This window comes from Gossypium hirsutum, chromosome A05, assembly GCF_007990345.1.
Source record: "Gossypium hirsutum isolate 1008001.06 chromosome A05, Gossypium_hirsutum_v2.1, whole genome shotgun sequence".
NCBI classification, from domain to species: domain Eukaryota; kingdom Viridiplantae; phylum Streptophyta; class Magnoliopsida; order Malvales; family Malvaceae; genus Gossypium; species Gossypium hirsutum.
Window position 1 is genome coordinate 103,766,053 of NC_053428.1, and position 72,089 is coordinate 103,838,141.

Below are 72,089 nucleotides of genomic sequence, written 5' to 3' on the forward strand. Positions count from 1 at the left end.
GTTTTAATATACTGTTTGTTCATATCATTATTATTTATTGTAACTCACTTTAATATGTTGTTTATTCTAATTATTACTATTTATCTCAACTTACTTTATGTATGTATTATTAATTTTATAATCCTTACTTATTATATTTGTATATATACCATCTATTTCAAGTTTCTATATGTTTGCTATTATTTCAAAACTGTTTTTGCGGTATATTTATTTCAAATTATATTACGTTGTTTATTCTTTAGTTATTATGTATTATGTATTTCTAATAATTCTTTATATATTATATCTAAATAGTTATTATAAAGTATATTTATATTGTCTATTTTTAATCCTTTTACGTATTTTATATATATATTTAAAACTTCATATTTATTATTTTAAATCAACTTATATATTATTTAGTTCAAAGTTATTTTTATACCTTATTTCAAACCCATTCTACTTATTCCATATTATTTTACACTTTAAATTATATATACCATCTATTTTAAAATTATTCATATGAATCTTTTGTAACTTGCTTTATATAATATAGATTTTAAAATTCTTTTACATCATTCATTTTACAAACTCGCTTTATGTGTCATGCATTTTAAATGGTTTTATTATTTATTGTAGGATTTTATATATATTATCAATTTCAAATCGTTATATCTATTTTTATATATACTAATTATTTCTTTGACGTATTGTATATCACCTATTTTAATTTTTCTTTTACATATGCTCTATTTTTAAATTTTTTTTGTGTACATTATTGATATTAAATTTCTTTTTTTCACATTATTTATTTTAAATTCATTTCTTATCATCATAAAATTTGTTTTATACTTTATTCATTTCAATTTGCTTTATAATTTTTAAAATGGTTATATCTTATTTAATTCATTTGTCTTTGATTACTAATGGTTAATGCCTAAGTGATATATGTTATGTGAATGTTACCATTGTATGTATTATATTTGGTTTATTCGTATTTTCATTATTGTCATTTGCTTGTATAAACATTGTACTCATGTTGTATTATACCATGCTCTACGATATATCTTTGTTTTATCTAGCCTAAGTCATATCATACATTAAACCCAACACATTTATCCAATAAATCATCTTATTTTAATCTAACAAATACATGCCGTTTAAATATCGTACTCGTTAACATTCAAAAACAAAATTTCCCAAATAAGACAATGTTTTTGCATTTTAGAACATCGAGGAATTGTGCCTTAACTTACGGGGTTTTGATTTTCTCATTGTTTCTAAATAGTTAAACATCCTTTTCGAGTTTTGAAACACATGAAATTCTTATTTAAATTAAAGGACGACCTTGTGCTCGAGAGTTCATGGTATTGTGTCCTAACTTACGGGATGTGATACTCCGATATCTCGAGACGAGGAAATCTTTAATAATCGTTTTGAGCTAATTCAAGAATTTTAAAATCGATGTTAATAAAAATGGTGATATTTCAAACTCATTCCAGATTTTCAATTTTCGACACCAAGACACTAACTAATCAATTCAGTACTAATTTTTGGGCGTGTCGAGAGTGCTAATCCTTCCTCGCACGTAATCAACTCTCGATCCCGTTCCCTCGAGTTTCGTAGACCAAAAACACTGTTTTAGTAAACTAAAATATTTTATTAAAACAAAGGTGACCCGATCACACCTAATAAGGATCGGTGGCGACTCCCGTTTTAATTTTCGTTTTCAAAATCAAGTCGATCCAGCTTTCGAAAAAAAATGGTTTCGACAGATAGTAAAAATGAAATTTTATTATTTTAATAGCCTATATATTTATAATTTTTAAAGAGTTAATTAAAATTGTATCATTTTTTTAGAACAAAATACAAATTTATTATTACTAAATTAAAATTTTATAAATTATAAATGACTTAAGTTAAAATTTTATCATTTTAGGAGCATGGCCGTTGGACCTTTGTTCCACCACTTATCTCACCTGATTAAAAATAATGAATAATAAACAAACCCATGTTTTATCTTCAAAGGATAGAGAATCTATAATAATTACTTTTGTAATGCCTCAAAATTTATATACGTGATTTGTTAGATTTTATCATATAATTTAGTACCTACTTTAATAGTTAAAGGTGTGGAGTGTGTGTTGTGGGTTTGATGTTCAAGTTCCTTCGTAACAATAATTTTTTTTTATGTTTGTGTCGTTTAAGTGGTTGAGTTTTGAGTAGATTTAAATACTTGAAAAAGACTGTTGATAATAGTGGATTAATTGGATTTTATTTTTATCTTAAGAAAATATTAAAAGGTTTTTCTTTCCCACTTTTCGCATTTTTTTTTCATTACTGTGATTTTTGGCACTTCCAGTAAAGAAAAACAAAGGAAATGCTCCTTCCCTTTTTTTGAATTTTGACTTTTGTTTCAATTGGTGTTTGCTTTTGTTCCAATTGATTTGTTCTTTCTCTCGTGGGTGGTGTGTGGTGCAATTGCTGTTGCTTTTACGAATCTGATTTTAGGGTATTTGAGAGTAAGTGGGTTGGTTGATTTTTTTTATTAAGCTTATGAATGATGTTTCTTGTTTTTAAAACGTGGATTAATCTTGCGGATTTTTGGTGGTTAGGTGGTGATTAAGGAACTCGAGACTTTCCTCTTGCGATATAGTTGTGTTAGGACAATTGTTGATTTTTAGGTGAGTATTCCATCATTCGAAGAGTTAATTCTCGTTTTAGTAATGTTATTGTTTATGTTTTATTTAAGTGAGTTCTTAGAATAATTGTGGAATTGTGGCTTAATTTGTTGAGTAAATCTTGTTTTTAGGTTCGAGACATTTGGTGGTTGCATTCACATCAAAACCGAATTAGGTGTGTATCGAAAAATACAAAAAACAGCAATGGACGAAAGCCGAAAAAGTTCATTGTCGACGTCACATGGGTCGTGTGACAGAACGTGTGCCACACACGGTCTGAGCTATTTGAGCCGTGTGGGCCCAAAATTCTGAATTTTCCCTTATGGTTGTATATGACGTTCCGATCAATCGTTGGCCTTCCATGGGGTCTATTTGTGATCTGATAAGCTATAAAACACGAAATTCGATCATTTGTTAGCACTAAGTCTATTATCTGTTGAGTATTTGAAACGATATATAATTAGTAAACTTTAGCTATGTGAAATCTGAGAAACTGTTATATATACTCAGTATCTACTATCTTATGCATGTATCTTGTAAACATATATGACATCTGTTATAATCTGTATTTGTATTTGGGATGGGTTATGATATGTGGAGAAAGTGCTTTTGTAAAAGGTGATAACTCGTCTATTTATCTGGCAGTCCAACTGCAACTATTCTGTAAAGTATCATATGGATTATATATGTATTTGTTCTACTTCTTTAAGAATTTGTTTATGATAAATTTGCTTGATATGTGTAATGGCCAATTTTTGGCCTAAGCAAAAACCAAAATTCAAGTCCATTTTACAATAGCCCCAAAAAATCAAAACAGGCCCAATTTTCATATTGAAAGGCCCAAACCTAAAACTAAAAGATCCAAATAATAGAAAAACCCTAAAAGCCCACCTAGCCCAACACACAAAATATCTCAGCAACCCTAAGTCCCCCCCTCTTTTGTTCTGCGCCGCAACCATGAAGCAACCCCATACCCCCACTACAACAGCCCCATACCCCCACTACAACAGTCCCATACCTCCACAGTCCTCGTACGCCACACCCCGCGCGCATGCCAACAGGCTCGATACCTGCAAGAAGAAAATAAAACAACAGCAGCAACAGAGCAGTAGCCAAGAGAAGAAACAATATTTTTGTACTATTCTTTGGAACATTCGGCTATAAAAAGGCCATTCAAACTGATGTAAAAGGGGTTGGAAAATTTTTTTCTCCAAAAAGAAAATTAAAATAGAAACCTGGTTAATCCTCAAAGCAGCAAGCATACAAAATCAATCTCAAACGCAAAACCAAAACATTGCACCAAATCAGAAGATACGAGGTGCTAAAAATCGAAAGTTAAAACTGAGGTAATTATTGATTTTTTCCGTTCTATTTCTTTTCGATTTTACGCGCAAAAATCCAATTTTTTTTACTTAGATATACAAATATAATATAAATAATAAAAAGCAAAAAAAAAAAGAAGAAAAAATTTAGAATTTTTACCCCTCCACGGTGGCCGGCGCCGGCGGACCTCCGGCGGCCATCCGGTGACCGGCCCCCATGGCCGGAGCTCCCCCCTCCCCTCTCTTCTTTCCCCCTTCCCTGTTTTCTCTCCCTCCTTTTCTGTTTTTTTTCTTTCTTCTGTTTCAAATGAAAAAAACAAAAAAATTTGGCTTATATAGCGTTTTGGACCCCCCTTTAAAGCAGAAAACGACGCCGTTTTGATGCGGGTCGGGTCGACCCGACCCGTCCGACCAGGGGATCCGCGTGTTTTTTAAGGGAGGGGCTATTTGCGCAATTGGCCCCTCCGCTTTTTCAACGTTTTATAATCAAGTTTTTTTATATTTTAAATTCGGCCCCGCTGTTTTGCCCTGATTTCGTTTTGGTCCCCCACGCTGCGCAGCGTTTTAACATCTGGATTTATTGTGCTTTTGACCCTCCTAGTTACGCGCGTGTTGTAATTAAGTCCCTCCTCTTTATTTCCTTTTTAAATTGACCCCATAACTTCGTTATTGTTTTAATTTTAGTCCTTCTTCGTCTCTTTTGTTATTTTATTAAATATCATCATTATTTTTGAATTATTAATATCATTAATATTGTTATTATTATCATTATTATTATTATGTGTTAATATTTTTTTGCTTCATATGTGTATGTATATATGTATTGCTTAATATTCAATATTTTTTATCCCACTTTATTTAATATTTCATGAATGTTGTGTTTGTTTCTTCTTAGTTCAATATTATCTTTATTATTATTATTATAATCATAGTACATGTTTTGTTATGTAATTTATATGTTGTATGTATTATCATTTTAATTATATATTATATACATGTTGAATGTGGTATTGTTCATGTATTTTATTATATATGTACATAACTTTAATATATTATATATATATAAGTATATTTTTATGTAATATTAGTACTCAAATATGTATTTAACCTTAAAATCATATGTGTATATTATGTAAATGATTTAATATTATATTTCTTTTATACGTGTTACGTACATAAGTTTTTAATATTATATTTTATATATATTATTATGTATATTTTAATATTATTTAGGTATCTATTTTTTTTACTATTATGTGTATCTCTAATATTATACGTTCCTAATACTATTATTTATATATAATTATATATGTATATATATGTGTATGTACGTGTGTAATGTGCAAAAATAGTTTTATTATTATTATATTTATTATTTCTAAGGTAGGTATGTATTATATAAGTTCGATATGTGTCATATGTATTTTATCGTTAATAGTTATGTATTTTTACTATCTTATGTATATACTTCTAACACTATATATATAGTATATTTCCAACACTACTACTATTTATATATATACACATATATATTACATATGTACTCTTAATTATCTTTATATATATATTTATGATATTCTCATTGTGTTCTTGTATATGATACTATTGTTACATTTAATATCGCGCGCATTGTCATTTTTTATATCATTGTTGTATATATTATATGCCTTGATGTAATTCCAACTTTTATCTTTCATTTCCCGCCCATTTTTATATATATTTCCCCGTTGTTCATTATTTTAAAATATGTATTCGTGTTTTATTAATTACAATATATAAGGCAATGTATCGATTTAACACCATGTCGTTGATTTCATCGCTATGTTGGGTGAACGTCAATCGACTCGTGTTAAGACGGTATATCCTTCTAAAAAATCAAAAATTTCAAACTTCTCGTCTTTTTATCGGATCACGATTAAATTTTAAATTGAATTCATATTTTTGAACATCAAGACAACACGTGTTTAGGAGATACCAATTTTTGGGCGTCGCGAGGGTGCTAATACCTTCCTCGCGCGTAACCGACTCCCGAACCCTAATTTTTCTCTGACTTTTAATGTAGACCTTAACTCGGCCTTTTTCTCGTTTTTAAAGAAAAATCTAATAGGTGTCCGATCACACCTAGAAAAAGGATCGGTGGCGACTCCCGGTTTATTTTAAAACCAAATTTCAATTTCCAATTTCCTAATAAATCGCCACAATTTAGCGACCCGAATCCACAAAATTTTTACGTCGCTACAATATGCATTAACTGATTTAAGTTATTCGTTATGCACTGAGTTTTGAAAAACTCACTTTATGTTTAATTGATATTTTCAAGTAATCCTCAGACTTAGGCGGTTTTGGGCGACAGTAGCTCGGTTATATAAATTTGGGATTTAAGCGTTTTGTAAATTTTGGACGTTTTGGACTGTTTGAGATTTTCACATTATTTATCGTTTCTGTATTATACTATTTAAATATTTTTAGAGATCCACTGCAAAATAATAAGTTTTCTAAAACATAAACAAACAATGCTTTCAGTAAAATTGTTAAAGAAGATTTAATTTTAAAAGATTCAGAATTTTAAGTTATTGTCGGTTTTGAAATTATACGAAAATTAAATTATCAACTGTTCTATATAGTAACTCCAGATTCGACCATAATATCTAAGGACGAATTTAAAGTGTTACACTCTTATTCTGTTTTTATATATGTTTTAGATATATACATATATGTTTGAAAGGTTGACAAAGTATGTTAAAAGGATTTGGTAATAACCATGTCTTTGTCATACATGTCTTTTTCTTTCTGACATGTTTTTATTTTTATTTTGTAATTACGTTATATTTAATATTATTGATAAAAATTTTCATAAATTATATTTTATTTCATTTATTTAAAAAGTGAGTAAAATAATTTTTGTACGACAGATTAAAGAGTAAATTGATTATTTTTATTAAAAAATTCATTTTTTTCTATTGTTAAAAACAAATGTAAGTAATAGAATAACTAAACAGTTACACATGATGTACAACGTGTACCTCATAATGACGTACTTTGATCAAATTTTAATAGAAATAATGGATGAAATTTTTAACCAGAAAACTAATTTACTCTCTGATCAAACATACAAAAACTGATCAAACATACAAAATGAACTTGTCCATTTTTTAAATAGACCGGATAAAATGAAACCCGACTATCTTTATGATACTTTATATATTTGTAAAAGAATGAAAATTAAAATAAGAAAAAAATATATTCTAGTGGTTTTAGAATTTTATAGGAGAGTGAAAATGATAGGAGTAGGTTAACAAGAGATAATATTTTTATTTAAAAATCAAATCATAATATAACATTATTATTTATTTTATAAATTGATTTTTTTGACCTTATTTACTCAATAAAACATTTTATAATAGTATGTGTTATATTTTAGGTAGCAAATATTGTGAACCTCATATTGTACTTTATGGATATTATAATATATTTATAAAAGAGTTTGACACACGACCTTCAATGAAACTAACTATAATGTGAACCCAAAGTTAACTCGAGCCCTAGATCTAGTTTACAAACTTTTGCTTAGCGAACTTCAAAATAGGGCATCTCCGTCAAGATTACGTGAAGGCCATGCAGAGAATCAAAGTAATTGATTGCCAGTCGCCTTAAGAAATCTCACCTTAGGATGTAACATTGCCATCACTGTCAAGATTATCAAATCAAACTTCCCCGTCAACAGCCTTAAGACACGTATCCAAATTTGTCCCCTACTATAAAATAGCCATGCAGATGTAAACACTCCAGTTCTAGAACCCCATAACTCTCCCAAAAGTAGAGAATTCTTCCCAACCTACACTCCATTCTCCTTATTTCAACCATCATCTCGTTCCCTTGTTCACCTCACTGGTTAATAATTGGTGCAATGAGTGTGAAGAGACATGGTGCATCTAGGTAGTAGTGATTCTCCTAGCATTAAGTTTGATCCTCTCAATGATCGAGTTACGAACCCCATTGGTCATAAAATCAGAACAAATACAGAGTAAACCAGTAAATCAAACCAAGACCCGTTGTATGTTGGTTAGAAATATCCCTTACAAAACCAAAATCAACAAAACCTTTACCAAAAAAATCCACACCACTAGTTTTACCAATATCCGCATGGTATTACGACCTCCAAAACTTGCACCACATCGGAGCATCACCAATAAACCAAGGTTCTCAACATCGTCAATCCAATAATCAACATTATCTAGACATACAAGAAAGAATAAGAGTTATGGAGGAGCAAGTGTCCTCTTAGAAAAAGAGATGCGAAGAGCAACAAAAGTTTATCTAGGAGCAAATAGATAGGCAAAGACAAGCAGATGAAAGAAATGCAAAGCTCATTAAGGAGCTCAAAGCAAATAGGATGAACTAAAAGAAAAATCTCAAGCGTAGAAGGGAAGAGTTCATCCTTGGAGCAAAACGATCGCTAGCATTCAAGTCAAGGTAATGAAAATTTAGTAGATGAGGATGTTGATATGGATAATAGAGTTGATAGTTATGATGAGGACTATGATGATAATTATAGCTGCTCTAATTAAAATACCTTGGAGCAAAAAGTAGAGAAGTTAAAGAAATATTTATAGGATTTTCAAAAATTAGAATCTTCTGGATTAGTGAAGAAGTATAGAAATTAGCCGATAGCTAAAAAAGTATTATGACATTATGTTTCCCCCATGTTTAAATTCCCCAAAATGATGTATGATGGTCAATGAGACACCTTAAGACCATTTGACCCATTATGTATATCATATGAATATATGTGGGGTTTCAAATAAAGTTAAATGTAATGCATTTTCAATGACATTAAAAAACTCAGCTCAAGTATGATATCTAGAACTACCATAACATTCCATCACGAATTTTGAACAATTGGCAGACCTATTTATGAGCAAGTTCTTACAAATATGACATTAAAGCAATCTCCTACGTACCTCATGTCTATCAAGAAATGTGAGGATAAGCTTTTGAGAGATTTTGTGAAAAAGTATACGACGACTATGGTCACAAAAGATGTTTTTGAGGAATTTGTTGTTCAAGCTTTCATGTTCGAAACAAATTGCCAGTTTTTGAAATATAATTTGATTGATAAACCTCCAGCCAACTTCTCGTCATTATATGAGAAGGCTCACATTTTTGCTGAAAGTGATGAGTTAGAAAAGCTAAAGTGCAAGCGTAATAAACTAAGGGTCATTTTGTTTACATGTAAAAGGTTTTACGGAAAATGTTTTCTGCACTTTCCTGTGTTTGTTTCACAGAAAATAGTTTAGTCAATGGAAAATGACTTACAGGTCAAGGTAAATAAGCCATTTTTCCTATAAAATGACTTACCCTTTTAAAAAGCGTAAGTCATTTTCTAGAAAAGAGCTCGTCTATAGATAATTTTATTTTTATATAAAAATTAACTTAAATCAAGCTTAATAATATTTTATTTTTATTTTTATTGATAATAAATTTTATTTTTATTTTTAAAAATATTTAAAATATTATATTTTTCAATATTATTAAACATACATATTTAATTATTTATATTTAGTCATATAATAAATTATTAATATAATAAATATAATTTATTATTTTAATAAATTATTTAATATTTTAATTTTATTTTAATAATAAGTTTTAAAAATAATAATTTTAAATAAAATAATTCACATATTATTGAAAATATTCAATATTAATATTTTAATAATACATATTTATTACAATTATAAATATATTAATAATAAATTTTTTGTAGTATAAAGGTTAAAATATGTCATAAATTTATATACACCCCACAGATTTGTAATTTAGTTTTTGTACTTTTATTTTCAAAAATTTTGTCCCTTTACTTTTCAAATTTGAAAATCAAGTCCAATTGTTGCATCGTTAAATTTTTTTATCAATTTTGTTAATGTCACATTTTTTAATAAAAAATACTCACTTAGTAATCATGTAATTAAAAAAATGACGTTGCAATGAATCTGAATTTAACATAATATTTTTAATATATATGCAAAAACAATGTAAAATATAAAATTATAGATAAAAATAAATTCAATTAAACAATAAAAAAAGTAAATCTCAAATATATGTTTGTTTAATTGAAAACAACTTTTATAAAATATTTTAAAAAAATCTACCAAACAACAGAAAATATTTTATACAGATTCATCCAAACACCAGAAAATATTAGCTTTTCCAGGAAAGTAAATCCTTTTCCAGAAATCATTTTCCGAAAGTCATTTTCAGTGAAACAAACGGAGCCTAATGCACGAACCTTAGGAGATTTCCACAATTCTCTGAAAGATAGGCCCCCATTTCATCATAGAGTTGGAAGAATTCGTTCTCAACATTCGTATTCGGGTGTACGAATATTGAAGTATTGTGTTAACCTTAGGAGGCGACGTCTATTACACAATTACACCAATTAGGGCTGATTTTCTCCAAAGGCAGTGGTTATTCTATGACACAGTGATTCTTTTATTTGTTTACGCTCAATTTATTTATTCTGTCAGTGCTAACTATTTTGTTTTGTAGTAGTATATTCACGTACAAAATAAATACACTTATAAAATATCTAATACTTAAACATAGACTTCAATACTATTATGAACCTCTTAACAGGTTCCTGAAGGTCTCTTTAAAACTTTTATTCGCCCGGGGAGGAGGGAGGCAATTGTTATACCTTAGGCAACGAACCTTGTGAACCTCATAGCATATCTCGCAAATATCATAAGATACCCATAGAAGAGCTTGGCACGTGTTCTCCGATGAAACCAACAATATTGCAGACCCAAAGTTAACTCCAAGCCTTATGGCTAGTTTGCGAACCTTTGCTTGACGAACTTCAGAATAGGGCATCTTCGTTGAGATTACGTGAGGACCACATGGAAAACCAGAGTAATTGGTTGCCAGTTGAACGTAACATCACCATCACTACCAATATTATCAAATCAAACTTCCACGCCATTAGCCTTAAGTAACATATCTATATTTGTCCCCCACTATAAAGAGCCATGTAGACAACTCACATACACTTGCATAAACACTCTTGCTTCTAGAACCCCATAACTCTCCAAACAAATAATTCTCCTTAACCTACACTCCATTAAATCATCGTCTCCTTCTCTTATTCACCTTACCAGTTAATAATATGTATAGAATTGATATGTATATAAAATATTATAATTAAAAATATAAAAATATGTATAAACCTAACAAATATAAACCCAACAAATTTAATTGTATAGAAATATATAAACTTAACAAATATAAAAATAACTAATTAAAATTAATATTGCTAAAAAAAGTAATATCTACAAACTTTGGGCAAGAGAATGAAAATGAGAATTTTGTTAAGAACTTCAGTAGATATATAGGAAGTATAACATTAAAACAAACTATAATTCAATTCTCCTACTATAATACTTACAATTCTTAATATGATAAAAGAAATGTATAAAAATATGACTAAGATTTATAAAATAAAACTAAAGGAAAAATATTAAAAATTATTTTAAAATAGAAAAAAAATAAAGTAATTAATAATTCATATTAGAAATATGATCACACTTGTAAGCGTTTGAAAAAAATGTCTTTAAAATATAAATTTAAAATTTAAAATAATATACAATAAAAATGAAACATATGGCTTGAAATTAATTATAACAATAGATGAAATTGTTACGATATTAAAATAAAAAAGTTTAGATTAAATTGTGAGTAAAATGAAATTTAAACACATAAATACATTATATTAAGAATGCTAAATGTACTACAATTGTTTATCATTGTATTGTCATCAATATTGAGTTACTGTCAAAGTTAACTTGTGGCACCAATTCAATTAACAACATTTTCAATATTAGAAATTTTATCATACAGGTATGCACATGAAAACCACTATTTAGAACACATATATGAGTTTAAAAATAACATATAATAAATAATGAAATGTATGGTTCGGAACTAATTAATAATAAAACATATATTATGTTCTTATTTCAAAACACCAACTTAGCCAAGGCATGAATAATAGATTATATTATGCTCTTATTTTCATTCAATAATGTATTTTAAAAATAAATCTTTTGTCTGTTTAACTCAGCCAAGTTGATTTTAAATCTAATTGAATTTAAGGTATTTGTTGAACCAAGCTTTATTTGACAATTTATTTTGATATACAAAAAATCATTTTAAACAAAACTTGGTAAAAATTTTTATTTTAAATGATATCTAAAAAGAAAAATTGTTGAATTTATACTAGAAAATGTTTTAAGGCCAAGTTAATTAAACAACCTTTCAAACATTTTTCAAATAAGTTAAAAATGCTCAAGGTCAAAAAGTATCAATTTGGCATCGATACTTTTTGTCAAGTATCAATAAATTTTAGTTAAGCATCGATAAATTCATAGTTTTATCAATAACTTTTTCAGTATCAATATGAAAATGACATTTTGTCTTTCAAAGTATTTATCAAGTATCGATACAATATCGATACCTTCTACTTGGTATCAATAAATTTCTTCAAGTATCAATAGTGGTACACTTTTATCCATACATTTTTCTGTATCGATACAAAATTGACATTCTAACTTTCAAAGTATTTATCAAGTATCGATATATTTTATTTGGTATCGATATTAATGGCTCTAATGATCGCTAAATTGGGCATTAGATGCTAATAGTATCGATACCTGTAGAAAAAGTATTGATACTTATTTTTGCAGGTGACATTTAATGCACTGGTTATTTCATCATTAACTACTCTATTCAATATTCCAACAATCATAATGATTGAAAATCAATTTAGGAGTATAAATACCATTTTTAAAATGTTCTACAACAACAAGAGAGATTATCTAAGTTTAGATTTCAATCAAACAACCTTTGTGCTTAACTTTTCATACTTTTTCTTGTACACACTTGTGAGCTGTCATTGTTATTTATTTAGCTCAAGTGTTTTTTTGTTTCATTTGTGCTCAATTGGCAAACAATCCAATTTTGCAAGGGTTAATTCTTAGTTTGTTTATTTGTTTCACTATTTAAGAGAGTTATATCTTAAGGTTTGGGTAGAAAACTTAAGGAAGTTGTAAGGTTAAACCTTATCCTCAAAAGTAAGGTATGAGAGTTGGCAATTGGGGTTGAACCACTCTAAATCGTTGTGTTCAATTGTTCTATTTTTTCTTTCAAGCTTCCACAATTTTTTTAAAAGTCAATTCATTTCCTCTTGGTGATTTTGGATTGATTAATCGAGCTAACAATATTGGGTTGTATAATTTTATATGGTTAGGTTAGGTTTAATATACCCTTTAGTATCAAATTGAATATTGATGTTAAATTTAGATACTTAATTGGGATAAAAAACTCAAGTATTAAATTGAAAAAACAAATTTACAGTCACCAAATTGAACATTGAAGTTAAATTTAGGTGCTAAATTGAGACAATAAACTCATATACCAAATTGAGATAAAAAAACTTATGTATTAAATTGAACATTGAGGCCCAACTCAAGTACCAAATAATGTATTGATCCCTATATTAAGAATACGTTTTTAATTTTTTATAATCAAATCATAAGTAGTAATTTAGAGGTGCCAATGGGTTGAATCGGGTTGGATTTGGGTTAGGTCAATGTATGATATTAACACAATTCATACTTGTCCAAACTTGACGTATCAGAAATATGAAACTCAATTTTTTCAAACTTGTCTATATTTGTAAATAGTTAACTCATGCTTGTTTTAAATTTGCCCATATTATTATTATTTTTAAAAATCATGCTATTCTTTGATTTATTATTTAAAATTTTATATTTTTTCGTTGGATGAGTCTTAGCTTGGTTGGTATCAATATTGTTGTCAATGCACAAGACGTGAGTTTAAGTGCGCTGGAACATGATGAGGGGTTATGAGTAGTTTTAAGCAGATAATTTATCAAATTTTTTATATGTATACATTATAATATTATACATGCTTACCTACAAATTAGTACATAAACAACTACATAAACTATACTCATTTTCTATCTTAGTACCTGAAATTTTTTTTTGTCACAAATAGTGCTTAAACTATTTTTTTCCCAAGTTGGCAACTCTGTTAATCAAACTGAGAAAGTTTATTTTAAAAAGAGTTTTAGCACAGAAATTTGTACCACTTTTAATACTAACAAAAAAAAAATTTAGGTAACAACTTGAAAAAATGATATTGTTATTATTTTGTCCTTTTTAAAATTAAACTTAATGCTTTACCTAACCAATGTACCGACTTGAAAAAATATATTTTAGGCAAGGGCAAAGCAGGATTATGATATTGAGGAGACAAAATGAGGTTTTAAAAGTTTGGGGAGCTAAATGTAAAAAAAAAAAAAAGCCTAAAAAGGATTTAAATTAAATAATTCATAACTACAATAAACTAAAATTATTATTTTACCCCTCAATTAAATTAAATTAGTGAAGTCCATCCCCATCGTGGCTTTACTCAAAAGCTTAGGATTGTTCCATATTTTGTGGCCCGAAACAAATTGAATTCCATTTTAACAAAAATACCCTTCTATTTTAAAACACCAACCAAAGACGCCCGGGCTAAAACTCTTCAGAAAAATATTAAAAAAAAAAATGGCCAAGGAGCTTTGCTCTGGGGTAACAGCTTTGTTATCCATAAACACTTGGCAAGGCCAGCAGCACCACCCCCATTGGGCGAGGTCCCAGCTGTCCCCGCTTCCCATCTCAGCCACTCATCGACTCACTAAGCACTCCCGGTTTCGAGTAGTCTGCCAAAGCGTCGAGACACAGGCCAAGACCGAGATATATGACCCGGAGTTTGGTGCCAAAGTTGGGCAAGACCGTCTCTTGAAGGTCCCTGTTTCTAACATTAGGAATTTCTGCATCATAGCTCATATTGATCATGGGAAATCAACTTTGGCTGACAAGTTGCTTCAGATGACGGGTACTGTACAGAAGCGAGAAATGAAAGAGCAGTTTCTTGATAACATGGACTTGGAGAGGGAAAGAGGCATTACAATCAAGCTTCAGGTGACTTTTCGGATTGCACAACTTCTATTGCTATTAAAACCCAGTGCTGCGAAGTGTTTTGATGGATTTCTACACCCTTATTTCTTGTCAGTATATTACTAGGCGTAGCTTGGTTCTACTTACAAAGAGTGGGGGGGGGGAAATACAGACATGCTTCTCTCTTGTGCTTATAAGGGTTCGGTGGGAAGAGTTTATACAATTCTAGTTCAAAACATCCATCTCAGTGGGTTGAAGCTCTAAGCAGTCCCGTACCATAGTGAAAAGGGAACTGAGTAATTTAATCTCTATACATTTGATATTTGTGCAAACAAATAAAATTGATAACAGTGTTAGTGGAGAATCATCCAACGTGAGCTTTTGAAATGTAACAAGTATATGAGCTGGTATCTTACAAAGCATATGTTCTTAATATAAAAAATTCTTTCATTGTTTTAATTCTATCTATAGGTCTAGATTGTCAGATTTCAGAAGTCCACAGTTTTCTATCAACATTGTTATCATTTTACTCATTTGGATAATATTAAAATACAAGTGCTAAATTACTCAGTTGTATTGTATATGGACTAAAGTGCATCTTTGATTATATTATAGGAACTAACTCTACTTTAATCGCTTCAGTGTATCTTTCCTATCTGCACATTTGTTCTTACTTCTTCTTGCTGACTGTAATTTGAGGAGAAGGTATCCTTGTTATCATTAGAATTAAAGTTCAAAACTGCTTCAGTTTTCATTTTGAGCTGCCCAGTCTGTGCATATTGCACGTTGCATATAACTGTGTGAATGTGTCTGTGCTAGTGTGACAATTTAATCATATGATTGGCTTTGTTATGCTTAATGTTTAACAGTATCATATTGGATGTTCTATGTGCATGAAAATGGGAAGAGGGATTTCCTTACTTCTAATAATGCATCCAGCTGCTTTTCAATTTCTTATTTGAATTGGTTGACATTGGAAAGTGCCACTGCAGAAATGTATAAGGAGACTTGGCTAAGTACAAGAGTTTAATAAAATCTAAAGCATCTAACATTTCCATGCACAAAAACGCTACCTTGTTAGGAAACTTCTCTTCTAATTTAGTTTCCAAAGCAAGCTCTCCTTAGTTTTGTTCGTTACTTATTAAATTTTTTTCAGGTCACAAAATAGTTTTACCAGGTCCCCATGTAAGGCTGTCCTCTCTGCTCAAATCACCCATCTTATTGTAGAGCAAATAAATGAAATTGGAGTTTGACTCTTTTTATCAATCTTGCACATTTCCTAAAACTTCACATTCCTATCCAAGCCAATCTCCCATCAGGCCTGGATAAACTATACTTGACTTTGAACTCTTATTTTTCATGCACTCTACCACATTGAATGTCTTCTCTAAAGGAGATAAGATTTCTCACATCGAAAGAAACACAAGCGTGAACAGCATCTTATTTTTCATGCACTCTACCACATTGAATGTCTTTACTAGCCAACTCTCAAATTTCAACAACTTACTTTGTGAGAAGCTTTGTACTTGAACAGCATCTTTGCCTTTATGCTTCTTGCTTTTTCTTTATGCTAATGCTACAAATTATTAGTTCCCTCAACCCCTTTTTCTTTTATGTATAAATAATAAAAACAAACTAAGCATTTTCTCAAGGTCAATTACAAAACCGCCTTGTATGTGTTTGAAAATTGCATTTATATGGTTATATCTTTCCTATCTTCGACATCTCCTTTATCATAGTTGCAAGAAACTTCATGCCTATTAAAATTTTCTTTCACATCCCTTCCCACGAAGTACAGCCACGCTTGAATGAGACGAAGATCTCTCTCTCTCTCTCACACACGCACACATAAACATTATAATTCAATTAAACATCTAACTGGTTAATTGCCAAACCTTTCAAAGTAAACACCAAAACCTTGCTTTCCGATGTGACTTTTTTTGTCTTTGCTTGAAACTCTATGCCTTCTGTGGAAAGGCTTCAATACCATGTCAAGCTAGAAGAACCGAGCCAGCCCTTATTGCAAATTTGATGGGGCCTCTCCTTGTACACTTCTGTGGTAGTCTCATATCTCTTAATTTCTTATCAAAGTCAGTGTTTAGTGAGACACAGTGGGATGCTGTAATTTTATACTTTGACTTCAGGTGTAGCAGTATTGATGTCTCCCATTTTATCCTTCTATATGCCTTATTGTGGCACAATAACAATCCAATTCAGAACTTCCTCTCATATAATTTTCTCAAGGAATATATATATTATGCCTTGCAACAATTTTTGAATGTTGACTTGCTTTTTAATATTGGAGAACTCATGTGTCTAAGCTAAATTGTATCAAAAAGGTCAGATTAAGCATTCTTGATTTTGCATGCTTGCTGTTCATGGAATCTGTTATGAGGTTATCTCTTGATTATATGCATTTTTTCCTGATAGTTGATGTTCCAGCTAATTTATCTATTTGCAGGCATCTCGGATGCGTTATATGTTTGAAAATGAACCATATTGCCTGAATCTAATTGATACTCCTGGGCATGTAGACTTCTCTTATGAGGTACTCATCTATATTTGATATAGCAGATACAGACAAAATTTGTTACTGCTTCACATTTCAATATATAAGTGCCTTTGTTCATTTCTAATTCAATGTCAGGTCTAGAAGTTTTTTTCTCCCAAGTTGTAAAAATAAACTATTCTTACCACATTTGCATGATCAGACCATATTAGGTAACGAGCTATAGCATGCAAGGTGGAATAAGGTTGTTATCTTATTGAACTAGGAATTTGATGTAGTATAGATACTTGTCATGGCTTATATATAGTTAGTTACAACTTTCAAGTCTAGAAAAATTTTCAAATGATGAGGTTATTGTTGTTATGAATGATATATGGGAACATTCTTCTTTTTGTATGTGGGGACTGACAAACATACATGGCCACTTAACAGCAACTCCTTTACGATTTACATATGTGTAGATTCTCTGGTAGAATGATTCTTTTTATAATTTGACCTGAATTTAATAACTATTTGGTTTCCTTTCTTTCTGACACACATTTTTTATTTAGGTTTCCAGATCACTTGCTGCATGTGAGGGTGCTCTACTTGTTGTAGATGCTTCTCAGGTTACTTTATGCTTGCCACTGCTTTGAATTGATAATTTAATCTCTTTAAATGATTTCAAGTTATGGTTCATACTTAATTTGACCTTTTATTTTGAGGGTAGTATGCTGGAACTTAAATATAGTTATATCTACCTTAGCACTGTTGCTGCTGCTGCTGCTACTATTATTAGTGTTACTGGACAGCATGTATTCTGTTGTAGGGTGTGGAAGCACAAACTCTGGCTAATGTATATTTGGCCTTGGAGAACAACCTCGAAATCATCCCTGTAAGTTTAGTCATCCTTTGTTTTGTTGTTTAACTTATTAAATTTACATTCTGAAGTTAGCTCATTCGTTTGGTGACCGACTTATTAAAACAACAAACATAATTATTTTAACTAACCATGCATGTGCTGTGGCTATTGTTACTATTTTCTTTCATAAAGTACTTAGGTTTTCCCATATTCTTTGGTCTTGGAAGCTGTTGAATATGATGTGTGATGACGTGGAAGGCAAACTAGGTTACAAAATCTGATATAGGTGTTGGAGAGATTGGGATAAGCCGTTCAAGCTATCAGGATCTGATTAGTCTGTACTTTAGACAAATGATACGAAAAAGGGACAAAGCTAGCTGTTTGCCTCACACTAATACATTTACAGGTTAAAAATACTGAAATAGCCCTTGCACTTTGCAAAAGTTTCCCGTATAAGCCACTATTCTTTTATTGTACCCAATTTAGTCCTTAAAGTAACATTTTTTTTGAAGTAATCCTTATTTTGGATGGAAGCCCATCAAAATCCATTTTCTCTGCCATTTTAGGGTTTACTTGGCCATTACTTTACTATATCAGCATTTGCCTGACCATTATCTTTTCCATAACCGCACACACGGGGTACATTTTGAAAATTCATGCTGACTTGGTGCTTTTATGGCATGCGACATCAGTTTTGCAGAGCCCTTATTTTTCCATCTATGTGCCCTGTCGGCACCTATGTGGCACGTATAAAGTCCATTTTTACCTTGATGTGGCAAACAAATTGGGTTCCAATGTTTTCCATCCAAATAAGGGCTTAATTAAACAAAAATGTTACTTGGGGCTCAATTGGGTACTATAGAAGGATCTGAGCTTATTTGGGAAATTTGAGAAAGTAAGAGCTTTTTTTAATATTTTAGTCTTTAAGAAACCAGTTTGAAGTTTCTCTTTAGGGCTTGCAACATAGAGTTGATAAATTATATTGATGTTCTATTGTGTTGCAGAGAAAGCAATTCAAGCGTTATATAGGCTGAAATATATTTATCTTACAGAGTAAACTTACTTGGACCATAAAGTATAGATTAAATTAAACTTTTATTAATGACTCAGACTGGCCCTTGTAATTGGATGATGAACTTGAAAACGTGAAGGGAAAAATTTAAAGCTGCTATGGTGCTGCAAACATAAGCAAAGTTTACCATGAAAAATATACACTAAGATGCTTTGTGCAGCAACTAAGCAGCAAAAACAGGATGGTTCCTCTTCAGCCCTGAATTGAATAAATTTACCAAATCAGTGTTTGAGGCTTGTGACTCTGTTATGTTCTATTCCTTTCCTTTTTTACTATAACGGACATATGCCTCTGATTTCCATCAGCGTACTTACGAATTTGTGTTTCCTCTATTTTTAGTTCCTTTCTCAATGAACTATAAATTCTATCTATCTCTTATTTTTCATGATTGTCTGATGTCTGTTCATATTTCATCATCCATTATTCATATATATTCATTTGGTTCTATGCTGCCTTCATCCAATCTTTCAATATGCTTTTGCTATCTACCCTGAGAACTAGCAATCTGTTTCTCCATTATATATATGAATCCTGTTTTGAATCTGGTTTACTTTATTTTCTCTCCATCGGTGTTCACATCCATTCTGCCTTTGGATAAGTGATGTGATTTATAGGATGATTTGGTTTTCGTCTTTCTGCAGGTTTTAAACAAGATAGATCTTCCAGGTGCTGAGCCAGATCGTGTTATTAGGGAGATTGAGGAGGTTGGTCAGTTTAGACATTAATGCATTTGTGCAGTGTGTGAGCGTCTGCTCGTGTCTCTGTGTAAATCTGTTGAAGCATTTACATTGCATCCTCTCATAGTTTTATGTAAAATTATGGTGCTTTTCTACTGTTGTAATTTTGTAAACTGATCCATCTGCTGGATTTACTAATCATAAGAAATGATTATCATTCTGAGTGTTTTGGACCTACTGCTAAGTTGAACTTCTTTGTAGGTTATTGGTTTAGATTGTAGCAAGGCAATACCATGCTCGGCAAAGGTTAGTTCAGGACTTCTATTTCCTTTATTTACATGCTCAAATAGTTTCTTGTAGCATGTGGTAGTTCTGAACATAGGTTGTTTCCTCTGTTAGGAGGGAATCGGTATAACAGAAATTCTTAATGCCATTGTTGAAAGGATTCCTCCACCTCGTGATGCTGCTATGAGTCCACTAAGAGCTTTAATATTTGATAGGTATAATTCAGGCATTTTTTTTATTCATTGAACTTGTTGGTTATATTAACTTATACTCTACGGATCATGTCTCACATCTAGTTGACACATATTTCTTTTAGTGGATGTAATATTATTTTTCTCCTATATTGTTTCTATGACCTTGAGTTCTAATGCTTGGATCTAAATAAGTTCATAACATAAATGTAAATAGTGAACTGTACTATCCTATGCTATTTTCAAATTGCTTTTCAGGTTTCAGTCATGTGATGCATGAAAATGTTTATTTTCTAGTCTGATAACTTCAATTTTTTATTTTTCCATTTATGTTAAATAATCAATTCAATAACGTGCTTTGCAATGAAATTTATATAGTTCTGTTCAAGTAAAAGGAATAAGGCTGCTACTATGTTGAATCAAAGTGTATGCATGCCATTTCTTTTATCCCAACCATTTGTTTCTCTTTCCGTTTTGTTTTCACTTCAACTTTTTCTTTCTCCCTTCATTCGCTATTTTCTTTCCTTCGTCCTTCCGTTTTGTGTTATATTATTTATTTAATTTTTAGCCAAAATCTTCCTTTTTATTTATTCATTTTGTTTCCTTTGTTTTTCCTCTCACCTTTTAGAATTTAAAATTTCATCTTTGAACTTATTTATTTAGTTTCTAACATGCATTAGAAAGGAGCAAGAATCAAGTTGTAATAAAACCTATAAGTTGAAATTGTATTTAAATATTCAGATATTAATATAAAGTATCTTTTGTTATATATTTATAAGTTTAGTATTTTAATATTTAATAAAACATATTTTAAAATTTTAATCTTTTAAATAATAAATATTACACCCTTTTCCTCTTTCTTTCCATGTCTATATCCTGCTTCTATCCACGGTCCGTATTACATGCCTTCTTAGACTTCCTAATGTAATAATTGGTTACTAAATTCAGAAATGTCTACTTCTTGGCATATAACTCATTTCTTATATAACACTTGTGAACATTGCTGCCATCGTTGTACGAAGTTTTCTTTTTCAGGTTGCATAATGTTTTCTTGAACTGCCTTGAATTACTTAAATTGCTTTGAAATGTCTCCACAGCTACTATGATCCTTATCGTGGTGTTATTGTCTATTTTCGGGTCATAGATGGGAGGATAAAGAAAGGTGACAGAATTTATTTTATGGCCAGTAATAAGGTAAAGCATTATTTGTCTCATTCTTTTTGTTCCTTTCTATATAGAATGTACAGTTTCTTTCATCCTTCACATAAAAGTTCTTATAATACACGTCTTACATGCAGGATTATTTTGCTGATGAAGTTGGAGTTTTATCTCCCAATCAATTACAAGTGAACGAATTGCATGCGGGTGAGGTAAATTGTTTTTGATCGATGGTTATTTTTTCCTACTAGCATTATTCTGTTTTCTGCTTGCATTCCCCCCCTCTCTCTCTCTCTCTCTGCCTCTCCCTCCCTCCCTCTCTCTCCCTCGCCCTCTCCCTCTCCCTCTCTCTCCTCTCAATTTAACACTAAGAAACAAAATATTGAAATAAGCAAATAACACAGGAACATAAATAAGCAAACAATCACGGAATCAATTCACAAAAGTAGTAGTCAGAAAATCTTTCGGTTAATGACATTTAATAACCTAAGTCAGACAATCACTAATCTAGGCATAATAAGTCAGATTGTCTCAAGATATAGGTTACTGGAGTTGATGTATAGCTTACAGGCTCCTAGTTATACCTGAGTTGGTGTATAACTTATAGGTGGTAACTAGAACTTAATTGTCACTCTCGTCATTCTCTCACTAATCTAAGTTAGCCAATATCTTATAGGCTAGTCTTAATAATTGGTGTATATCTTAGTTTGGGTGACTATCCAACTAATCAGCTAGGGTCAACTCCTGTATCTTCCCTAGATTTTTACTATTTAAGTGTCACTCAGATTAGCAATAGCTAATTGATCCAGTTAATAGACTAAATTAGATTTTACCCTGTTTGAGTTATTGAACAAGTTAGCTTATGGTGGAAAGCTAATCAGTACAAGTAATTATGAAAACATAATTAAATGAGATATTAAAACAAAGGATAAGAGAAATCCTATTTGAAATGAAGAACAGCTGAAGATCCATTCTTATTGGAATCAAGAATGTTGGTAGCATCCCCTAGTGAAAATCCTTCAAAATTGATTATAAAAGCCAAATAGCTGAAAAATTGAACTAAAATCTCAAAACCTAAAACTAGGAAATGTTCTAAAGCCTAAAAATTTTGTACGGTAGCTTCTTTCTAGGTTACAAAGTGATAACTTTGTTAAAAGCATGAAATGGATGGGAAAAGATCTAAAACCTTCGTGCAAAATGCAGCATTTCGATAATAAGCTGTCGCAGTGCCATGGCTCTAACTTCTGGTGCCACAACCCACTGCCCTCATCCTGCCCAAATATCTCTGCTTCGCTTCAATCGCTCCGCTTTTTCTACATCCAACTTTTCTCATTCAAACTCCTTAAAACCTACAAGAAAACTTTGTAAAAATCTTATTCAAATCAAAGTAAATAAGAACATTATAAAAGCACTAAAAATATGTATAACAAACACTAAAAAGTTCAAATTAAAATGCAAATTAAAAAAAGTAAAATAAACTAAAATGACTCTAAAACATACAAAAACAACTTAGAAACAAGCTAAATAAGGCCTACAATGGACCTAAGATGAGGACTCATCACTCTGGTTTGGGTCATTTAGGGTTCGGATCATTTTTGTTTGGGACATTTGTTTTCAAGTTGTCGACTTTAATATTCAATTAGGTTAGTTTCAGGCTGCTTATACTGGGTTGAGTTCAAGAACACATTTTGTTAACTTGTGGTTGTGGCACACCTCCAACTTTTACTTTTATTCCATAAAAATAAATTAATAAAAGAAATAGATTTCATGCCTGCAGTCTTTGATCTAGCTAATATCTCCCTTTACGGTTTTCTAGGCAAAGCCTTTTTTTGTTTCTTCACACTTTTGAATCTAACTACCTAGGCATTTGGTGTCATTTTTCTTTCTTCTTTATTTCATTTGTTGACAAGTCTTTTATATCATTTTGAATGGCTTGCCTATTTATCATAAGAACAATAATAAGAACTAATTTTCACTGCATTCACTTTCAAGTCAACTTGTACTAATATTTATAAATAATAGGCAAGTAAAAAGTTTTTCCTTAACTCATGTAATTTGGGAAATAACATCATTTTCCAAATCCCAAACCCTCTCATTGATAAGCTATAGAACACCTTCAAAGCATGTGTTGAGCATATCTGATCTATAAAAATGTGTAAAGAATACAAATTGAAAAATAAACTAGGGTCCTCATACCGAATTAAAGCAGTCTACCTAAAACATATTTGAAGTATCTTGAGAAGTGCCACGTGAATATAAGGCTACTCACGCAAATGATGTATGATATGACCACTTAAGCTGAACAATGTTGACACATTTGTGTCTTCTCTATATTAATTGAACTTTTCCCCCCAATTCTCTTTCTTTCTGTGTTCAACCTTTTATATTATTTGAATGCTTTTAGGTAGGATACCTTTCGGCATCAATAAGGTCCGTCGCAGATGCTAGAGTGGGTGACACTATTACTCACTATGATAGGAAAGCAGAAAGGTCATTACCTGGATATGAGGAAGCCACTCCAATGGTCTTTTGTGGTCTATTTCCTGTTGATGCAGACCAGTACATTCAGTTTTCCTTTATCTTGAATTTCAAAAGCTCATTGCAAGTGCCTGTCTGTGGCATTATTCATTTTTATGTAGCGTATTGCTGGCAGGTTTCCTGAGTTACGTGATGCTTTGGAAAAATTGCAACTGAATGATGCTGCGTTGAAGGTAATTTATATAACTAAACATAATATCTAACAAACTCTTGTTACTTTTTAATGCTTAATGCATTTATGTTTTTTGTTTCAAACGGAAGTAGGTTATCAAAATCATTGTTATTTTGAAAATAAGATTGCTGCTGTAGCTGTCTAGAATTTGTTTTTGGTACACTTCCACTGCCTTTATTGCATAGTCAGATAGGCATATGTTTCCACTTAAAATAACATATATTCTTCACACCACACTGCAAGGTTTGACACAATGAGTCTGAGCCCATAAACCAGACTGAAAAAATCTGAAACTTGATTTGATGAAAGTGTTGAAGACTAAAACCTGAAGAACCCAAACTCATGTGGCTTGATCCCTAAACAGCCCAAGTTCAAAATCACTTAAGCCCAAAATGATCCAGGTTATTGAGATCTTCTCAATCATAAAACCTGTAATAACTTGAATTTATTATTAAAATATGAATAATTGAATTGTAAAAAATATTTGTTACAAAGCAAAACTTTAATTATCAATTTTTTATTTCTTCATCTGCTTTAGTTGCAAACTACATCAATCTTACCATATATGTTAGTATTGATAGTTTTTCTGATGAATTACTTCAGTGTGATAATATCTGTTTCTTGTTCTTTTGGTCTTATATTTATAGTTTGAGCCTGAGACCTCAAGTGCTATGGGGTTTGGCTTTAGATGTGGCTTCTTGGGTCTTCTTCACATGGAAATTGTTCAGGCATGACACTTTTGCCCCCGAAGTTCTCTTATATATATATATATATAAACGCGTCTTGCTGTTGCTTCTTACTACAAGTTCAAATTCTGGATAATTTTTGAATTCCATGTTGGCTCTAACAATTTTTTTTACAGGAAAGACTTGAAAGGGAGTACAATCTGAGCCTTATAACCACTGCTCCTAGTGTTGTGTACAGAGTGAACTGTGTAGATAATGAAACAGTAATTTCTCCTCAACCCTATAACACTTTTTATTTATATCATATTTCAAGAATGTTTCCAAGAAGCTGATGCTGTGTTATAGCTGATTATGCCTTTGCGTCAAAAATAAACTCGGAATTTTGAGAAAACAGTTGTAACCAATTTGCATTGTCATGCTGATTTCCCTTTGTATACTTCATCCATGTTGTTTTGCATTGAATGGAATGATTTATCTCCATGAAAAAAAAGAAGACAATATTTAGGCAAGTATTGAGATGAAACCTAATATCTTATAATTTCTGAAGATGCTCTATGTGTGTGTGCATGCACCACATTCTCGTAACAGAAAACGGAAGACTATGTGAGTATTTGAATCTGACTATGCCTGCATGGAACTTTTGAATAACTTAGATTGAAATTTTAATGGAAAAGATTCGTATGTTTTATGGACAATATGGACATTTTTCTCAGATACACTTAGGAAATTATTACTCCAGATAATGTAACATGCTACAGAACTTGAGAGAATCCCTTAATGTTCTCTATGTAGAAAAATTGTTCTTTATCATTTGATTTCTGGAGGTACCAAATTTTCTATGTTGTTTCCTTAGTTCATGCTAAAACTGTACAAGGAAGCTAGTTTAGGAGGATTCTTTGGTTTCATCCTGAAGTAGCTATGCTATCTTTCTAACCACACAACTCTGATCCCACTATAAAAGGAAAAATAGCAAAAAGTAAAATTAGTGGCGTTTCAGTTTCTTGACAATTTCTTTCACCATGGATTTCTTTGTCCTTAGGCAGCATACTGGTCCTATTCTCTTGGGCAAGCTTGTAGCCTTTAGATGCTTGTTAACTTTATTTGAATTATTGTTTCTAGTACCAGTGGCATCATTTTTCTGTTGGCAACAAGTTGATTGAATATCACAGTGTTACTAGATGATTTTCACAGTATTTGGTGATGGAGAAATATGTATTGTTAATATTCCGCTAATGGAAGGCTTGTATTTGTTATTTCTGATTGATAAGTTGGTTTTTCCTGTGCAAGAAACTTATTTAATTATAGCATGTTTCATCTCATACTTATCGCTTTTCAAATATGAATATTACTGAAGGTTGAGTGCTCAAATCCATCTTTGCTTCCTGAACCTGGACAACGAAGGTCAATTGAGGAGCCAGTTGTTAAGGTTATTTCATTTATCTTGAGTTATTTATTACTTAATTATTTTAAATGAGACCGTCTGTAACTTGCAATCTCATATGCTATTCTTTATCATTTGACATTTACAGATTGAGATGCTTACGCCGAAGGACTATATTGGTTCTCTGATGGAATTGGCTCAAGACAGAAGAGGAGAGTTCAAAGAGATGAAATATGTCACTGAGAATAGAGCATCCATCATCTATGAGTTACCCCTTGCAGAGGTGAAATTGTCCTGCTTTATATTCAACTAAAGATCTCTTTATAGATGGCATCAACCGCTTTTATGTATAATTTTCCATTATTCTTTCACTCAGTCTATGTTCATTTCACAGATGGTAGGTGACTTTTTTGACCAATTGAAGTCCAGAAGTAAGGGCTATGCTAGCATGGAATATACATTCATTGGGTGAGTTCTTGCAAGAGTAGCTGTTATATTCTTATTTCTAGGGTAATAAACTGCTTTCCTTGTCTCACTGGAAGTCAACACTTGAGAAGTTTATCTAGTTTGTTTTTATTCTATATCACAGAAACTTTCTTGAATAAGAAATGAAGTGTAAGATACATAATAAGGGAGAATCTGGGAATTCAGCTTTGCGATTTGGCATCATTTACATTTTATCTCTATAATTTATTGCAAAGGCTTTTATCTTTATGCTTTATCATTTTGCAAGAAACAATGACTTTTGAGTTAACTCCTTACTACTTCTGTTTCTGAGAGACTTGACATATTTTTCAAATATTCAATTCATTTTGCCTAATTATTCTTCTTTTTTCCCTAGGTTTACATTTTTCCCATTGTTTCTTTTCATTTCTCCACTATATCTTTGGCATTAAATAGTAATAATTTGAATTGATGTTTTGTCTTGAAATTTAATTGCTTAATACTCTATTAAACGAAAACATTTCATGATTATGCGTTGATGTTGGAAAGTTATTGAGCTCTTAAAATTAATTAGAAATATTTATTTTGGGAAATCAAGTATTTCAAAGTTGTGTTTGCACCATTGTCACAATCGTGTAATCATTTCTTCTTTCATTACCAGGTATAAGGAAAGTGAATTGATAAAGCTTGACATTCAGATTAATGGTGAGCCCGTGGAACCATTGTCCACTATCGTGCACAGGGATAAGGTAAGGCTCATCTTTCATTATGTTTTAACTCTTAGGAGAAATAACCTTTTCTTATGTTTAAATTCTGTCATTCTTGGTGGGATTCTGTCGTTTGAAATAAGTGCAAATTTCTGATAAATTGAGTCAACACATTTTTTTTTTCAAAAATTTTAGTTCCAATAAGATTTCCATAAAAGGAAATGACTTCTTGATCAACTAAAATCACCCTACGCGACTTTTTTTGTTTGACTTAATCCTTTCTTTCTTGATAACCAATTCTTGTACAAGTTATCAAGTAGGAAAGTATATATATTTTCTTACTGGAAAGGGAGTAGATAGCTTGTATGGATTGCGAATGTGATGGAAGAAAGGTTGATGTGCTAGCATTGATGGTGGGGTTTTAAATGTGGCAAAAAGATTGCCCAAAGGTTACGTTGTTTGAACAAGGTAATTAGTTGGTTGATGGGAACGCTAAAGATGGATAGGATGTGACTAGTGTGGCTGAAGAGGTTTAGGATGAATGAAAAAATGGTTCCCCATTAAATAAGAAGCCTAGTTAATGTAATTGAATGAAAGTGTAATTACTAGGGTAGTAATTACACTCTCTTGTAATTACAAAGAATTGTAGACGTGTTTGGCTGATAGAGTGTAATTAGATCGTAATTCTCTATGTTATGTTTGGTAGTACAAATTGTACTTACACATCTACATTATTTATATTTTAAAAAAAAATTAATTACCATAAAAAATTATTAGTATGATAAAAATAATTTTTGAACAAGTAAAAGAAAATTAAAATCAAATCATTATATGTATTATGTTAGTCTAAAAAAGTAGATAATACGATTACTAATAAAAATAACAGGAAAAATAAACATCATATGCAATTTTATCTAATTGTTGTAGTGCATATTTGTTGGATTATTCCATTTTTATTATTTAACATGTGCTTCTGAATTCTTATCATCATCTGTTAGTCCTTCACCAGTTTATCATCATTTGAATTTGAATCTACATTATTAAGATTATCAAGATCTCCTTCTTCCATGTACTCTTCGAAGTACGTAAATCATCTCAATTCCACCTATGATTGAAGTTATAAGATATGCAACATGTTAGTATGATACACATTTTTTAATGCTATACTGAGGTGGTGGTGTTAATATGAGAAATATTTTTTTAAAACAATAAATGTCTTTTCAACCACATTTGGAAGTCTTGAATGTGTCAAATTAAAGAGTTTACAAGTTGTCTATGGTGTTTGTGACTGCCACCATTTTCTCAACTGGTATCATACCCCATGATATGGTGTAAGAAAACATTTTAATTTGCATAATTAGCATCAACCTTATAATATTTAGGTTCACAGTTCAAATAGTTTGTAGCTTTAATTATAAAAACTTAATTTGGAGAAAGATTTATGCCATGTTATATCCCTTTTTATAATATGTAAATTAAATCAAAATAATATAAAATTTATAATAGTTAAACCTTTATAAATTGCCCAAAACTTTCATAATACTTCTTATAAATAATATAATTTTTGCCATTACTTTTACAAGTTTTTTAAATAAATAAGTAATGATAAAAAACTATAGCCTTTTTTAACGAATAAGTATATTGTTTTTTATAATATATAGTATGAGCACATAAATAAGTTATGTCCATAATAAATAAATATAGTATAAAACTTTCATAACATGAAAATTATTTTTTATAATAAACATTTTGGTCATAACTTTAGAAACTTTTAGGATTTAAATAATATACCTTTTGTTATAACTTTTTAAATTCACAAATTAAGCCCAAGCCTGAAAGCTCATCCAAATAGGTTCTGATTCGATTGGAGTAGACTTAAAAAGTGAAAAGCCCAAATCTGAAAAAAAATGAGCCCAGAAGTTCAAATCCTAAAGAATCCAAACCATAAAAGCTCGAAATTGACATGATCCATAACCTGCAAAAGCCCCAGTTGCAATCAGAGCCCTAGGTCAAGCTGTCTAGTGCTCCTATTTTTTTATTTGAATTGTTACAGATATTTATCGGTATTCTTTGAATAAAAGGTTATATTCCATTTATATATGTGGTTTCAACTTTTACCTCATGGCACCATGTGGTTCTTTTTTTATTCCTTTTGGTTATAATTATCTTCTTGTATTTAAATTCTATAAACTCAGGGAGTTCTGCCACTAAATTTACTTGCTAAATTATAAAAATACCCTCAACTCAAAAGTCATCTATTCACATTAAGGTTCTTTTCATAATTTTATTAGATAAAATTGGCTAGCTATGTAACACCCCAAACCCGACCTGGACGTAATAGCCGAATCTAACGATATCACATGAGAGTGTTTTTGAAAACGGGTTTGACGAGAAAAATCTGTTCCAGTTGCTTAATCCTTGTTTTGGCACGGAGTAAAAACACATGGTCTTTATTGTGACTAAAACGTCTCTTTTACGCGGAAGATTTAGAAAACCTTCTATTTTAGGAAAATTGTTTGTTTTTAGAGAAAAATCGAATTTTAATCGTGCTTATCAGTAATGAAATCATCAACAGTTCAAAAGCCGAAATTAAAAGGCCAAAGTCCAGAATTACAACAAAAACCCCAAATAAATAATATATCAAAACCGGAAAAAAAAAACAATGGAAATAGTCTAAAATTATTACGTGTGGCTACCGTCGAGTCCTCCGCTACACCGATCCGCCTAGAGTTGGGGATTACTTGAACAAATTAAACAGAAATGGGTGAGTTTCGCAACTCAGTGTGTAATCCCCACAGATATCAAACATACAAAATAATCATCGGAAGTCAGAAATAAACAGTCTGAGGCCGGAGCCCATTACAGAATTAGTTCGGGCCTAAGCTCATTCAGATGTAGAATCAGATATAAATTAGGGTTTTAATCCAATCAGATACAGATTCAGAACAGAATATCAGAATCCTACCCACCAGCTTCTACATACCATCTCCATCCAACCCTACACACCATGTGAGGATAAAATCGACCCACCCATCCCTACACACCAAGCTGTAGCGAAATGCGGCATATAAACAGATATTTGCAGCTGAGCTGCCAGATAACAGGCTTAAAAGCCTTTCAGACACTTCCTCCATTAAATCATTAATCCACCCCGATGCAATGCAACATACAATGAATGGCATGCTAATATGCAATAATCAATCACACAATCAGTACAGTATTATCAGGCTCAGTACAGATATCATAAAATAGATCACACGTTTAGGGGTCCAGATAATGCTTACCGACCCTACAGTAGGTTACAGTCCACTTAGGCGACCCGTGCAACCTTACTGAATTTTCTTTCAGAAAAATAGGCTTACACGCCCATGTGGCCTGTCGTGTGGCCCACACGGCCCAAATTAGCCTTGGCCGTGTGGATCACACGGCCTAGCCCAAAAATCCCACACGCCCGTGTGGCCCACACGGCTCATTTGATCGGGCCCGTGTCACACACGGCCTCTCAGCCTATCGCACGGCCGTGTCGTGCCCCCGTGTCACGCGCGCTCGGTCTAGTACGTCGACCACATGGTCGTGTACTGCCACACGGCCTCCCACATGGGTGACCACATGCCCGTGTGGCGTCGACAGTTCTGTTTCTTGGCTTTTTTCGATTCTCGTTTTCTGTGCAATCAAGTACACATCTGTGTCGTTTCCGTTGCTAAGACAACTATGAGCACTCCCGAACCTACACACAACATTTCAACGCTCAGTTTCAGTTTTTACACTCGAATAAACCGAAACCCAAAATCAACCACAACCTTAAAACAAGCACTTACCACCTACTCCAGTACTCCAAACGACTGACTACAGCTCCGCGAGTGTAGGGACAACTTCCTCGATTCGTTGCTGCCAAAATCTGTCAGATTTTAGAATATTTGAGTATATCAAATATGATTCTAAAAATATTCTATCCCTAACTTTAAGGCTGTACAGTATCCCTGCAATTATTCTATTTTCCTAACATAAAGTTATCTTAGTTAGGCTAACTATGTGTATAAATATGTATGTAATCTCTTGTGGAAAATAAATAGAAAATATCCTATTTTTTCACATGGTATCAGAGCTTGTTATTTAGCTCGATTTCTGGGATTTTTTTAGCCGGTTTTTTTAGCCTTTTTTTTTCTGACTCCCAACCAATTTTCAAGTCTATAGAACTTGTTCAGACACAACATGACTGAAACTGTCAAGACCAGTAACACTGGGGAGGGCTCAGAATTTTTTGTAAACAACTCAAACCCAATGAGTGAGTTTCAGAATATCCAAGTAGCCTACAGGCTAAATGGAAAAAATTATCTGAAATGGTCCCAACTGGTTCGTACCTTCTTGAAAGGAAGAGGAAAGCTAAGTCACTTACTCGGAACTGGACCTAAAGAAGGGGACCCTAAGTTTGATGCTTGGGATGAACAAGACTCTATGGTAATGTCTTGGTTATGGAACTCTATGATGCCAGAAATCAGTGATACATGCATGTTTCTTAGCACATCCAAAGAAATATGGGAAGCTGTGAAGCAGACTTATTCTAAAGTTCGAGATGCTGCTCAAATCTATGAAATCAAGACTAAGATTTCATCCACCAAGCAAGGAAGTCGATCAATCACGGAGTATTCCAATCTGTTGCAAAGTTTGTGGCAAGAGATGGATCATTACCAGTGCATTCAGATGAAGTGCAGTGAAGATGCAGCACTTCTGAAAAGGTTTGTTGAAAAGGATTGAATTTATGATTTTTTTGCTAGACTGAATGTTGAGTTTGATGCAGTAAGAGTTCAAATACTTGGAAAAGAGGAACTACCATCACTAAATGAAACAATTGCAATTGTTCGTGCTGAGGAAGGAAGAAGAGTTATGGTGGAGAACAATCAAATTGATAGTTCAGCCTTGGTTACTAATGCAGTAAATGAGAGGAGATTTGGCCTGGAGCAGCCAACTAGTAAAAATAATAGACAGATAGAACGTACAAAGTCTTTTAACAAGGATTCCGTATGGTGCACCTACTGCAAAAAGGCTCGTCACACTAAAGACAGATGCTGGAAACTCCATGGGAAGCCACAGACAACAAATAAAAATTTTTCAGAAAAAGGTGGACAATCAAAGGGACAAGGATGAGCAGATACAGTTAGACAGCTAGATGAAAAAAACAATTCTCAGGAATTACCTATTGAATTCAATAAAGAAGAAATTGAGAAGTTAAAAGATTTGCTGGGATCATTGGAAAAAACTTCTTCAACAGGTACTTGTAGTTTGGCCTTTTCAGGTATATCCTCTCCTCAAAGTTCTAAAGTCTCAAATGCAGATACCAAAAGTTCTTGGGTCATTAACTCAGGAGCTACAGACCAAATGACCCACTCCTCACAAAAATTTGTTTCATATACACCTTGTTCTAGTAGTAGAAAAATAACAGTAGCTGATGGTTCTGTGATCACAGTTGCCGGTCAAGGTGATATTGTTATAAACAAAAACCTTACACTTAAAAATGTCCTTCATGTTCCAAAATTATTTACCAATCTTTTATCTAGTAAAAAAATTACCAAAGACTCTAACTGTAAAGTGGTTTTCTATCACAATCGGTGTCTTTTTCAGGAACAGAATACGAGGAGGATGATTGGACATGCTAAGGAAATAAATGGCTTATACTATCTTGAAGAATCCAGTGAAGAAGTTAGTGTTCTGAATTTCTCACCTTTATCTCTCATATCCGAGTCTATTAAAACCAATAAAGATCAAATTTGGCTCTATCACCTTCGCCTTGGTCACCCATCATTTAGAGTCCTTAAAATTATGTTTCCTTCACTATTCAAAGGATTAACTGTTGAAAAATTTCATTGTGATATCTGTGAACTTGCAAAACATAAACGTACCTCTTTTCCAGTAAGCAATAAAAGAACATCCACTCCTTTTACTCTTGTTCATAGTGATGTTTGGGGGCCATCCAATATTTCAAATATTTCTGGAGCTCGGTGGTTTGTATCCTTTATTGATGATTGTACTTGTGTGTCTTGGATTTTTCTTTTAAAACAAAAATCTGATGTTAGGTCTGTCTTTCCAATTTTTTACAACATGATCAAAGCACAATTTGGGGTCGAAATAAAAAGGTTTAGGTCAGACAATGCCAAGGATTATTTCAATCAATTCCTCTCAACATATTTTCAAGAAAGAGGCATTATACATGAGTCATCTTGTGTTAGTACACCCCAACAAAATGGTGTAGCCGAAAGAAAGAATGGTCACATTTTAGCCATTACAAGAGCCCTATTGTTCCAAAAAAACGTCCCTAAACAATACTGGGGAGGCTGTTCTAACTGCTACTCATTTGTTAAATAGATTGCCTATAAAGGTCCTTGAATCTCAAAGTCCTATGCAAGTTCTAGCCAAATTTTTCCTGATTTCAATATCTCCAGTAATCTTACTCCCAAAGTATTTGGCTGTGTCGCCTTTGTCCATGTTCATTCTCAAAATAGAGGGAAATTTGATCCACGGGCTGTCAAGTGTGTCTTTCTTGGATATTCTTCCACACAAAAGGGGTACAAGTGCTATCATCCAACCTCAAAAAATTTTTTGTAACAGCTGATGCTACTTTTGCTGAACAAGAAAATTTCTTCACTTGTCCTTATCTTCAAGGGGAGATCTTATTCACAGAAGATAAGGACAAAGAATTCTTTCTTCTTGACATTCCAGCTCCTGTCCAGCAACCAAACACTTCAATTCCAGCTCCTGTCCAGCAACCAAACACTCCTATTCCAGCTCCTGTCCAGCAATCAAACACTCTCACTCAGACCTTGCCTGCTACCCAACCTGCCCAACTTGAAACAATGACCCCTATACAACCTGAAACTGAGCCTAGTACACCCAAATCACCAAGAGGAATTCAGGACACTACTCGTCCGTTACTGGTTTACTCAAGGAAGAAGCCACCAGTGCAAGTTCAATCATCTTCTTCTCCTATACGACCTGAGGTAACTGCTGAACCTACTTTGAATTCTAATACTACAGATTTAGATGATTTTCCCATTGCTATTAGAAAGGGGACTAGAGCTTGTACAAAACATCCCTTGCACCTATTCATGTCTGACAAAAACTTGTCCCATAACCACAAAGCCTTTCTTACTAGCCTAAATTCTATTTCCATTCCTAAAACTGTATTTGAGGCATTAGAAGATGAGAATTGGAGAAATGCCATGAAGGTTGAAATGGAAGCTCTTGAAAAAAATAAGACATGGGACTTAGTGAAATTACCGGAAGGAAAGAAACCGATGGGATGTCGCTGGGTGTACACAGTGAAATATAAGTCAGATGGTTCTTTGGAGAGGTATAAAGCAAGGTTGGTTGCTAAAGGGTACACTCAAATGTATGGGATAGACTATCTTGAGACATTTGCCCCTGTTGCAAAGATGAACACTGTAAGAGTGTTGCTGTCACTAGTTGCTAACCGAGGCTGGAAATTACAACAATTTGACATAAAAAATGCTTTTTTACACGGTGACCTTGAGGAGGAAGTCTATATGGATGTTCCTCCAGGATTCGGTCCAAATACAGGACAGGCAGTTTGCAGACTAAAAAAGGCTTTATATGGACTAAAACAGTCCCCGAAGGCTTGGTTTGGAAGATTTACCAAAGTGATGCTCAAGTTGGGGTATAAACAGAGTCAAGGAGATCATACTTTGTTCGTAAAACATTCATCTTCAGGGGGAGTGACTGCTTTAATAGTCTATGTTGATGATATTATTGTGACTGGTGATGATCTAGAAGGAATGGAGAAGTTAAAAAAATGCCTAGTAAAAGAATTCGAAGTCAAAGAGCTAGGTAAGTTAAAATATTTCCTTGGTATTGAAGTGGCACACTCTTGAGAAGGAATATTCATATCTCAGCAAAAATACATAGTTGATTTGTTGACAGAAACAGGCAAGTTGGGCTGTAAACCAGCAGAGACACCCATAGAGGTGAACCACAGACTCAGAGATGTATTAGAAGATACAACAGTTGATAGAAGGTCATATCAAAAACTTGTGGGGAAGCTTATTTATTTGTCCCATACCAGACCAGATATTGCCTATGCAGTAGGTGTTGTAAGTCAGTTTATGCACAGTCCTAAGGAATCACATCTTAGTGCTGTATATCAGATTCTACAGTACTTAAAAGGTACGCCAGGCAAAGGAATCTTATTTAAAAAAGGAGAAAATTTAACCCTTGAAGCCTATACGATGCAGATTATGCAGGATCTATGGTTGATAGAAGATCAACCTCTGGTTATTGCACTTTCCTAGGAGGCAACCTTGTGACTTGGAGGAGTAAAAAACAAAACGTTGTGGCTAAATCTAGTGCAGAAGCTGAATTTAGGGCAATGGCTCTTGGAGTTTGCGAGTTGTTATGGCTAAAGATTATATTGGAAGACTTGAAGATCAAGTGGGAAGGTCCAATGAAGTTGTATTGCGATAATAAGTCTGCTATCAATATCGCACATAATCCAGTTCAACATGATCGAAAGAAGCACGTTGAGGTGGACAGACATTTCATAAAGGAAAAACTGGACAGTGGCTTAATTTGCACTCCATATATGTCCACCGATGAACAACTAGCAGATATACTTACCAAAGGATTGTCTGGGAAGTTGTTTAAGAAATTAGTAAGCAAGCTGAGAATGGATGATATCCACTTCCCAGCTTGAGGGGGAGTGTCAGATTTCAGAATATTTGAGTATATCAAATATGATTCTAAAAATATTCTATCCCTAACTTTAAGGCTGTACAGTATCCCTGCAATTATTCTGTTTTCCTAACATAAAGTTACCTTAGTTAGGCTAACTATGTGTATAAATATGTTTGTAATCTCTTGTGGAAAATAAATAGAAAATATCCTGTTTTTTCACAAAATCCATTTGTTACCAAATCGAAATAAAAGATAATTGAATTAATGATTCTAAAACCCAACCAAAAAATCACCTACTAAACTTACCAGAAACAACGGAATGCGGAAAAACGAATAGCAAATAATAAAAAACAGCAAAGAATGTCGACAGGCAAGAGCAGAGAAGGAAAAGATGAAGAAAAAGAAACAACTAACTGGTTTAGGAAATTTTGGCAGAGGGAGAAAGGAGAGGAAAATTTCAAAAAGAAAAGAAATAAAACAAAATCATGGATATCCCCACATCCCTAATTTCACTCTCCCTCTAACCTAGTTCTCAGAATTCCTGTTTGACCGAAACTCCTTCGGTCAACCAAGCAAAAACAAATTCCATCGCTTACACAGAGACTCAAACACAAGACCTCCATCACACCAACACTCCACTTAACCACCAGACCAGCAGACCCATTCTGATATGAATTTACAAATAGTTTAATATAAGCCTGCCGCCTAAAAGTTACGGCTTAATTCAAGGAAAAACCAAAAAGCTAGGCCTTGAACTTGGGACTTCTCACACAGACCCAGAATACTTAACCATTGAAGCAGATACACAGAAACAAAAACATAACTTTTGGGGCATTACAAGCTAATCCTCTATGTAACTGAAACTTAACTACAAGGTTTTAATTGGAAAAGAAAAATCATAAGGTGCTATGCGAGAATGGTTGAAATAGGAGTTGTATGGAATTTACCCCACATATTTTCAGCCTATGGTGTTCATACGGCCTATCTAAGTCTAGAGTAATTCAGGAGTGTTTCAATATGTGTATATCAGGTGAGATTGTAATGTAAGTAATAATGAGCATTTTGTGAATACAAACAAATTATACAAATAAATTGCTAACCTAAGTAAAACTTAATGTGTCAAAGTTGGTATACATTTCTATTGGTCTGGTCTTTGTCTAAACTGTCATTCAAATCTTACAGGCTAAAAGCATATTAACAACCATGGTCCAGATTGTTTTCTTGAATTTTCTTCCAACCTAATTTGTATAATGCTTTAGTACGTTATTATTTGAGAATGTTTTGCTAGTACTGATATGTGTTTGCTTGCATTCTTAATTTCTGGTTTTAACAGTTGTGATATTAAAATAGTGTAACTCCTTTCTGAATTTAGGCAACTTTCTATGAATTCCATATTTTGCATGTTGAATAAGCAGTTTAATCAAATATCAGCTAACTTTTTGTAGGCATATTCTGTTGGGAGGGCTTTGACTCAAAAGCTGAAGGAGCTTATACCTAGACAAATGTTTAAAGTACCAATTCAAGTAAGATTCGCACACTTGAAATAGTATTGAATGTATCCCCATATGATGATTTATTTTCATTTTAACCAGTTCTTTTTAAGTCTGGTATATATTATCATTTAAAGACTACATAATGCGTGGAAGCTGCTTTATTGTTACATTTATCTGTGAATTTGATTCCATTGGATGAAATAATATGTGGTTCAGTATTTAACACTCTAAAAATTATAACCGTTTAATATATTTATACTACCATAACAGTTTTGCTGTCATTATTAAACTTCTACTGTTAATGCTGGTGAGTTTCTTTTTGAAGTTGCTTTGAAACAAAGGGTAAATCAGACTGATCTTTTCATTCAACTACTAAGTAGGGTTGAGTTTTTTACCTTTTTCAAACAAAGTTTAAAATAATTTAATGTGATCTATTCAACTATTCTATTTTCTATTTGAGGGTGCAAGGATTGATCCTTGGACATTGAAACTAAGAATTCATTCAAAATCAGCAGTGCTCTTCTCCACCAGTATCCTAAGACGAAACAACAAAGAACACTGTTTTTGATTAACACTGTTGATCATGCACTAATAACATTGAACTAAACAGCTGCAGAAGCATATATTATGTGTTCATGCAAGGTTACTATGGGGTTTTTCTTCTGTTTTAGTCATATATTGTGATTAAACATATCTTTTGAGGTGCTTGTGTTGTCCGGTATCTACTATTTATTATCATACATTGCGGTTCAGAAATGTCATCTTTTGTTAACTCTCATTATCTACAATTAGAAACAAGAAAAGGAATGGGAAAAGAAGAAAACCTTTGCCCTTTGGGAACGTTTTTCATTTTGACTGAAGTATTTTTATTTTTTCACCCATCATTAGATTGATGCTAACTCAATTCCAATTTATGTGCTGCATACTCATTTCAGGCATGCATAGGTTCAAAAGTAATTGCTAGTGAATCTTTATCAGCAATTAGAAAGGATGTTTTGGCCAAATGTTACGGTAAGTCTATTTTGGAATGGATTTTTCTATGTGAAACATTTCCCTCTTCACTTATTGTAGACACTCTTCCTAACAGTCTTAAGCTTGGACTTGGATGTGGGGATGAGTGGGGTTTTTTGGTTTGTCAATTGCCTTAATTTGATGCGATGAGGATAGGAGTCCTTAAAGGCGTTGGGAATCTTTATATCTTAATAATGTAGTATACGTTCATCTACATAAATTTTGATTGATATGTTTGATTATAATTATCATAGATGTTGGAAGAAGGAGACTTTGGATAATAATGGATTTATTGTTAAAAAATTCTTCTACAACATAATTGTTCTGAATTCTGATTATAGTTAGGCTTCAGAGTTACCTCAGTTCCAATTGTTGAGAATCTTTGATTTATTTGACAGCATTGAATAGCTAATCTTTAGGGATTATAGCTGATTTTTAGAGATTCTAATTAGAGATATTCTTTCCTTATATGATTCAATGCTTCATGTATATATATCTGTACATATTTCTAAGAAATACATAGTTTTGAGTTAATTTTTCCTCAACATATTAGAGTATTCATCTCTAATTTCATCACCAATTTTATTCTAATGATTCGTTAGTGTCTTTTCATTGCATGATGACAAGATTTTGTTTAACTTCATAGGTGGGGATATCTCAAGAAAAAAGAAACTCCTCAAGAAACAGGTACTGTTTTTTTTCTTTTTGCTTCTGAGAATCGGACCGTGATATGGTTTCTTATCTAGTCTTGCCCTCAAACCAAAAATATGGGTTGGGTTGCAATAGTGAAAGCATGCTTATTGCTAGTTACGTAGTCATCCTGTTAGTTCTTTATCATATCAAGATGATTTTCATTATAATGAACTATTACAAAATAATGATTAACTACAAGTGCTTGACAGACATTTTCATCCATAGGGAAGAATATGGCAAGAACAATTAGGAGCTTATCACAATCATGTTACATAGTCATCCTGTTAACTCTTTTGAACTGATAGACAAGATCTGGCTAGTCAATTGCTTCATCTAGAATGGTAAAATCGAACAACTGTAACTTGACAATGTTCAGATGAAACTAATCAAGCTTCATAACAATAAGTGAGGTTGATTTGGACAGTGATATTCTTCAATGCTCTAGACTAAGTGATTCATAGTTCAACATTAAGTCAGAAGTGCTAGATTTGGATATTGATTCTTCAAATATGTAAATTGATTTCACTCTTGTTGAGGGTTACTTTGGTACGTAACCAGTTAAGAGTGTAAATAGTCACTCCAACCTAAAAGTTTTAACTATTAGAAATAGTATCCATTAACAAACCTTTCTACAACAAACCCAAAGTTGCAATTGTTGGCAACTATGTTACCTTATCAAGAACCACTTACCTAAAGTTATAGGGTGAATGTTAAAGAGTAGTTTGTATTCATTAACAAAGTTATATAAATGGTTTACCCGTTTGGCAGGGACAACACTAATAAAAGATTGAAATATTATAGGGTAAACTACAAAAATAATCACTTTTGTTTGTTTCAAGTTACATTTTAGTCACTTATGTTTGAAATGTTACGTTTTGTCACTTATGTTATTTTTTTGTCATGAAGTAATCACTCTTTCGTTAAGTTCCGTTATCTCCCTAACGGTTATCCTACATGGTAGTCCAACTAGATTTTAAGTGCCAATTTGGATTTCCTAATAGAATGAGAATAGATTTTTCATTAAATAAATTTAATTAATTAAAAATTTTAAATTCTAAATCTTAGTTAAAAAACCCTTCATCTCCCTCTTTTTTTAGTTTTCTTTTTCAATGGACTAAAAAAACTATTATCATCAAAAACTTTTATTCACGTAAGAAAACAAAAGAGGATTCAATGGAGAGTCCATGTATGTCTTCTTCACCGACAAATTTATGTTCTAAAACTTAAAATGAAGTGGTTGTCGACAAATAAGAAGATGGTAATCGTTTTTGTTCCTAATCATTTTATTTTTCAATTCTTCATGTTCTTGAATAATTAGTTTCTCAATCCGATTTTTTTTTATTTGAAATTATTTTAGTTGTTAATATTCATATAAAAAATTTTAATTTAGGGTTTTCATTAAACAATAAAAAATCTAATCTTTTGTTTTTCAGTATTAAATAAAAGAGATAGAGGAATGCAAAGAAGACATACTTGAACCTTCCATTGAATCCATCTTTATGAAGCAGTCAATTTGATTTTAACTATTTTGATCTTAATAATAGTTTTTCCAATCAAATGAAAAAAAAAACCATTGAAAAAAAGAAAGACTGAAGAAAAATTAAAAAGAAGAGATGAACAGGTTTTTTAGTTAAAGTTTAAGTTTAAAAATTAAAATTAAAAATTTTAATTAGTTAAATTTTTTAATTAAAAATCTATTTTCATCCCATTTAGAAATCCAAGTTGGCATCTAAAATCTAGTTGGACTGCCACGTAGGATTACAGTTAGAGAGATAACGGAACTTAATAGTAGAGTGATCACTTCGTAATAAAATAGTATCATAAGTGACTAAAACATAACATTTCAAACATAAGTGACTAAAATGTAACCTGAGGCAAATAAAAGTGACTATTTTTGTAGATTACCCAATTTTATATGCTTGAGATTAAATGCATAGTGAAGAGTTTAGAAAGAAATTACCAAATATAAGGGAGTGATTCCATAGCTTTAATCTCAAGCCATGTAATCACATGAATGTGCACCCTAAAACACTTTGAAACACATTATCACTTGATGTTGTGAAGGTCCCAAAAGCATTACACTATGAGCTAGGTTGCTTTGAATAGTTGGAAAAAATAAGTATAATTGCTGCTGGAAACACTTCTAAACTGACATCTACTACTTCAAAAGAAGTTACATGTGGATATTTAGAGTTAATTACTCCTAGAATAACCGGTTGAATCTATTAAAAAATATTGAAAGTCTTAAAACAAACACCTAATATGATATAAAAGACTCAAAAGTAAAGTAGAATAGCATCATTGGCACTGCATCAACAAAACATGAATCTCTCCAAAATCTTATTTATTTTGCCTCTGAAAAAATCAATTTCCTTTGTTAACATAACAGGCTGAAGGGAAGAAAAGAATGAAGGCAATAGGTAAAGTAGATGTACCACAGGAAGCCTTCATGGCAGTGTTGAAACTTGAGAAGGAGGTCTTATGAATTGACCATCACATACCACTACACTACAATACAATACAATTGTATCTTGTAACTTTCTCAAATTATTTCTGATAAAACATTAATTAAATGTTCAGTTTGTTGTGCCTGAAGTCCTGTGGTAAATCCTGCTATTTAATTGAGGCCAATTACAATATTAAATTGTGCAGAGAAAGATTTCAATTTATGACCTTTTCAACTAAATTTCTTGCAAACCGTTTTGTTTTGTTACATGCCAATATATATATATATTAGTTTTGCTACCTTAGTCTTCTTTACTAATTTAACTGTACCCGTGATATATCTAATTTAAATAAGGTAGTAGGTAAGGGTAAGTCATAGAAAATAAAGAAGTACTCGAGATTTCAAAATTGAGTATAGAGGGGATATAAAAAAACAAGGAAAGTAAGACTGAAAAAGGAGAAGGACAACATTTTCCATTACTTTCAGTTCAAGTCTTGAGATAAATTTGATATTTAAATTATTTAGTTCACGTGATTATTATGATTAATTTAATCCTAAATCATAAAATATATTCTATCTATTTAATCTTAAATTTAAAAAAATCAACAAATTTAATTACGATATTTATAAAATTTATTATTTTAAATTTTAAAAATTTAATAAATATATTCTTAATATTTATAAAAGCTATCAATTTAATTTTAATTTTAAAAATTTTAAAAAATGGTATATAAATATGATGTAAACACCGATGTTGCATTTGTGATCTCCCCTTGTCTACATCGCTTGCCTACATCGGTGAATCCTTTAGTATCATGTGCCTGTATCGGCGGTCTGTAAATAACATTATAAATTGATATGGTTGATATTATGTGATTTGGTTATCGATTCGATTGATTCATTCGATTCGCTTAAATAAAAATGATAATAGAAAATTTAATTCATATACTTAGTTTAATTAGTTTTTTATCTAATTTAACTAGTCTCTACAAATTTTCAAATTAATCGATTCAATGCTTTTTTTAGATTAATACCCAAATTAATTCCCAACTCGATTTGTTTACACAAATTTAACGAACTTTCAATATGTTTGTGTGAGAAATATATTTTAATTCATTATATATTTATATATAAAAAAAGTTAAAATATGTTGTTAGCCTTTGTATTTTGACAAATTTTGATATTTAATTCTTGTACTTTAAAAGTAAAAAATTTCAATCGTCATTTTTCAATTTAAAAATCTTAATCTTATCATTATCATCAATGGTAATTTCTGTCAAAATTTGTCTAAAAATTCTCGATTTACTTTTTGTTAATTTACCGGCTTAGTGTGAGATAGAAACATGCCTATCTCATCGTAATAATGAGTGAATCAATGAATGAAAGTGGAAAAAATGAAGGTTAACTCCTTTTTATATGTTTATGTTAAACCAATCACTGATCTTATACTTTGTATTATTAATACAATCTAGTTTCTTTTTATAATATCTATTTATTTATAATAAACATTGCCCTTCTCCGACCCTTATTGCCCAACCTAAGAGCGGATAGCTAATGCATTCCACTTATTAAACAGGATTCTATGGTCGGTCCGCGACCCTGGATATCGAAGGCGTCCTTGGGGTGATCTCGTAGTTCCTACGGGGTGGAGACGATGGGGTTGGTCCATAGATTTTCTTTTCTTTTGTCACATTTCGCTCAAAGGGTTGAAGGGAGATAGCGCATCAAACTGTTCGCAAAGGCTAACTTGATCTTCTTCCCCAAGGATCCCAGATGGGGGAACCTAGAGGAGCCGCCGACTCCAACTACCGTTCATGTACGATCCATACTAGAAACTTAACATATATATATTTGTCAATCATAGCCAATCCCGTATGAAGACATCCTAATTAAAATTTTAAATTGATAAATTTTGATAGAAAATATAAACAATTTTAATGATTAAACCGAGGTTTTTAAATAGAAATAAAAAGTGAATTTTTAACTTTTAAAAAACAGGACTAAATCTAAAATTTTGTAAAGTACAATACCTAATAGCAAATTTTAACCCAAGAAAACCGCGGGAGTTCCCACCGTTTTTCGTCTCGTGTCCTAAAAAGAAAAAAAGAAGCCACTGCTGCGCCGAACCCATTTGACTTTCTCTTCAATATTTCCTTCCAAACTACTTTTTCACCCAACTCACGAAAACCAAACCCCAAAACGAAAATTAAAAAAAAAAAAAACACACGACGGCGTTGAAAATGTGCCAAATTTGACCACTCCTTTCTTCAACTTCCTATTTCAGCACATAAATATGGACATCATGATTACAGAACAAGACTTGTTGTTGTTCCAGAGAAGATGGCGAGGAAAGCCGCCGAGACTGCGTTTCAGTCCATTGGATTGGGTTACGATCTCACCGTCGATCTCAAGCTCAAATTCTGCAAGAAAGCTTCTAACTTGATTACCATCGCCGACCACGATCACGTCCGTGACGTCGCCGTTCCTGGTGGTGTTTTGGTTCGTAACGTTCCCAAATATATCAAATGCGATAAGGGAGAGCGGATGAGGTTCGCATCTGATGTCCTTTCTTTTCAGCAGGTATCTATTTACCTTTTCTTTTTTTAAATGAATTTTATGTTTGAATCAGATATGTATCTTTATTAAATTCTACCTAGGTTGAGATTTAGTCCTGTATAAACAGTTACTAAAAATTAAAAATTAAGTGGTCTTACGTTTTTATTTAAAAATCTTAATTCAATAACGGTTTAAATATGCTTCTAGTCTCCTAGCCTTTCTACTTTTGTTTCTAGTAATTTAATTTCTACTTTTCAGATTTTTAATATTGTTAAAACTTTTTCTGTTAAATTTGCTGGTGTGGCATTTTGAAATAAAAAAAAGAAGAAGAAGAAGAAATTACTTGGTAGCTATGATGTTGCAATGAATTTGAATTTAAGAGAAGAATTTTAATAGTGTTAACAATTGTACTTACTTTTTTAGAGGGACTAAATTTTCTAAAATAAAAATAGGACTAAATTCCAAATGTATGAAGAGTACCAGGACTTGGAGCATATTTTAACTTCAATTATTGGGCACTTGAGTATTTTCTATCAAAAAAGTACGGGGTCTTAAATTTCAAACTTCAATAAGTAAAGGGACTGACAGCTTATTTTGACATTATTTTTTTGGTTACTGCGAGTTGTGGGTGATGTATTTTTTGCTTGTAGATGTCAGAGCAGTTTAACCAGGAAATGTCTCTGTCGGGTAAAATTCCATCGGGACACTTCAATGTTGCGTTTGAATTCACAACAGGTTGGCAAAAAGATGCTGCCAACACTAAAACGCTCGCTTTTGATGGTGTTTTCATTACACTTTACAACGTTGCATTAGAGAAATCCCAGGTCATGCTATGTGATCATGTCAAACAAGCTGTCCCTTCGTCATGGGATCCTCCTGCTCTAGCTAAGTCAGTATCTACTCTTCCTTCCACCGTTCTTATTATTACTTTAATTTTTGGTCAATATAGATTTGAATATTTGTTGTCAAGCTGACTAAGATCTAAATTTGATGATAATACTTTCTAGTTTTTGGTAAATCATTCTTAGAAATAGCTTTCTGGTTGTTACTTGTTATTCTTAGTTTCATTATTCCACAATCCTTGGCAAACTAATAAGTTCTTGCATTTTCTTTTCTCTAGGTTTGCCTCTGTATCTTTTCAATTTGGATAATTGTATAGAGGAAGTGCATGTCTCATAAAGCCGATATATACCTAATTAGTCCTGTGACGAGATGATAGTTTTATTATTGTGGAGGTTAAATTAATTGATAAAATTTGTTGATTGAAGGCTAAAGCAATTCTATGTTATAAATTGCACCTTATTGCTTTCTATTATAGGAAAAATTGCCTTTTATGAAGGGTTTCTTTTAGTTTTCAAACAATTCTTTGATGAATCTTTACTGTTTTATTTGACTTCTGGAGAGATGAAGTATTGCTACAAATCATGGTTGATTCATGAAATTTCTAAGTCTCATTGAAACTTTATGTTGTTTTCGTATTTTAGATTTATTGAGACGTATGGAACCCACATTATTGTTGGTGTGAAGATGGGTGGAAAAGATGTTGTATATATGAAACAGATGCATTCATCTGGTCTCCAACCAATTGAACTACAACAGAAATTAAAGGAGTTGGCAAACAAAATGCTCTTAGAAGAAACTCAGCACAAGACCAACTATGATAAATTAAACAAGAGCGAAAAGGTTAGCAACATCTAAACTTCTTCTTGTAAATTGGAATCACTTGATGTCCAATGAAATGTAGAGAGAATATTGATTTTAGCTCAAGTTCAGATGAGGCTGTGCTGATGTAGAAACAGCAAATGAGAACCAAAATAAATTCTAAAATTGATGCAAAATTGAAGTTGAGACGAGAACACTAGTTTTTGGGGTTGTCGAACTACTAATTAATGATATCCAACCATAACACAGCGGATAAAAGTGTCCAGAAAACTATTTATATTACTTCTCAACAACTCTTGACCTAAATTTTGGATACAAATAAATCTCAAATAATCCAAGTTCTTCCGTCTCTTTAAAAGGTTTTCACTTTCTAGTCAAATAACAGCATAATAAGAATAGGAACGTAATAACTGACCTTAGACTAATGTGAGTGAATTGGATTATCACAATGCACAACTTGATCAAGTATGGAGATTTGAAAATTAATTCTAATTATAAGCAAACGAGTGCAATACGTGCAATAACTACTCAAATGTTTTAGATCTATGGTATTCGGATTTGGGATTAGTGTTGGATATGTATGACATGGGTATGCTCTATTTTTTTCTAATATTTTTTCATATATTCCTATACTCTTGTCAAAATATATGTTCGACACATGTGCTTCAGGAAAAATGAGTCCAAGTAGTATAGCTCTTGATAGAGTAAGGATAAATAAACAAAACATAGAGATTTTAAAGAGGCTTGGTCCTTTCCTCAAGACTCCTATGTTTTCTCCCTCTTGGTATACTGTTACTAAGGAGATTAATTCACTAATATTCTGCAAGATTATCCGAACTAGAGATTTCAGGGCTAGGATATAACCTCTACAATTATTATCTATGATGGTTGAGATTTGATCTCTGCATTAATTACTTTTAAGACCGAAGTATAACCTTCATAGCCAAGCAGTTTTCTCTTTTCTTGACAGATTTACTCAATAATTTATTAAAACTCAGTTAAAAGTAAGTCCAGAATTTATATACAAATATTTAAACAATTGTAGATATAAGAACTTTGAAAGCCAGGACTCTTGGTCATTTGTTGAGTAAATGCCAAATTTGTCACTATACTATGACTCGATGTTGGATTTCTTGTGTTTTAATTGAATTGCATTAAACTTTGCTTCCTTCAATATTGATTGATCTTTGGAAAGAAATTTTGTGAAATATTTTGTTTATGCAATTAAAATAAGTTATCGGACATTACTGTACTGAATTTGATATTGGACAATTGTTCTCATGTGTTGGATGATTTCTTGAATGCTTTTGAGAGAGCAAGGATAGAGAGATTGGCAATAGAATTTTAAAGATGTTTGGAATGTATGTTTTCTTCTTTTCTGTTGTGAAGAAGTTTAATTCACTAATAATCAGTGAGATTACCAAAATAGATCTGAAGGTGAAGATGTAACTTCTATGAGAATTGCATGTAAAGGTCAAATTATATTTTGTTAGGTCATTTAAAATAAAATCAATTTAAGGTTGGCAACAAACAATGACACTTCTTTATTAGAACAAATCCAGGTTACATTTAAACCAATTTTAGTTTGAAAATCCTATTAAAGTTTTGTCTTCTCAAAATCAGTTTTAGGTGAACAACCAATATTATACTACTTGTTTTTATGTAAGCAAGGAGAGAGTTTTAACGATCATTTATTTCCCCATTCATCAAGTCTATAGCCTTATTTTATTCTTTTTATATAGACTTTGGGCTTGAATTAGCCTCAAAGTCCTAAAGTAGGTTTACTTATTGGTTATTGTGCATGAATCATGATGACTTGATAGTTTTGAAATGAATGAAATTTATTCTCCTACATTTCCAAACTGATCAGCAAAGATTTAATCCTTCCCAATCCCTTTGTCTGCTGTGAGTCTGCTGACTGTTACAATTTTTTAACTCAATTCTACTCCAAAGTTGTACAATGCATGCCATCTCAGCCTCGAAAGGTTGTATGCATCTGCTTTTACTCAAGTGTGGTTCTCTTCAGTTATCTTTCATTTTAACAATGAATATAGAGCCTCAAAAACTTGACGGGCATGGATCTTGTAACAAGACGAGACTTTTGGGGATAGATTTTTAATCGGCTTCATTTTTCTTTGTCTGTTTGTGAATGTTACTTGATCAACAAAATGAAAACTTCCATATACCCTAGGCTAGGAGGTAGTCATGAACTTGATCAAGAATGTGAGTTTTTATTACAAGAAGTTTTAGCATATTCTTTTTCCCAACTTATGATAAATCCAGTCAGTCAAGGATACAATTGGGAAACCTATAAAAGTTTGCCATTTTGATTCATCCTAACCAGCTTCTTTACAAAGACAAAGTCTAATATCAAGCCTATACCTGTTTGCTGGCTACAAACAGAGTTCATGTTGAAATAACTAACCCGCTAGATCTGCTTGTTAGCACTTTATATTGCATTAGATGCAAAAAGCACACATGAATACATTAAAATTACTTATGGTTCATCTTTCAGATTTTTAAAGAGCACGGGCTAGCTTCCATGGACATGTTTCAAACTAGTTCTTATTCTGAAGTGGAGGTACGTTGCTTGAAAATAAGTTTATATTAGAAATTTAATGTTTAGAGAGTGAATGAACTTATGCATCGCTTGTTTTAGTACATGCCACAAATGCTCTTAATAGCCTCTTAATAACCTCAAATTCTTTATTATCATCAAATGTAGCTTTCCAGTTAAGAGCTTTATATCAACATGTTGCAGTTTCAGGATATTAAATTCATATGCAAAAGGAAGGGAGGGAAGTTGAATTCAAATTTGTCACACAGTGAATGGTGTCAAACTGTTCAGTCTGAACCAGATGTGATTTCCATGTCTTTTATCCCAATCACATCATTGCTTTCTGGAGTTAATGGGAGTGGATATCTGACACATGCCATCAATCTATACCTTCGTTGTACGTACAAAAATTAATTCATTATTTACTGATATCTTTTAAACAAATTTGTGGTTACCATCTGAACAATGATTGAAATTTCCAACAAATTTTGACTAAATAATTTCTGCAAAATAAAAACCATAGCTTATTGTTTGGCTGACAATGTGTTTCATTATCATTTTCTTGATGGGTATCGTCTATATTAATCATTCTGTTCATGATGAATTTGTCTTTCTAGTCTCCGGTTGACTTGTCTTGGCCATAAAAATCTTTTGTAAGGAAATGTTCTCCATTGTGCATATAAGCTGCATTTTTTAAAAGTATCATCCATTGTTAATAAGCCTTTTGGCTAAGCATTTCTAGAAATCTGATCTAGGGAAAGTGTAATTGCTTGGCATCACAAAAGTAGGCACTTCTGATAGATACTATACACTTCTGGTCAATATCTACTATTTCTGTTGCTTGATTTTTTGAAATTACAGTAATGTCTTTGGCAATATATTGTAGGGAAGGACTATTTACTGAAATAAAGTCTGGTATAGAAGTGAACTTGCTTTCTCAGTTTGCTCCTAAGTAATTAGTGCAATGAGTGGAAATTCTACAATTTTATTAATTCTCACTTCTTGCAATCAAATATCCTGAGCAATCTTCGTTAAACAGCTCTCACTTCTACTTTTAATGTTTGGAAGAGTTTCCATTAATAGATCTCTAATCTTCCTTAACCTTTCAAAGGGATGCTCGCATCATGCTCTCCATTGATGATGCATGGCTCCCATTCATTTCTTCTGTGAAAAAATTTAGGAATTGACCAAAATTTTCTTAGTCTGACCATGTTCTCTGCTTTGATAAGACAAGTAGGTTTGCTATTATTCCAAGCATCATTTCCTTCCTTTATTCATTAGTATTATATCTTTAATTGCGTATGCATGCATACTTCATTTTGTGGCGAATCATCTTGTTGCATCCCTTAAATGACAAGAAACTCTATCTTTATATTATGTGGAGGAACCGAATAATCTAAATGAGCAGTGAGGGTGTTTAATTTAACGTCAGAGTTAATTTTAGTATACAAGTTATCTGTTAGTATGAAGCAATTTTATTCATGAATGATAATACAAGTAGCATTGGCTTTTAAGGACCTTGATGTGATAAATTTAAAAGGATGATACTTACAATCAAGAAAAGGTATCTCGCCTAGTTCAATTCATGGTACGCTGTTACAAGCTTTTCCATGAACTTCAAATCTCCTATTCCTAATTTCAGTTTTGGGATTTCTTGTGGCTCGTTTCTTAACTTTAAAGTCCCCCATTTAAGATATTTGGAACTTCATTTGTGTTTTAACTCTATGGCCAAATTTGTCCCTATGCAATGGGTGAATGTTGTATTTTCAATTGCATTAAAATTTTCCATTATAGTTTAATTTTAAGTGAGCAGTGGATGTGAAGTTATGGAGATCGAATATTCTGTTATTGTAGAAATTCTCAGAAATTTCTCTGCTCTGTTGCATTTTTGTCCTAAAATGATAAAAAATTAATTTGTGGCGAGATTCACATTGATCCATAATATAGTGCCAAATTTGGCTTTATTCCTCGGCTTTTTCTTTTATGTTTTCTTGGAGGATAGAAGTTTGAATGAAAAAGACGACATCACAGCTGTATATTTTAATAGAAGCATTCTTGCTTTGTCCTATAACTTGATTATTCAGGTTTTTTTGTCCTTGTGTTATTGTGTCATTATCAAATCATCATTTCATTTTGACTTGACATGGTTTGTTGGTTTCTGATGGTAATTTTTGTGAATGTAAAAGTTGTAAATATCCTCAAGCTTTTCTTTGGATACAAAGGTTCATTTGGGATTATAATATGTATATGCATGTATCAATCCTTGTCCTTAAGATTCTGATCACCTTCATAAGTAAGAAAACAACTAACACCTACTTCTCTAAATAAATATCAATATCATTTTCAGCATATATTCTGAAGCTAAACTGATTTGTTATTTTTCTTTTTCTAAGAAATAGAAATTAAAGATAAATGAGTTGCTAGATTTATGTTTGTCTTCATTGTGCTTTTTGTTTGGCATTTCCAAAATTTGATTCTGGTATCAAGGAATTGAAGCATTATCCATTTATGGTTTTTCCTTTTACATACAGATAAGCCTTCAATTGATGAACTACACCAGTTTTTGGAGTTTCAGCTTCCAAAGCAGTGGGCACCAGTATTTGGTGAGCTTGCCCTTGGTCCTCAGAAGAAGCAACAAAATAGTGCATCATTGCAGTTTAGCTTCATGGGCCCTAAGCTTTATGTTAACACAACACCGGTAATATTCCCAGTCTTTTATGTTACCTTTCTGCCTTTTCCAACGTGAAAACCCAGTGTTACGCTGGATAAAAACTAAAGCAGACACTTTGATGTATTGTCTCTGTGCCTGTGTGGCATGTTAATGCATTAGTTGCCACAAGGCTTTGCTTGGTAGAGTGGAAAGAAAATTAGAAGGATGGAAAATTGAAGGGGTAGAAAACTAGAAGGATGGAAAACATAATTTTTCTTTCCATAGGTGTGCTTGGTAGGAAAGATGGAAAAATGGAAAGAAAGTTACATTTCCTTTCCATACATTGCTTGGTAGAGTTGAAAAATGAAAGGAAAGAAGATAAAAATTTCAAAAAATTGCATAATTTTGAACTAACATACTCATCTCTCTCATTTTCTCTCCTCTCATCATTCCAATTTGGAAGGATTGATTTTTATGCATTAGGATGGAAAATGATCATCTCTCCTATTATCTTTCCTCTTACTTTTCTTCCCAACCAAGAACACTCAAAATTTATTTTCTTTTTCCACATTTTCACTCCGTCCTCTGATCCCTTCACTTTTCCACCCAACTAAGCACACCCAAAGTGCATGCCTTTGATGGAGCTTAAATGTGAACCAAATTAGAAAGCAAAAATGATGTATCATAGTCTATTTCTGTGCTAAGTTAATATGCTATATCCACAGGCATTGTTAAATGTTGTAGTTTCTCTCAAAATGTATATCCTTGCTCCCTTGTATGCTCTTTGATAGAAACCCTAAGTTACTTTAGATGTTATTTGGCCATAAAAGAGAAATGTCCTGAAATCCTAATGTAAGTTAAATAGGGTAGAACTGATTTTGGAGTTGAACTGGCTGTAAGACATCCACATGACCAAAAATGTGATATCAAATTTAGAACTATATGTTTAAGTTCAGACAGCAGCAAAATAGCTATCATATATATAATAATATATATAGGCTGATTAACAATTGTTGGAGGATAAAAGAATTTAATTACACTCTAAAATCAGTACTCTGTCATTGTTGTTATAGGGAAGTTAAATATTTGGTAGACTGTGTGCACTAAAGATTATAGGCAAGGAATTTGTTTGATGTTACTTTATTATCAAATTAAGGAAGCTCGGGCCTCTAGTCTTAGTTGTTTTTCCTCTATTTTTATTATGAATTTGATTTTGCATCTCGAGTTTGCTGTAAATAACATTTTGTTGTCATTGTCAAGGGAACTATAAACCATCTTGAAAATAACATTTTTTCCTCCTCTTTTCCTGTAAAATATCCTTACTCTTTAACGGGTTTTGTACAAAAATAAGAAAATGCTTGTGAATTTTGTCAATTCATTGAAAGTCAATATGGCAATGCCACCGATGTTGTCAATAAGCTATTGTTATAACTATTTTTGTACTCATTTACTTTGCTTTGAGTTCCTTTGACAGGTTTATGTAGATAAAAAGCCTGTAACTGGCCTTCGGCTTTATTTGGAAGGCAAAAGAGGCAACCGCTTGGCAATTCACTTGCAGCATCTTTCCTCACTGCCAAAGGCGTTCCAGCTTGAGGATGGACCAAGCGTCAGTGTCTCTGATCCCTCGTCTGAACGCAAATACTATGAGAAGGTTCAGTGGAAGAGTTGCTCCCATGTCTGCACAGCACCCGTAGATGTTGATGATGATGTCTCTATTGTTACTGGTGCTCACTTTGAAGTTGGAGTCTATGGCTTGAAGAAAGTTCTACTCTTACGGTTGCATTTTTCCAAGTTAATAGGTGCAAAGGCCATCAAGCAGCCTGAGTGGGATGGCTCTCCTGGCTTGGCTCAAAAATCTGGGATTATCTCAACTTTTATTAGCACTCGCTTTACAGGTGCACAGAAACACGCTCCACGGCCAGCCGATGTCAATATAAATTCCGCGTTGTACCCTGGGGGCCCTCCAATGCCGAGCCAACCACCAAAAGTTCTGCAATTTGTAGACACAACAGAGATGAGTAGAGGACCCCAGGATTTACCTGGGTACTGGGTTGTCTCAGGTGCAAGGCTGATTGTTGAAAAGGGGAAAATATCATTGAAGGTAAAATACTCTCTCTTGACCATGATATTACCGGATTAGCGGATCACAAATCGAACAACTTAGATCAGCAGTATATAACAGGTCTATTGTTTTGGTTCATTTCGCCTTTTGAATTTCCCTTCCCAAGCAATTTGGGTTAAAAGGTGAAATTGGTAGGCACTGGCTTGCAAGGATTGTCTGCTTGATGAAGATATGACAGGCTATTAAGTAGTTTTGGGATAAGGTTGAAGATTTTTCCTTTATTTCATTTGTTATATAGTAGGATTTGCAGAAATATTTTAGGATCATAAATTGCTTGCATTGGGTTTCTGCTCAAAGATTAAACTTGGTTTGGTAGTTGTATATATATATATATACATATTGTTATGAATATAATAAGTTATTCCCCAATCAATACCGTTCTTCTCTTCAATTTTCCATTTTATTGTTTCTTCCGACGTGGGAGATAAAATAATAATACTATCGTAATAATTTTGTTTCTTTATTGTTATTATTGATGTAATTATTTATTGTTTATTTTAATAATTATTTACATTAATCCAAGTGTATTAGTAATTATCTTATAAGTGTTTTTAATGATATTTAACAAATAAAATTTTAATAATTTCATTTTATGTGTTTATATAAATATTTTAATTAATTAATTGTTTTGTAAGGGTAGGCTAGAAAATACTTTACCATCTAGGGATAATAAAAACTAAGGTCATTTTTGTCTAAAATGGTTAATAAACTCGCTACTCTTCACTCTAGATTTGAGCCCCAACGAAAAATCTAAATTTGAAGTGAGTTTGTGTTCTAATCTATATTGTCTAAATTAGATTGGACTGGTCAGTTGGATAGGGAATTAATTGGGTTATCAGTTTGGAGAGGGGCTTTGAACTGATTGGTTTGGAAATTGATATGAACTAATTTAACTAGATTTTAAAATTTATTTTTTTATTTATTTTTTTAAAATTTTAATAATTTTTTAATTGAAAAATTGATGGCTTGATCAATTTAACTACCGATTCAGTTTAAGAAACATTAATCATAACTCATTTGTTTGCTTATTGAATTTTTTGAAGAATCTAGAGGTTTAAGGAGAAAATAAGAAAATGAAGAGAAAAGTTTTGATAATTCATTCATGATAGAGAAAGAGTTGTTACGACAATCCTTATGCATGAAATTGTTGTAACGAAATTGTACTATCGAATTATTTTTAGACGGTTGTCATTAGCATTTTAGGGATTCTATGCTTAAAATCGTTCAACTGTAGATATCAAGGCTTTTCCTTCTGTAACATGAAGATTTGTTGGCCCTTTTTCTTTTCCCTTTCCCGTTTCTTCTGCGTTCATATTTTATTCACTCTTCAAGCCCATTAGTTATCCCGTCCATCTATTTCAGTACTTTACCCAGTCTCTTGGCCCTTTAATTCTCGGTCTTTCCCTGTCATAATTCAAAACCCTTCATTTCTTTTAGACTCATGGCAATGCCCTATTCTTAATTCAATCTTTGTCCCTAAGGATCAAAGTCAATAAATTGGCTTTGCAGAACGGAAAAGTCCTCCCAAGTAGCTTGTCTAGGTCCCAAATTGATCCATTGGATTAAAAGTATAGCTTGATTGTGATGTTTGATTATGCGAGTATCGAGAACCGCTATAGGATAGACTTTGTGTTACCTGTCCTCTCCAATCTTTAGTAATGTCTCGTAGGTAATGACTTTGTCCCTCACTCGTTTCTTAAGCAAGCTTACGTGGAAGACCAGATGGATTTTGGCATCATCTAGAAGCTTGAGTTGATAGGCCACTAATCTTATTTTCTTTTCAATTGTATAAGGCCATAATAACGTGCAACCAACTCCAAATTTTTCCTCAAAGCCATAGACGACTATCTGTAAGGTTGCACTTTCAGGTAAACCTGGCCTCCCACTTCAAATGTTCTTTCGCTTCGATGTTTGTTTGCATGTACTTTCATTTGATTTTGTGCCTTTTGTAATTGTTCCCTTAAAATATTGTTGAGTTTTTCCCTGCCTTACATCAACTACTATACAATGTCTACTAGGGAATTGATATCTGAGTCGAGAATAAAGAGCTTATTCCCATAAAGGGCTTCAAAGGGAGTCCATACCAGAGTTGTGTGGTGGTGGTTAAAATTCTACCACCACTCAGCTTATGGTAGCCAATTAGCCCAATCTTTAAGTTTGAACAAACACATGCTTCCCAAATATTGTTCTATTTGTTGGTTTAATCTCTTAGATTGACCATTAGTCTCAAGGTGGTAGGTTGTATTGAATAGCACTATTGTATTGAATATGTAACACCCTAGACCCGATCTAGGCGTCCAGACTAAGTTTGGAGGGTTACAATATTCATACTAAAATCCATACCACCATAGCACATTCAAACGAAAACATTCCTATGTATCATTCAAGGTAACAGTAATTTAAAACATATAATCTTTGTAAATTTCATAAAATACAAATCCCCAGTGGTAATACTTAAAATAAAAGATAAAAGGTTGACCGAGCTCCCGCAACACTAACCTGATCAAGACTGGGGATCACCTGAAATCCAACCAAAAACAGAATGAGTTGTGAACTCAGTGCGTAATCGTAGTCAAATTATTCAGTTCATATTCATTTGTAAAGTAGTTATATTCAGAGATTCGGTTCGGTACACAACTATTTGCAATATTCGGAATAGATCAGTTGTACACAGATAAACATTTATATATATGCAATTTCATATATAGATAGATAGATAGATAGATAGATCAGATTCAAATATAGATATTCTTAAACCCCACCTGCTATACACCATCTTCAACTATCCCAACACACCATTAAGGATATTCAATGCCCAACCGTCCCTACACACTGTGAAGTGTCTATTTGACACGTTTACAGTAACACAACTTAGCTGTTGAATCATGTTGCGTTAAAGCGTCAGAATCAGAATTATTCGCATAGTGTCTTAACCATTGATTCAGAGTAGATTACTTCCTTTTCCACAACATCCCAACCCATGCATATGCAGAGTACCGATATTCATAATGCACTTACAGTTATAACATTCATGTGTCAGTTACAGAGTATCAGAGAGTTTCCAATCAATCAAGTTCAGATCATTCATACAATAGAAAAAATCATTATCAATCATAGACCAAATTTCCAACCTCCAAAAGGGTTTTGGGCCTACGTTATACTGCCACACAGCCTGGCACACACCCATGCCCTCAGCCCATATGGTTCTAACCTGCAAACATAAGTGCCATGGCTTATATTGTAAACTTTGCATTTTGGGATTTAGGCTGGTAATTGGTATATTTGAAGGTGATATTGGATGTTGGTAGGTTATATGGCATAGGAAAGCGGTTTTAGGCATCAAATAGCAAAAATGTGCAATATGTGAAATTATAGGGCTGTTGTCGTGATGTGAAATTGCAGGGTTGATGTCGTGACGTGAAATTTCGCGTAGTCATGACAATCGATGTCACGATGACGGGATATTAACGTTACAACGAGGCAACTCAAAGAGTGACACCGTGACGAGGGATTTCCTTGTCATCATGACGAAAGACCGACATCGTAACGAGCTTTTAAGTGCTTGAGTTTTCATCCTTTTGTCCCGAATTAAGTTTTGTTTTGTCCAAATGTTTTCTAATGTAACAGCTTGTTTTCAGTGAAATCGGAACAGTGGTTTTGGGACCACAAATTCGAGTTCGAAAAAAATTATTTTAATATTATATTATAGTATATAGTATGATAAGAATGTCATATGAAAATTTCATTAAGAAATTTTATCGATTACATGTCTAATTTGATAAAAAGGACTAAATTAAAAAAGGTGCAAAACTTGCTAATTATAAGAATTAAGTGATTAAATGGCTTGATTAATAAATGAGGGAGGACTTAAGGAATAATTATGCCTTAATTGATGGGTGAGGCGGCATAAGTAAGAAAAAATAGTAAAATAAAGCCAAATAAAGCCATTAATGGCAAAATAGTAAATAAATTGAAATTAAAAACAAAAAAATTGGAATTAAAAGATTTTCTAGACATTTGTTCATAAAATTCGGCCTAGAACAGCCATAGGAGAAAGGGTTTAAGTTGGTCCTTCATATTTTGGCTTCATGTGAGTTCAATTCTTACCTGTTTCTTGTAATTTTTATGTTTTTGAGATTTTTACAGTTAGGTCCAACTACACCTTACCTTAGTTTTTGATTTTATTGAAAATTTTGGAAGTTTCAATTGACAATTTTATACGATTATAGTTATTAAATGATGAATTTGAGATGTTGATGGATATTTAAAAGTATTTTGTAAAGTGAATTTTGATGAAATTATGATTTAGGGACTAAATTGTAAAGTTGGAAAATTCATAAAAAAATTCTGAATCTCATGAAATACATGGGCTGCTATTGTTATATATGAAATTCGGCTAGGCTTGGAATAAGGATTAAATTGTATGAATTTTATTTTCCAAGCTTAAGGGCAAAATCATAATTAAGTAAAAGTATAAGGGCAAAATAACAAATTTTCCAAAAATGTGTATTGGACTGAATTGAATCTGAATTGCATTAAATAAAGTTAAATTCATTCGTATAGATCAGGATAAATTTGATACGGTGTTAGATCGAGGAAAAGAGAAAGTGTCAGATTAGTAGTTTTTGCATATACGAACACTTATCGAGGTAAGTTCGTGTAATTAAATTGTATATTTATATGTTTTTAATTGAATATTATTGTATGAAATTTTTGTAAATTACCATGTGTATTTATGGATTACATAACCGAATATATCTAAAAAGTACTAAGTCCCATTGAACCTAAGAAATTTGATGGATACAAATAACAATGTCGTTAAGGGTTCTCAATTGGCTGTGGTCTTGCATGTGTTGTGGAAGCACCACAGCTTGCAATAGCATCCCATTATTTAGCTCTTATGAGCATCCCATTATTTAGCTCTTATGAACAATCCGTTATATGGCTCTCACGAGCTTCCCAATAATTGGCTCTCTTGAGCTTCCCGTTTATGGCTCGCATGAGCTTTCTGATTAATGGCTCTCCGGAGCTTCCCGATAATAACTCACATGAGCTTTCCAATTACGGCTCTTATGAGCTTCCTATTACATGGCTAACATGAGCTTCCTATTCCATAGCTCAAAAGAGCTTCTCGTTTATATGCTCGCATGAGCATACCTGTATATGAATTGACGGATTATAGATTTGTACATTTCGTGTATACTACCTGTGTATCCAACAATATTTTAAATAGTTCAACAGGCAAAGTTCTGATATAAGACAATCTGGATTCGAAATGAATTATTACGGAAATATAATTGAAATACATGGATATGGTTGTACTCATTACAAGGACACATGTTAAGGAAAGTGTATGAATATAGAAATTTGATTATTGTAAGCTCATACATGTTTCTGATATTCATATGAAATACATGAATAACATGGTTGTGGAGGATATGTGTTTAGGCTTTTGGACAAGTTGTTTGGAATATGTTTTGTATGCTTACCTTATATGTAAAATAATGGTAAGTTAAATTCCATGTTATACAAACTTACTAAGTATTAAATGCTTACTCTGTTTTATCTTTCCTATTTCATTTTACCTGTTTTATAGTAATTCAAAAGCACATTGGGTTGGAAGCTTGGCGAAGATATCTCACACTATCTATTAGCTCATTTCGGTATATATATAACAAACTAAATTTTGATTATAATGGCATGTATAGGCTAAATTTGGCCAATGATGGCATGTATGTGTTTGGTTACAATTAGCCATTGGTATGGCTTGCGATTGGTACATTTTGATATGTATATATATAAGGCCTTAACATGTTTGATGTGTGATTGAAATTGATGAATAATGTAAATCACATAAGTATATTGATGAGTGGTTTAAGATAGTATAATTAGTAAAATATGCTTTTATATGTGTGTATGGTTATTTTGGTAAGTTTGGATTATTGAACATATGTGATGATATGTTATGTACTAAGCTCAATTTTGGCTTGGATTGAAAGTCTTGTTATGACTTATAAGTGTGCAAATTGATGTGTTTAGGTTGTGTACAGGCCAATTTTGGGCAACCCCAAAACCCAACTAACCTACCCTAACCTAAACAGCCCAATACCTATTAAGCCTAACTAATACATCAGCCAACCCAATTTCAAACCCCATTAAATCACTAACCCATTAAACCCCAAAACCCAACTAACCCACCCCAAAACCCAATAACTAAACCTACTCAAAACCCATACCCATCTCATCCTAAACTAACCCATTAAACCCCAAAACCCAACTAACCCACCACAAAACCCAATAACTAAACCTACTCAAAACCCATACCCATCTCATCCTAAACTAAGCCTAAACAACTAAACCCGAAGCCCAACTACCCCAGCCCAATAACCTAAACTCAGCATTCAGAAACCCGAACCCCACTTGCGCACCAACCCCCTGCCTCTCCTACTTGCTCACCAGCTCTCCATGCCACCATGTCGGCCACCTGCTCCTCTGTACCTCCATGCCTCTGTCACCTTCACCCATTCCCTGCAGGACCAGAAAGAAGACAGGACAATAAATATTAAATACAATTTTGTAAAGGCTATAAAAGCCTATTTGACTTTCTGTAAAAGGGGTTTTTTGGTTTTTTTTTCTTTTCGGTTTTCGTTTTTTAACATTCATTCAAGTGTTCAAAAGAAATCAATAATCAAGATAGAACAAAACACATGTACAAGCCGTGATTGAAATCAGAAGTTCAAAGTTGTCAAAAAATCAAAAACTACAAATATAAGGTAATCTTTTTCTTTATTTTTTTTAATCTCGTTCTCTAAATCTATTTTACATACATAAATATTAATATATATAAAAAATACAAAACAAAGTATAAACACAAAAAAAAAAAGATACCTTTCCGGCCGCCGTGTACGGCGGCCGGCGCCAGCGCCGGCGAGGCTCCGGTGACCGTCCGACGATCGGACCCTTCCCCCTCCCCGGCCGGATTTCTTTTCTCTCCCTCTCCTCTCTTCTTTTTTTTCCTTCCCCTTCTCAAATGATTTTTTTTACAAAATTTTTAGCTTTTATAGGGGACCAAAACGCACCGTTTTGGTCCCCCCCGTTTAATTAGAAAACGACGCCGTTTTGAGTATGGGTCGGATCGACCCGACCCGCCCCAGGTTAGGATCCGCGTGTTTTTTATGGGAGGGGCTAATTGCGCTTTCAGCCCCTCCGCTTTCTTTTGGGTTTACAATTAGACTTACTGCGTTCTGTAATCTAGCCCACTAATTTTTCAGCATTTTCAATATGGTCCCCCTGCATACGTAGCGTTTTAACAACAGGGAATATTGCGCTTTTGATCCCCCTTAATATTGCCCGTGTTCTAATGAATCCCTCCCTTTGTTTTTATTTTTAAAATCGCCCCAAAACTTTGTTTCCGTTTTAAATTTAGTCCTTTTTTTCAGATTTAAGCATATTTTCATGTTGTCTTTATTTTTTACTGTTATTTTTATTCTTCTTATATTTATTACTAATATATTATTATTATAGTTATTATCATATATGTATTATTAAGTTTTTATAACATATTTATGTAATATAATTACTAAGTTTCTTTTTAAACATTAATAGTACTCATATTAGTATATTATGTAAATGTTCTAATACTATAATATATATATGCCCGTATTCTTCATATTAAAGTATAAATATATATGTACTTTTTAATATTATATTATTATGCATATGTTTTAATGTTATTAGCTACCTATCCTTCATAATATTTTATGTACATTTCAAATACTAACATATATTATAACATCATTATTATTTATACATATGTACGCATCTATTTAGTACACGAATATTTTTTTTTATATATCATTTTCAATATAAATATATATATATCATATAGGTTTATATACATGTCATACATGTTTCATTATTCCTATTTCTTGTTAGTTATATATACATTATTATTATTTTATGTACATATTTGTATCTTAATTACTATTGTTAATCTTAATACGTGTTTTATGTATGTATGTGTATGTCTCTCTAGTGTATATATAAGTACATGCTTATGTAATATTGTAATGGGTTTATTTCCCAAGTGCATGTATTATGTAAATATTCGAGTATTATTATATGTGTATTTTATATGTGTATATGCTTTCTCAATGTGGGATTTTTACATATCATGCATATATATATATATATACTTTAGCATCCTAGTTGTATATTTTTATGCGGTCTTACGTACATACATTTGCACACATGTTTTCTTTCGTATACATTTTTAATATCATACATGTATATACGTTTTACTATATTAGTTAGTATTTTCCCTATTTTATATATATATATATATTTTTAAATACTAGATATAGTATATTTATGACTCTTTTATATGTATTCTATATATACGCTTTTAATAATATTATGTACATATTCGTTGTCTTTATCTCATGTTTAATATTATCCTTATTTATGTTTAATATCGCATGTATAATTATTATTTTTAATATTAGTATCATAGTTATTATTTATTTTAGCATATACCTGGCATTTTTATTTATTTCTATTTCATATCAATTTACTTTGCATTATTTCGAGAATCTTATTCTTGTTTTCCGAATTAATTTCAATAATCAAGGCAATGTACCGATTTAACATTAAGTCATCGAGTTCATCGCTATGTTGGGTGAACGTCAATTGACTCGTGTTAAAGCGATATACCCTCCTAAAAAAAACGGAATAAACTAAAATTTCTCGTCTTTTCAATCGGATCACGACTAAATTTTACATTGGACTCGTATTTTTGAAAATCAAGACAACACGTGTTTATGAGATACCAATTTTGGGCGTCGCGAGGGTGCTAATACCTTCCTCGCGCGTAACTGACTCCCGAACCCTATTTTTCTCTGGATTTTAACGTGGACTTAAATTCATTTCTTTTCATTTCAAAAATAAATTTATAAGGTGTCCGATCACACCTATAAAAAGGATCGGTGGCGACTCCCCTTTTATTTCAAAATCGAACTTCAGTTTCCAAACTTTTTCACTAGATCGCCACAATTAGCGACCCCGGAAGCCGATTTTTACGTCGCCACAGCTGGCGACTCCACTGGGGAAGCTTTTTGAGAGTCGAGTCGAATTAAACTCGCGTTGTCAAAGTTCCTTGTTCAAATTAACATTTAGCCGTGATCCTCAAATTTTTTGTTTTCAAAAAAATCATGCATTTGCATCGTGTTGTATATATTCTAACTTGTTTTATCCGGTTGTTTTTCAGCTTTAAATTTTGTGATTTTAGTTTTGGCTTAGTTTTTTAAATAAAACGTAAAAGTTTGCAAGTTTCTCCCCACACACCATGCACGTGCATTTTTGTTGCATAACATGAGCTCTATACCCGGGCTCCGTCCCTGTTAAGTGAAAGTAAACGCTACGACTTCGTGAGTTAACTCGTTCCTCCGCACAGGCTAGTGAATACTTTCGGGTTACATATGACTTATGCTTTCGTGAGTTAACTTGTCCCTCCGCATAGGCAGAAGTAAATGTAATCCCTCGAATTGATCTCGTAAGCCAATGATGGGCCATGACCGAGGCTCTGTACTAATCTTAGTAGATGACAGTGCAGACGATTCGAGTACCCATCTAGAACCAAAACCGCATATAGTGAACCATACAAGCCATCCAACCAGAGCCATGGCGAACCTCTGTCCGCTTATAGTCACCAAAATAAGTACACGGGGAAAATGCCTTTTGCCTTTCATTTACACTGTTTATGCAAAATAATTAGTTTAATTTGTTTTTCAAATTATATTTGTTGTGTTTACTAACCAAGTTTGTTTGTTTTTATTTTTATTTTCATCATGCATCATAGGAATCATATTAGGAAGGTGTTGATTAAAGGTTGGTTGCCAAAAAACGGGTTTCTGATGGAGGAGTCAATTACACAAATAATCGAGAAGAATGCCGTGGTTCGGGACTGGTCTCTAAAAATTCAGAGAGAAAAGGGGGATAGTCTAGTGGAATGGTGTGTAGCCAATTTTCCCGAACATATAACTGTAAATGTTCGCCAAAACAACTTTGAGGATTTGGTTCGAATTTGGAATCAGTGGGATTCAGACATTAGGGGCATTTTCACTGAGAGGTACGGAGATATAGCTCACTTGATCACCATCCGTGTAGACGAACAGTTGATTCAAGCCATGGTTCGATTTTGGGACCCAGCTTATCAGTGCTTCACCTTCAATCAAGAAGACATGACTCCAACCATAGAAGAGTATGCTGCTTTACTCCGCATCGACAATGTACAATTCGGCAAAATATATGTGAAGGAGCCTAAGCCGATGACCTTCAAGAAAAAGTTAGTAAGACTGACAGACATAACTGATGCATGGGCCGAAAAACAGATAAAAAAGAAGAATGAAACCATTTGCATTCCATGGTCTTCCCTACGAGATTTGGCTCTGAACCATCCCGACATGCTGAAAAGGGTAAATCTATTCGCCTTAGCTATTTACGGTTTGGTTATTTTCCCGAAAGTTCTCGGACATCTCGAAGTTGCAGTAGTTGATTTCTTCGAAAGGTTAAAACAAGGAGTCAACCCTGTCCCGACCATCCTAGCCGAGACCTTCAGGTCCCTGAGTAGTTGTCGAAGAAAAAGGGAGGGACGATTTATCGGATGCGCGCAGTTGCTCAATGTTTGGATTTTGAGTCACTTCTGGAAGGTAGAGCGCACTCCGTTCCATATGTTTTCTAAAACATTCTCCTCGCTAGAAGCTTACCTCAAGAAAGAATGGCCGAAGGAAGTCACCGAGCAATATTGGGTATCAGTTTTTCAAAATCTTCGCGCCGAGGATATAACGTGGTCCTTCAGTTCTGCTATACAAATGTGGAAGCCAAGATTGGGTACCTTTACTTGGGTTATGGGGAGGAGTTGGATATGCTCCGCTATTGGTCCAAAGGCAATTTTCTTCGCGACAATTCCTCCCCGCAACTGGAGGATTGGCACAGTTCGAGTTCACTTTCGCGGGTGAAGGATATATGAAGAGAGTCCGAGACATTGCAAAGTCTTGGAAGAAAATTCATTTCATGGAATTAGCCTTGTATGCTGATACCCTTACCCAAGATTACGACATATGGAGGAAGCAACGGGTAAATAGTCAGCAAATCTCGTCAACAAACTACACCATCCAGAATCCTTTCTCGGAGGAAACGCCGTCTGAGCTAGAAATGGCAAGACAAGAATTCGAACAAGAAAAGGCCAAGATGTCTCGGGACCTTAGTGCCCTTCAAGAAGAAAACTATCAACTGAAGATTGAAGTTCAGGTTGAAAGGTCCAGAACTGAAAAAGTACAAAGAGAAGCCGAGATTGTGAGAAACGACTTAAGGGAGCTTCATTTGGAAAATAAGAAATTAAGAAACACTATAAAGAATAGTGGGTTGGGCAAGTCGACAGCAGAATGGAAGGAAGAAATTAGCAATATCAAGGGAGGAATGGAGTTTTGGAAGGGAAAATCAAAGAAAGAGGAGGAAAAGGCTGCGCGCGCTGTGATAGAGTTAAGAAGGAAGAATGCCGAGTATGAAATAGTGACTGCAGAATTTGCGAATAGTCAGTCTGAACATCAAGAATTAAAAAGGAAAACACGAGATCTAGAAAATATGCTGCAATCTCGTCAACAACAATTAGATAACCTCTTGAAGGCTCTAGAAGAAAAGAGTGAGCAGTACGATAGGGACATTCACGCGTATGAAGGAACTCTTAAAGAAAAAGAAATGCAACTCGACTTCTTTATCAATGAAATTCGCAAAGCGGCTATGCAAGTTGTTCAATTATCAGATGAAACCGAAGTTCGCAGTTGCCAATTCCCTCCAAGCCAAAGATCGAGCATATCAGAGTTTTTAGAGCAAGTGAAGAAACAAGGCAATGTGGCTAGGAAATTTGTGTAACCGTTGGAAAAATGGAAACTTTGTGTAATAGACTAGGTTGATAAATGAAATGCCTAAATATGGGGCTATCTTGAAATCAACACCAAATTCTTGCATGTTTACTCATAACTAACATTTATGCATCATTTATTCTTTGGACTGTAACGCTCCTTACCTGAGACCGTTGCCGGAGTCGAGCACAAGGCACTACTAAACTTATTTGAGCACTTAACCAAATTTAGATAATTTATATCATACTTTCAGACAAGCTGTCCAATTGCGTCATAGTTGCTAAATAATTCATATCTCGAGTTATAAAACTCGAAACCCAAATCCGTAAATTTTCCCCGAATTTATACTCATATATCTACTTACCAATTTTTTTTATAATTTTTGGTTGGTCCAATTAGTACAGTTTATTAGTTAAATCCTCCCCTGTTTCAGGGTTTGGCTACTTTGACCCCTGTGCACTATGAAACAAAATTTCTCTCTGTAACAAATTCAAATAACCATGCCGTTTGTTTCTCTTAAAAATAGACCCAATGAGGAATCCATACATATACAGTATGACTCATAATTATTTTTGTGCAATTTTAATGATTTTCTAAAATCAGAACAGGGGAACTCAAAGTCATTCAGACTCTGTCTCACCACAATTTAAATATCTCATAACATAAAATCCAATTGCATGCACCGTTTCCTCTATATGAACTAGACTCATTAGGCTTTAATCTCATTTTTTTCCTAGCCCTTAACTCAATTTCCACAATTTATGGTGAATTTTCAAAGTCAAACTATTGCTACTTACCAAAAACTGTTTTAGTACAAATATTGTTAACTAGTTCATAACATCTTTACTTCAATTCATTCAAACTCTATACATGCCATATAAATCTTTAAACATAAAACAAAAACTACCAGAATTGATCTGAATAGTGTGCCCTGTTGTGTTGATCCGATCTACCCACTTCACTTCAAGTCAATCTACATAAAAATATTAAACACACACAAGTAAGCTTATTGAAGCTTAGTAAGCTCATAGGCATATAAACACAAATCATATCAAATATCGTACACAATCATATATCTATTAGTTTAACTATTTCATCCTCCAAATCACAATTTCATTAATAACTCATTGGAATAATTTCCATATGGCTACTCACAATTTAACTCCCTTAGGCCCATTTCTCATTTACTTCATTGTCAAATTAAGGAACAATAAGGGAATTGAGTGCTTCATTATCACATTGCCATAGTAAACTATGGACTTTCACATTGTTACGCATCACACACCGAAGCCATAGCCTTTCCATGGTCTTACACGGTTCACATATCATACCGAAGCCATATCCTAGACATGGTCTTATACGGAATCACATTATCACATTATACCGATGCCATAACCCAGCTATGGTCTTATACGAAGTCACATTATCACATTGCACCGATGCCATAGCCCAGCTATGGTCTTAAACGGGCACACTTATCACATATTTTTCGTCAATTCATCAGGGTCACAGAATAGAAGCACTCAAATCCATTGTTCCTACTAATTTGTACTTTTAGTTACACATTATTCATTAGTTAATGCAAATTGATAGTATTCATCAACAATAAAATACTTTAACAATCATAAGATTTTCATATCAAAACATTGAACTTTGCCATATGAACTTACCTGGACTAATTTGCAAAAGTCGTAGAAATTCAGGGACTATTCTTGAATTTTCTCCTTTCCACGATTCAGTTCGTTTTCTTGATCTATAATTATAAAATCATTCCTTCATTAGCATACATTTCAATTCTATTTCACTTCACAATTTATGCTGTTCAAATTTCAAAATTGCACTTTTACCCCAAAATTTACAGTTTTCACAATTTAGTCCCTGCTCAATTCACCCATCAATTGAACTAATTTTTCTCAATTAACACTTTATTTTATCATTATAAACTATTTAAAACCTTTTATATTCTTAATTTCAACAGAAACCTTCAATTCACAACTTTTTCACAATTAGGTCCTAAATATCATTTCCTATCAAAATCACTTAATAAAACCACCTTAATATGAAATTAGAACTTAAATTTCATAATAATTCATCATAAACTTCCCTTATCCATCCAGGGTAACTTCCAATTTCACCCATAAAATCAAAAACTAATGAATTCTACAAGTGGACCTAATTGTAAAAGTCATAAAAACATAAAAATTATCAAGAAAAGTAAGAATTAAACTAACATGATGTAAAAATATGAAAAACCAGCTTTCTCCAGACCTTCTATGGCATTTTGGCTGAGAAAATATGAAGAAATGTCTAGATTTTTCAATTACATCATTATTTAACTATTAACTTTTATGCTATTTCCAATTTTGCCCCTTGTTCACATTGTTTTCTTGCTTATTTCATACCCAAACCGTCCAGCCATTAACCTTTGGGTCTAATTGCTCTTTAAATCCATCTTTTTAAATACTTAAGCTATTTACTCACAATTTAACAAATTTTGCACTATTTTCAATTTAGTCCTTTTTAATTAATTAGCCATCCAAACGTTAAAATTTTCTAACGAAACTTTAATACTAACTCAATGACACTCCATAAATATTTATAAAAATATTTATAGCTCTATTTTCAACTTTGAGGTCTCGATACCTCATGTTTGACCCGTTTGACCTAATAAATTCTTTTAATTCACTAATTTCACCATTTCACAAATTCTTCTAAATTCTTACTTGACTCATAAATATTAAATTACTATCTTGTTCAATCTTATTTGTCGAATTTAGTGATCTCAAATCACCATTTCCGACACCACTGAAAATTAGGCCGTTACAACTCTCCCCCCTTTAAAATTTCGTCCTCGAAATTGGTTACCTGAAAACAGATTTGGATACTGTGATCTCATTGACTCCTCTGTTTCCCAGGTTGCCTCCTCCAATCCATGTCAATGCCATAACACTTTTACTAACGGTACTCGTTTATTCCGTAGTTCTTTAACTTCCCGAGCTAATATTTTCACTGGTTCCTCCGAATAAGTCATATCTGATTGTAGCTCTATCTCAGTATGAGGAATCACATGTGAAGGGTCTGATCTATATCGTCTCAACATAGATACATGAAATACATTATGGATCTTCTCAAGTTCTGGAGGCAAGGCCAATCTATAAGCTACCGGACCGATCCTCTCAATGATTTCGTATGGTCCGATAAATCGTGGACTAAGCTTTCCTTTTCTACTAAACCGTAAAACTTTCTTCCACGGAGAAACTTTCAAGAACACACGATCACCCACATTTAACTCTATATCTCTTCTTTTCAAATCTGCATACGCCTTTTGACGATCGGAAGCAGCTTTCAAACTTTCCCGAATAATCTGAACTTTCTCTTCAGTTTCCCGAATTAAATCCACTCCGACTAATTTCGATTCACTTAATTCTGACCAATACAATGGGGTTCTGCACTTCCTTCCATACAGAGCTTCAAACGGTGCCATTTTGATACTAGCTTGATAACTGTTATTATAAGCAAATTCAGCTAAAGGTAAGTACCTTTCCCAGTTGCCACTGAACTCGAGTATACAACACCTTAACATATCTTCCAAAATCTGAATCACTCGCTCTGACTGTCCATCTGTCTGAGGGTGAAAAGCTGTACTAAATTTTAACTTAGTACCTAAAGCTTCCTGTAGTTTATTCCAAAATCTTGAAGTAAACCTCGGATCTCGATCAGAAATAATTGATGTCGGCACCCCATGTAATCTCACAATTTCTGACACATATAATTCCGCTAACTTATCAAGTAAAAATCTGTTCTGACCGGAATAAAATGCGCTGATTTAGTGAATCTGTCTACTATCACCCAAATCGAATCTTTTTTCTTCGGAGTCACTGGCAATCCAGATACAAAATCCATCGTCACATGTTCCCACTTCCATTCTAGAATCATTACGGGTTGTAACAAACCTGTAGGCACTTGATGTTCAGCTTTTACCTGTTGACAGATTAAACATTTTGCCACAAATTCACAAATTTCCCGTTTCATACCAGGCCACCAATACATTTTTTTCAAATCACAATACATCTTCGTACTACCCGGATGAATCGAGTACATACTACTATGAGCCTCTGATAAGATATCCTTCTTCAATTCTAGATTATTCGGGACACAAATTCTATTACGATGGTATAACATACCACTATTATCAATAGAGTAATCTAAGTTCAAATTATCCCGAACCATTTGTCGTTTCAACACCAACTTCGGATCTTCATCTTGCAATTCCCGAATTCGTTGAAAGAATACTGGTTTTGTCTTTAATTCAGCTAATACAGAACCATTTTCATTAACAGACAAATGAGCATTTAACGCCCGAAGAGCAAATAATGATGATTTCCGACTAAGTGCATCTGCCACTACATTTGCCTTACCCGGATGATAATCAATGATAAGATCGTAATCTTTCAACAGCTCTAACCATCGCCTCTGTCTCAAATTCAGCTCTTTCTGCGACATTAAATATTTCAAACTTTTATGGTCTGTATACACATAACATTTCTCTCCATATAGGCAGTGTCTCCAAATTTTTAAAGCAAATACTATGGCAGCTAATTCAAGATCATGTGTAGGGTAGTTCCTCTCATGTGGTTTCAACTGTCGAGAAGCATATGCTACAACTTTTCCTGACTGCATCAATACGCAACCTAAACCATTCAGAGACGCATCACTATATACTACATATGGCACACCTGATTCAGGCTGAGTTAAACCGGAGCCTCTGTCAATATTTTCTTTAATTGATCAAAACTTTGTTGGCACTCATCAGACCATACAAACTCAACATTCTTCTGTAATAATTTAGTTATCGGTGAAGCAATCAGTGAAAAATCTTTCACAAATCGACGATAGTAACCAGCTAATCCAAGGAAACTTCGCACTTCCGTAACATTCTTTGGAGTTTTCCAATTAATCACCGCTGACACCTTACTCGGATCTACCCGTATACCATCAACTGACACAATGTGACCCAAGAATCCCACTTCATGAAGCCAAAATTCACATTTACTAAATTTTGCATATAACTGTTTTTCCCTTAATATCTGTAGTACAATTCTCAAGTGCTGAGCATGCTCGGATTCTGTCTTTGAATAGATCAGTATATCGTCAATAAACACAACCACAAATCTATCCAGGTAAGACTGGAAAATTCGATTCATTAAATCCATAAAAGCAGCAGGAGCATTTGTCAAACCGAATGGCATAACTAAGAACTCATAATGACCATACCGAGTTCTAAAAGCTATTTTCGGTACATCACATTCCTTTACCTTTAACTGATAATACCCAGATCTGAGATCTATTTTTGAAAACACTGTAGCATCCTTAAGCTGATCGAATAAATATCAATACGAGGCAAGGATATTTATTTTTAATTGTTACCTTATTCAGCTGCCTGTAATCTATGCACAGCCTCAATGAACATCCTTCTTTTTCACAAATAAGACAGGTGCACCCATGGTGACATACTCGGTCTGATAACCTTTGTCTAACATTCTTGCAACTGCGCTTTTAACTCTCTTAATTCTGCTGGAGCCATTCTATACGGTGTCACTGATATGGGAGCTGTTCTGAAGCACATCTATCACGAACTCACTTCTCTATCGGGTGGTAAACTGGTAATTCTTAGGAAATACATCCATGAATTCATTTACAACAGATAGTTGCTCTAACTTTGATTTAGAACTTGAGTATCAAGAATATAGGCTAATAAGCCTCATTTCCTTTACGCAACAATTTCTGAGCAGACATAAAGAAATCATTCTAACCATGTCATCCAAATTCCCAGACTCAACCAAAACAATATCTCCTGTTTGACATTTCAAGCTAATTCTTTTTCTGACAATTCACTACCGCGTCATGTTTCATTAACCAGTCCATGCCCAAGATAATATCAAATTCACGAAAGGGTAGCAGCACAAATCAGCGGGGAAATCACAGCCCTTAACTTTCAGTGGACAGTTATGACATATTAAATTAACTACCACACTTTGACCTAACGGATTTGTAACTTGTACATCATAATCAGTAGGCTCAACAAATAAGTTCTTTTCAGATGCTAACATAGTGCAAATATATGAATAGTAGACCCAGGGTCTATTAAAGCATACACAGGAACATCATAAAGATAGAAAGTACAGAATTACATCTGGAGCTGTTGCTTCTTCTTCGCTCGAAGGCATAAGTACGAGCAGGAGCCCTAACTTCTGATCGGCTAGCAGTATCTTTCATACCCGAACGAGTAGCCCCTGTAGCACTGCTCTGACCAGAGCGTCTTCCTTTTTGAGGAAGAATTTTCTGTTTCTCCCTCTGTTCCACTTCTTCTACTTGTAATTGGGGACAATCACGAATAAAGTGATCAGTGGCCCACATTTATAACAAGCCCCTAACTTACTTCTACATTCACCGGGGTGACTTCTTCCACAATGTTGACACTTAGGCCTTTGGGTATTTTGTACACTACCCACACTAACAGCAGGTCTGTCAGATGCTTTGTAATCAGATTGTCTTGGCCTACTTTTTCCTGATCTTTCTGGTACTGAAGTGGCTCGACTGAATTCCTCTTTAGATTTCTTCACTGGTAAAGCCGA

General features: G+C 32.9%; 2 protein-coding genes across 4 annotated transcripts; both read left to right on the forward strand.

Moving 5' to 3' along the window:
• Positions 1-14,503: 14,503 nt before the first annotated feature.
• LOC107941133 (translation factor GUF1 homolog, chloroplastic) lies at positions 14,504-42,212 on the forward strand. 2 transcript variants are annotated; one of them, XM_041114361.1, is made up of 22 exons: positions 14,559-15,027; positions 17,465-17,551; positions 18,064-18,120; positions 18,321-18,386; positions 20,067-20,129; positions 20,364-20,408; positions 20,502-20,602; positions 21,676-21,772; positions 21,877-21,948; positions 24,141-24,295; positions 24,390-24,447; positions 25,094-25,174; positions 25,309-25,395; positions 26,487-26,558; positions 26,662-26,796; positions 26,908-26,981; positions 27,619-27,706; positions 33,284-33,361; positions 37,792-37,869; positions 38,775-38,850; positions 39,497-39,537; positions 41,933-42,212. In XM_041114361.1, the coding sequence occupies exons 1-22, from the start codon at positions 14,611-14,613 to the stop codon at positions 42,026-42,028; spliced, it is 2,124 nt and encodes a 707-aa protein (XP_040970295.1). In that variant the 5' UTR covers positions 14,559-14,610; the 3' UTR covers positions 42,029-42,212. The 2 variants fall into 2 exon arrangements, with proteins under 2 accessions (XP_016730161.2, XP_040970295.1); XM_016874672.2 differs by lacking the exon at positions 33,284-33,361 and having other exon boundaries at positions 14,504-15,027.
• A 1,394-nt stretch (positions 42,213-43,606) lies between these two features.
• On the forward strand, positions 43,607-53,905 carry LOC107941134 (MACPF domain-containing protein At4g24290). 2 transcript variants are annotated; one of them, XM_016874674.2, is made up of 8 exons: positions 43,607-43,805; positions 44,274-44,569; positions 45,196-45,434; positions 46,030-46,228; positions 48,723-48,788; positions 48,975-49,161; positions 51,296-51,462; positions 52,889-53,905. In XM_016874674.2, the coding sequence occupies exons 1-8, from the start codon at positions 43,763-43,765 to the stop codon at positions 53,552-53,554; spliced, it is 1,863 nt and encodes a 620-aa protein (XP_016730163.2). In that variant the 5' UTR covers positions 43,607-43,762; the 3' UTR covers positions 53,555-53,905. The 2 variants fall into 2 exon arrangements, with proteins under 2 accessions (XP_016730163.2, XP_016730162.2); XM_016874673.2 differs by having other exon boundaries at positions 43,610-43,805; positions 48,969-49,161.
• Positions 53,906-72,089: the final 18,184 nt, after the last annotated feature.

Bases quoted from the DNA above. Each gene is read 5' to 3' on its own strand.
- LOC107941133 (XM_041114361.1), top strand. From the start codon at position 14,611: ATGGCCAAGGAGCTTTGCTCTGGGGTAACAGCTTTGTTATCCATAAAC. The intron at 17,552-18,063 runs GTACTCATCTAT...TTTTTTATTTAG, and splicing joins ATGTAGACTTCTCTTATGAG to GTTTCCAGATCACTTGCTGC. The intron at 33,362-37,791 runs GTTAGTGTTCTG...AACTTTTTGTAG, and splicing joins TTGAAGAATCCAGTGAAGAA to GCATATTCTGTTGGGAGGGC.
- LOC107941134 (XM_016874673.2), top strand. From the start codon at position 43,763: ATGGGGGAACCTAGAGGAGCCGCCGACTCCAACTACCGTTCAT. The intron at 46,229-48,722 runs GTTAGCAACATC...TTCATCTTTCAG, and splicing joins AATTAAACAAGAGCGAAAAG to ATTTTTAAAGAGCACGGGCT. The intron at 51,463-52,888 runs GTAATATTCCCA...TTCCTTTGACAG, and splicing joins TTTATGTTAACACAACACCG to GTTTATGTAGATAAAAAGCC.